A 60948-nucleotide genomic window follows, 5' to 3' on the forward strand; every position below is an offset into this window, starting at 1 on the left:
GGGATCATCCCCACCCCCACCAGTTCGGGACATGGTGCAGTGACCACTGTCCCTCCTCCCTGCCCTCCCTCCAGGGACAAGGAGAGGTGGTGTCGACTAGGACATTATTCCCTGGAACGTGGGAGATTGAGGGGTGACCTGACAGAGGTAAATAAACCTCTGCAGGCGCGGTAGTGCAGTGGTTAGCGTAACGCTATTACAGCGCCAGCGACCCGGGTTCAATTCCCGCCGCTGTCTGTAAGGAGTTTGTACGTTCTCCCCGTGTCTGCGTGGGTTTCCTCCGGGTGCTCCGGTTTCCTCCCACATTCCAAAGACGTACGGGTGAGGAAGTTGTGGGCATGCTATGTTGGCGCCGGAAGCGTGGCGACACTTGCGGGCTGCCCCCAGAACACTCTACGCAAAAGATGCATTTCACTGTGTGTTTCGATGTACATGTGACTAATAAAAATCTTATCAACAGCCCATCGCCTTCCAAGTGAGCTGGGGACTTGCATGCACTTGTTCCGACTTCAGCCGCTGCATCTGCTGCTCCCGCTGTGGCCTCCTTCACATCAGCAGGACTGAGCATGGACTAGGCAGCAGTGTACCTTTGCTGGTTTTTTAATTCCCAAAATAAACTTTATTCATCAAAAAAAACCAAACTATATACAACAATAAAACAGTGCAAACCTTTACATTCGTGTAAGGATCAATCATTGCAAGTGGGAGCTCGAGCTGGCCAAACTATTTTAATCCCCCTCCCTGTTCCCACACCAACCTGTACCTTGTGTCCTCTCCACTGCCAGGGCGAGGCCCAACTCAAACTGCAGGAAAAGCACCTCATATTCCACCAGGGTATCTACAACCCAACAGCATGAACACTGACTTCTCAAATTTCAGTTAACCAGCACCCAGGTCCTCTCAACCCCCTTTCCAAAACCCCTCATCCAGTTTCTTTCCTCTCCCCCATCTACCCATCACCCACCCACACACACACACTCAACTCACTGGCTACCCTATCCCCACCGACCCACCATTCCTCCCTTGTCTGGGTCCATTCATCACCTTCCCTACTTATCTGATGGCAGAATCTTCAGCCCTCCACTTATTGCTTCCCATCCTGTCTCTATCCCCACTTCTTACTACCTCACCCGGCTCTATCTGCCCATCAACCCCTCCTCATGTGGATCCACCGATCATGTGCCAACTCCTGCCTTACCCCTTTGTACTGAACATCTCCCCTCTACACTCAGTCCTGGTGCAAGGTCTCAACCTGAAAAGCCAGCTGTCCCTTTGCCTCCACAAATGCTACCTGACCACTGAATTCCTCTAGCAGCTTGTTTTTTTTTGCCCCTTGCATTTTGAGTTTTTTTTTAAAAAAAAGCACGCTGCACATTGCAGATTGTTTTAAATAATTGTCTGGAAATGTGACAATTAACAACGCTACAATTTGCCTCAAAGACAAGTAACCTATTGCTCAGCCGAGGTAAAGGTGGTAGGTTTCCTTCATCATCTAATACAATTATGACTGATTCACTATCTCAGCATGTTCTAAATTACCCACCTAATCCAACTGTCCAGCTTCTTTGTAACCACCTTTAACCTACTCTCCTCCCTGTGATTTTTTTTTTGAAAATATCAACTAAACTCTGAACTAATAAGAACTCCGGTTAGACCACACTTGGGAGTAGTGTGTTCAGTTCTGGTCACCTTATTACAGGAAGGATGTGGAAGCTTTAGAGACAGTGCAGAGATTTACCAGGATGCTGCCTGGATTGGAGAGCATGCCTTATGAGGACAGGTTGAGTGAGCAAGGGCTTTTCTCTTTGGAGAGGAGGAGGATGAGAGGCGACTTGATAGACGTGTACAAAGATGATCAGAGGCATAGATCGAGTGGACAGTCAGAGACTTCTCACCCCCCCCCCCCCGGGTGAAAATGCCTAACGAGGGGGAAGTCAGAGGTAAGTTGTGTTTCTTTCATTTTTACAGAGTGGTGGGTATGCCGAACGCACTGCCAGCAGAGGTTGTGGGGGCAGATACATTAGGGACATTTAAGAGAAAAATGGATAGAAATGATAGAAGAAATGGAGGGCTATGTGGGAGGGAAGGGTTAGACATTTTATCCTGCTCTAAGACCGTAGAGCAGGATAAAATGTTGGAACATTGTGGGCCAAAGGGTCTGTACTGGGCTGTAACGTTCTATGTTCTAACTTCTGGAATCCAGCACCTGTGGATTAGGAAGCAGACCACTGACCTTGGATAATGCACCATTGAACCAGACAGCACAAAAGGCACTAGAGGAACTCAGCAGGTCAGGCAGCATCTATGGAGGGAAATGGACAGCTGATGTTTTGGGTCGGCCTGAAACATGGACCATTTCCCTCCATAGACACTCCAGATGTAGGGTCCCAACCCAAAATGTCAACTGTCCATTTCCCTCCATGGATGCTGCCTGACTCGCCGAGTTCCTCCAGCACCTGTTGTGTTGCTCCAGATTGCAGCATCCGCAGTCTTGGGTGTCCCCAAAGCAGCCAGCTTCTCCCTCCACCAATGCTGCCCAAGATGAAGTGTAGATTTTTATAATTTTCTGATTATATAAAAGGTATTACTGAGGGACAGGTAGCAATATTTCACCCACATGGGAGATATCCCATTGACGGTAGATCTCTATGGAGCTGCTGTGGTTGAGGGAAGGCTGGGAACAGGGGGCACCACAGCCAGTCATGGTCCAGATCTCTCAGCTGTTTATTTTACCATACAAGTCAATGAATTAAAACCCAAGTACAGCCAATTTCTTTAATCCCTCATTGGAGGCATCTGCCTCTTCTGCAACGTGGCTGATAAACCGAACGTGCAACAAAGCTCAGTATCACACAGGATAGCCCATTTGCCCAAAAATCAAATAAAAAGGAGCCAGAGCACATTTTAAATGCCATTGCTCCATGGTTGTTTCAACGTCACCAGGGTGCTGGTTGTCAAGTAGTGCAGTGCTGAGGAAAACTAGTCTTCCTTCAGAAAAAGCAAATCATGAACAATTACCAACAACTGAATTCACCTCATCCAAGAACGTTCTTCTAATCGGAGTTGGCAGTGGAGAGGTAAATCAAATAAAGGTCACTCAAAACATGTAATATTAGTGTTTTATTTGATAATTCATGTATTACAGGATTATGATTTTCTAACAGTCTAACAATCTCATGTCGCTGTAATAAAATCTACACACAACACAGATGAACAAAGATCTATCAATTCTACAGAAACATTTCTAAATTACGCTAAAACACTAAACTACAATATGGTAAAATCCTCTAGCAAGGGTTGGATCAGGATAGCTGTAAATGGATTAACCAGAATATAGTTCAGGGTCAATACTGACCCTCATTTGTAAAGTAAGAGATTTTAAGAAAGGACAAATGGAGAATAAAAATTCCACCCAATGTATTGTACCAATTGTGCAGGGGAAACATTTACAAGGTCAGTCTCACTTCTCAGTTCATCAGATGAGTGACGACACTAGAAATATTTGTTCACACCTCATGTACCTGCGACCCCAGTACAAGGACTACGACACAAAAAAAAAGAGGGCCACTTACACAATAATAATCCCAAACTTTCAAATGGGATCCACATTAGTAACTCTGAACTGTTGCATTCAAGTTTCACCAGTTACATTCTGCTGCCTGCCCAGCTAATCATCGATCAATTATCCTTGCTGTCAGCCACTGTGATAATTTATCACATTAAACCTTACCCATTCTATTATTTTTTTTAAATCCTTTTTACTGTAGAAATATTCTACAAAAGCTGCCTAACTGAGGAGGATGAGGCTAAAGTTGAAGTCATTGCCTGCTCTGTAATACTCAATTAGGGATCACACTGACACAGGATTACTGGTGCAAGAGTTTGCACACCTTGTAAAATACCGGCTGCAGACGTCACACCAATATTCACCAAAAATCGGTCACTCCAATAAACCTGGCAGCACATGGCAAGTGTTCCTTCAGCTGAGCACAGTCAACTCATTTGTGCCCACAGAGCCCAGGGGTTTCACAACAAATTCAGGGCTCCAGTCATAAGTATTTAATATTTATTGAACAGCTTTGTGAATCCTTGTGGATGCCAATATCTAACTTTCAGGTATGTCCAAAAAGAAACTTACTTTCTCCCTCTCGGTGGCAGCATTAAAAACTGAAACACAGTACATCAGCCAACTAAATAGATTTGCCCCACCACAAACAGCACTATCATACTGTTTCATGTCCAAGCCAAGCAAACATGATGGGCAAATAGAGGTCTGTGGTTGTGGAGTAGAAATATTCAGCATCAAGTATTCCAAAGCCACCTACCTGTACAGAAAACGCTCTAGGCTACAAGGGCAAATGGGGGATTTAACTAAAAGCAAAATCCTGGGATAAAGCTACAACTAATTTCACTGTGAAATGTGGTGGGAACTGAAACATCACACACCACAAAAACTAGAGCTACTGAGCTCCCATCAGATCTGTAGGCACGTACACTCCATATACTTATGTCCAAGACTAGAATTCAGGTCACTTTGGGCTGGAGATGGGTCAATGAGCAACAAGACTACGATACTCATTCACAAGTTATTACTGGATGAACTGTAGCTTACTTGAAGATTCATTAGCCGAGGTGCCATTTCTTTCCCACAGGTTCCAACACCTGTGTGCGGTAACATCAGTTCAAACATTCTGCATTAAAAACCAAATGTCTCATCAGTAGCTGATGTCTTGGGGCAGGACAGAAAAGTCACATGGCTCAGATTCAGTTTGGACTCAAAAGCAGGGGATAAGTGGGGAAGAAGTCGCCTTACATGCAAGTGTACATAATAAACATTTTCAGATAAATCCAAATTATTAACTTTTGCATGTACAAGAGCAAAACCAGTCTGGTGTAAGTAAGAGTTAGGGATGGCAGAGGAGGCGGGTTGAGTGGAGGGTGAAACTAAAGTGAACAACTGCATTGGACAAGCAGCTAATATTACAGGAGCAAATTAACACATCTGAATTTAAAAAAAATTGAGGCAATAGGTAGTGCTGCTGTTGGCTCAGTTCTGGGGAGCCAGGTTTGATCTTGAACTCGGATTGTTCTCCCCATGACCTAGTGTGTCCCCTGCACCCCCCCCCCCCCCATTGCTTCAGTTTCCTCTCAAAGACGTGGAGGTGAACTGGCAATTGCAAGTTGCCCCTTTCACAGGTAGGTTCAGGAGAACCGGGAGATGATGGTCAGGTGAAAGAATAGGTCACATGGGGGAAATGGACTGAAAGCATTCCTCAGAGAGCTGGCAGAGGCTTTATGGGCAGAAAGGCCTCCTATGTTGCTTCATCGATATTGCTTTGACCTAACAGGGACCCAACAATTTGAACTACTTGTGTTAACAGTCAGTTGCTGGCAACCATTTCCAAAGGCAATAGTGCCAACCTTGCTGTGAATGAAAGATCAGTGGGGAGGGAGATGATTACAGATGGGGTTCATCACCAGCTCAAATGACCTTCCTTGACAGCCTTCAAAATAAATAGTCAGCAACTCCATGCCAGTCTCTCAGAATCAAATAGACATTCATGGGACTGTGTGCGGCAAGATAAAAACAATAGACCCAAGTCTCTCCAGATTCTAAATAGCTAATACTCCATTCCAAAAATTGAAGGATTATGTTGCAGTTGAAGATTATACAATAATGTAGGAACAGGGATTCCTTGGTTCTATTGTAAATTCTCCCTAAATGCCCAAGCTCTCCCCAAGGGTTATCGTAACAGTGCAAGTGACCCATAATTTGCAAGCATTGTAGATGCACATTTGTTGGTTACCTGGGGCCCATTACCAAGATTTCTGTGGGTGCCCAGCTACCTGTTGACTGTTCAGCTCAGTCATAAACTGGTCGACCGTCCCAGCTTACAAGTCACCACACAAGTGAAAATTTAACTATTCACCATTGTAAACGATCAGAAGGTCACCTGAACAGAATTAAACTGGAATCTCAGAAGGCTCTCCATGAGCTGCAGGTGCCTGGTAAAAAACAGGCCTGAAATTGCCAATGTTTTGTGCAAGAAGCAGTAGTTTATTCAGCTAGTGGCTGGACACCTGATTCAGCAATACAAGTAAATCACATTGCAATGCATTTGTGAAGGGCTTTTGTTAATCAACTCATCTATCAGATTCATACCAGAAATGCAGGTGAAGGAGCATCTACCAATTAACTTCAATTCTTGTATCAAAGCATCATGCAAAATAGGTGACAAGATTTTGTTGTAGAGGTTAAGTTTCTCTCTCTAACACACACACACACACACACACACACACACATTACGAAGCTGTAACTGACCCGTTCATACCAACTCTACCCTGATCCTCAACATTTTAGGTCATTAGATATCAAATGGAATATCAGTGTATACAGCAACTTTGTCAGCTTAGACAGAAATCAGTATTTTTCCTCTCCGTCCCTGCCATTCCAATGTTTGTGCTGCTGATAGATTTTGCATGAAAAATGAAGGCAGCCAAAGAACTGAGCCAGGGCACAAGATTTTGGAAAGGAAAGGAGCCAGATTGATTTGAATCCTTTCCTTGAAGTAAAATGTCTTGTATGACAAGACATCTAGAGCATTTACAGCCAGTCTGCAGAGTTTAAATAAATTCTTCTTTCTATCAGAGATTGCTGCCAGCAATTATACAACTATTTCAACAGAAATATACAGACATTGCTGCAAGTGACAATCAGAAAGTGCTGGAAAACCAGCCTTGTCTCATCTACATCTGATAGAGGAGTGAAGTTTCATTCCCATCAATCCAAAAGGTTTGGAAGTTAATCGCAGGAGAATGTGTGCACGTAGAATTAATTTATCTGGAGTGTGGAGTACAAAATCCTGTACCCTAACTGTGGTGGCCCACTGCAAGAGGAGACACAATCCAATTCAGCAGCATCCCTTTATGGGAGTAGGGAAACAAATTCCAACATATATACCCACACAAGTTTCTGCAAAAGCAGCCAGACCCGTTTCAAGACCTGTATGGCACCAGTGTCACGAGCACCGGTACAGGTCACTCAACCTACCATTAATGTAGTTTCAACCCAAGAACAAATCACGTTCAAGATACAGTGGACATGTAGCACTAAGAAGTAGAACTGTTGGAAACAGCCAGGCAAGGATGCAGCGAAGGACCTCATTCGCTCTTCAATGCAAATGTCTGCATGCAAAGCATTAAAAATCACATTCATGTTGGATTCAGTGAAGAGATGGCTTGTTCATGATCTGTCTTGGCACTGCTGAGCACCAGATTTGCTGCTATACAGGTATCTGCCGCTTCAGATGCTGCATTGGTTCGACTAGCCTTGCATTGCTGCTTTATGAGGTGATCCTGCAAAATTTTCAAAATGAAAAGAAACAGGGCAGGCAGACAAAAGCAAACCATACAGGTATCAAGGATAAAAAAATATATATAATCCAATTCCTCCTCCTTAACTACAGCTAACACCAGATCTGCAAAACAGTCCTTCACAAAACAAGCTTAAAGCTCCTCAATCATTACACGTTTCAAAAGAAGTCAGGGAAACACTTTCCACCAATCTGTTGGTGCTTAAACTTAAAACAAAAAACCCAAATTTTTAAATGAAACCATGTCTAAATATCAAATACATTTAGAATATTCAGCCTGTTCATACCCAAAGTCTTTATTTGTAATCTTTAAAATTTCCAATTGATGATCTGTGTCGATCTGAAATTGCCAAGTGATTCACTTTGGACCATTAGGGATGAAGGGAGTGGAGGGGTGGGGAGAAATAGAACGACACTGGGGCATACCAGGGAAGGCAAACCTTCCATCAGCAACTGGCTCCATTGCGCCGGCACATCTGCAGTGGAAGGTGCACTAATATTTGTCTGCAGGGATTTCTAGAAGACAAACTAGTGAGGAAATCTACTGACTACAGACCAATCGCAAGATCAGACAGCAATCATTTCACCCTTCCCCCCCCTTTTAAGCAATATAAAACTTTACAAGTCTTGTATCAAAGAATCTGCATTATTGTATCTCCATGGTAAAAACCAAGAAAAAAAAAAGAAATCCCAACCCACCCCTCACGCACACCCACTTCCCAAGCTCAGGCTTAGCTAAATCCATGGATAATGAATTTGGACAATTCATAGACTTTTTTTTTTGGATGGAACTGAATCTGGATTTGGTTTTTATTCCTCTTGAAAGTATCAGTTCTAAAAGGTCAGAGGTGGTGTCATGAACTCTTAGCTGCCATAGTGCATTGTGTTGGTGCTTATGGACATCGGAGAAGCCATGGAGATGGCAGGGCCGCCCATGGTGAATTGACTGTTGATTGAATAGTGGCTGCTGCTGGCAATAACTCCACCCTGTCCACCGCTTGAAGACCCTAAGAAAACATAACAGAATAACAAATAGCCATAAACGCCAAGTTTTTCCAGATAAAAATCCTAATTTTTAAACAAGACAACTGAATTCTTGAGTACTAACATCCTTCCCCACTTTCAAAACTTTTCCCGATCCAGGTAGCTAGCTGGTTCCTTGTACAGTCTGGCTGCTGGATTCCCCAGCTAGTGACCCCAATGTGGATCGTCTGCAACTCTCACTGTGGGTGGGTCAGGTAAATCCCCAACTAAACAGACCATCCCACTTGATTCCTGAGGAAGCAGGACTGGAAAATAGCCACCAGAGAGAAGACTGAGAACCCTTGTCCCTTGAGGAAGAAAGCAGAGGGCATGAAGAGTCCCTCACACTAACTCCTTCAGTAAACAAAATCTCATCCGTATTCAGCTAATGTTCATTCGATACAACTTTGCTCCCATCCATGTGATACTAAACACCCCATCAGTAAAGCGAATTTCAATGAAACCTAGCAGGGAGGGGGGAGAAAAAAGTGGCAATGTACCCATTTCCCTCTCTCTCCTGAAAGCTGTCATTGGCCAAGGATCAATTCCTCAGGCACTGGCTGCTCTTTGCTTCTTCACCAGGCTGAGAGAGCCCACAGGGTACACGGGAAGCAGGAAAGGATGGACACCACTAGCACTTGCTCTATTTCAATGATGCCACATACGTACTCCCAAAAGGTGTTACTTCATAGTTACAATAGTCACTCCCCCCCACCCCCACCTCACGGCCCACGTAGTAGCCAAAAGCCTCTTTGGTTTTAAACAAAGCCATAACTTATAACTGAAATAAGCAAACTACATGCAATTCCAAAAAAAGGATTTTTAGCAAGTTAGTTACAGGAAACCGTAACATGTAGAGAGCTCTATAGAGGTTATAACTGGCCAATAAAAAAAAATTAAAGCTACCCAGGTACAGTGGGAATGTTCATTTAAATTACTAAGAATAAAAAAAATGTTCAAACTTTGAAATGTTGATTTTGCCTAACACAAGCTCACTGTAACTTATTGCAGGGGTTGGACACTAGACTAGTCAGATAATGAACATTAGATACCAAAGCAACACTTCCTAGTACTTAAATCAGTTCTTGTGCATTCACTCTGTGCAAAGTGTGCATCAGCCAAAGAAACAAAGAAAATCAGCCACAAATGTCCTTCTACACTCCTTCCTCGCAAGAACCCCTTTAAGAAATAAAAAAAAATGTGGACGTGCAGAGTACTCCGTGGACCACTTTAACAAATACGCATTTCACAATTTAGTTTAGCTGGGAAATCAAGTCCTGTTGGACAGTGCTTCTCAAAGGATTAAGGCAAGATGTGATTTCTCTGACCAAGCTGATAGAATGATCCTCTTCCAGCTGTGTTAAACTACACCATTTTAACCCAATCAGATATGCCAAATACAGTTTGGGCCAAGCTTTGCCATTTCTGAAATGGTTTGAAGATGAACGAATAAAACCAGGACCATGGGGTTTTAAAGTGTGCCAATTTAATCAAGATCTGATCTAGCCTACACTTCCTTGGAAGGATCAGCATGGCCCATGTTGGGTCAGGAGAGAGTAGGCGTATAATGTATATTTATGTTAACAACATATCAAAAAATAAACTTTAACCCTTATTCTGATGATGGTGGAGGGTTGCTACTCCAGCCCCTCAAGCACGAAAGGTGATGAGGCCCCACATTATTGTGCATCTGCAATCACTTGCAGTTAAGATGTAGGAACACACACAGTAATGTGCTTGTAATAAATTAATAATTTTTCCAGAAAATTCAGGGCAGTGCAATTTCAGAAACTACAAAGGTACCCATGTGCAGCGATTCACTGAATCCAGGCCCTTATAGACAAGTTAAAGTCCCAGTGTTGTACCATACAGTCATTCTACAGGCCACTGAGTGGCTACAGGCTATGTCAATCCATTCCTGTTGTATTTGGTGCAATTTGGGGTGGGAAGTGAAGGCTATAACTCATCAATGCTGATTGGGGAAGGGGAAAAGAGGATAGCAGATAACTTCTAGCACAGAATCTCATGTTACTTGGAAGCTTTAAAAGTCAATCTTATTGGCTTCAACTAGTTCCCTTGAGGGCAAACTTTTGATGGTCTGAGTTGTTTTGGATTTAATGGACTCTTCTGCCCTTGTCCCCCACCATGTTCTTGGATGGCCCAGATACTAAAATGGCAAGCAATGCTACACATTTGTCTTTTTCTAAAACCCTTTCCCCCCACCCTTCCCCACATTAAGATGAATTCTCTAAGCCAAACACAAAGACTTGTGCATTAAAGACCCTTGTCATCTTGTTTATAAAGTATTAAAAAAAAGTAGCCATAATAGACTACTGCATGGAGGATTATAAATTTTGACATACCCATTCACTTTTGCTCTGTCGCTATTGGAAGCTCAAAACTTTTACAATAGCGACACGTATACCCATCATGAGCTACGTGAAGACACAGGGCCTTTAATCAGCACTTCATAATTACCAGCATGCTATGAACCTTACTGACAGAAATCCGGCTCCAGGCACTGGTAGCAGCCTGCTGCCAATGGAACTCCTAAAGGGAAGGGAGTCTGGAAAACGATGAGCCATGTGGAGAACAAAACAATCCCATCAAAGTCATAAATAGCCAACCTTACAGCCAAGGTTCCAACTCAAAGTCACTTCTTTTCCTCATTGGGAGATCCAATATCATACCAATGGAGTTAAAAAGTAAAAAAAAGTGCACACAGTCTTTTCAGGCATTTCCAGGTCACTGGCATGCACTTGTTAGGAAAAGTTAATCAAAGTTCATCAGACCAATTAAATGGACGCAGCTGGCAGTTCATTACTGAATAAAAAGGATCAACCAATTTAAATGGCATGAAATACATTACAGCATCTACACAATCGAGGATTCCCCATGAGGACTGGAACCATAGCTGTATGCTGGAGAGCTGGTCTGCATGTATATATAAAAGAAGGGGTGGGGAAAGAAAGGAGAGAGAAAGGATTGAGGGGGGAGGAAAGATGGGGAGAGCAAGGAAATAAAATGAAATAAAATGATACGAAAAAAGAAAAACTAAACGGATTGATTCGACTTGCACAGGGAGATCAACTCAAATTTCAGAGAGAAAGACAAAGTGCAAATGCTGGAATTACACAACAGAACTATCAGCTTCCCCAAAGAGAAAAGTTGAGTTACGCTCTGGCTCGAAGAATGAACACCACCAGAAATGGCAACTCGTCTCATCCCTTTCCAGTGGCTGATAGGACGTCTGCGAATTTGCAATACTTGTGGATTATGATAAAATTAAACATCAAAGGTCACTAAAGTCACAGAATTAAATAGCAGGAGTAACACAAAAGGCCATCAAGCAATCAGAATAAATTCCCAGGTTTCAATCAGTGTTATTGACCAAGACCTGAGAAATGTGGTCTGACTAGGAGGAGGAATGTACAGGACACCATCAAATGTCAGATTAACAATTTTTAAAAGGAGGAATGTACAGGGCTCCATCAAATGGCAGATTAACAATTTTTAAACTTGTGCTTTACTGGATAGCTGCACAGACTAGAAGACAGACCTAGCTGCCACAACAAGCTTCAGGAACAATGTAGCGAGACAGAATGCATGACCACAGCCTTGGTGCACTCAGCCTCTGTTCAAAAGGTTACGTCAACATGAACACTAGCCTGGAGCCCTCCCTCCCAAGCAGTGTACAGCTGTAGAAGCATTTTTGACTGTAACCTTCAGTTTTAAAGTTACTAATAATTCAAAGGATGAACTACGAGAGGTCTAGTACCTCAATTTACAGCAATGGGAAGGGGGAGGGGACTGAGCGATAAATATTGCATTTTTGTTTAATTGCTGTGTAGCAGGGATTAATGTGGACACCAAAAGTTGAAGCTCACAGGTACTATTAAATTTGTTACAGGTTGTACTGTGCATTTAAACCTTTTAACAACTGAAAGTTCAGTTCTTTCCCCGTGCACAGAGGACCTTTTCAAGCAGACCAGCCAACACTTTATTGCATATCAGGCTCGTAGGTGCAGTCTGCCAATTCCAGAAGGAACTGGATTGGCTACAGGTTGCTATGGGTGCCTGGAGCCAAGCAGTTGCGTTTCCATTGGCAAGTTTCATTCGACCGGTCAAGCCTCAGAGGGATTCAGGGCCATGTCTTTACCCTGTATAAATCCTGTGCTCATAATGGATCCCAGTCTTGAGTGAGTGTGATTCACTATCCCAGTGTTGGCTGTGAAAAGAGGAGGAGAGAAACCTTCCAGTAAAATACGACAAAGGGAGGGAAAAGCACTATACAAAAGCATAAAGCTCATTCCTCAATAATGCATCAAAAGTTCAATAATGTATGGTGCTAGTGCCGTGTTCACCAAAATGCCCACAGCAGTCAGACGAAAACAGATTGTTGACATCATGCGTAGTTCATCAATAAAAGGAATGCTTCAACCAGGTTTTCAAAGAGGGACAAAATGCCCCTGGAATTGACAGACAGTAATGAGAAGGCACATCAATTATACTGCACCTGGATCGTAATTTCATTTTATTGCAGCTTTCTAGAATCACACTTGTGGACATTGTTTGAACTCTTGCACACCAGGCTAAGTGCAAAAAAACCACAACTTGATTCTCATTTCCAAATTAGCACGTGAAAGTTTCACCTCTCCTCTTGCTAATGGTGCCGGTTTGTTCTGGGGTATAATTTGACAAGGGCCAAGGACCTGCCAGAAACCTAACCAAGTGATGTTTCTTCACGCAGGCTCAGGCATTAAATGTCAGCAGATTTGGTAAGGGAGAAGGTCATAGCCGAGTTTGGTCCCAGTGCCCCCATACTGACACTTCGTGGGTGGGTCACTGGGCAACACACAGAAAAGAACAACTTTGGTGTTGCCTCCTCAATCCCAAAGACGGTCAAGGCCAACTGTAGTGCCCCTACTGGGATCACAACTAATACAATACCTGGTATTTATACTACTTACCCGTACGCCAGGAATTGATAGTCAATTATTTCATCCTTCCTTACTCAGTCTTTAGAAATATTTTATCCCATATATTTTTACCCAAGCAGAGGTCAAGTCTACTGACTTATCTGCAGATGACTGGAAATAGACAACCAATCTTCAACAGAATTCACCCAAGACCAAAACTGTAACCCAGTTTTGTCAATGATATAGAAACAGGCAGGTCCAGGGAGTTTGGGGAAACAGAGTTTGCCACGGAAAGAGAAGAGTCTACATCAACTGATATGACAAAACAAAAATCAGTAATCTTTAGTTTAGCAGTTTGCTACCTCAGTGGAAACCAAAAAAAAGACTGCATTGTATTTCAAGCTAAAGGCTTTAGATATGACCTCATTCGAGTTTTCTTTACTAAAGGCTAGAGACATTAATGTGCACAGAATATCATAGGTAATAGTGCTGTCATTATGAAACTATGGCTACTCTGGAGGAAAAATACCAAAAAAAAATCCCATTCAACACTTTTAAAAATTACACCAATGCTAAATGCAATCTGAGCTGATAGCATTGTCGCTCCCTGAAGGATGGGTTCTGGTTCAGCTTCAATGCTTAAAGAAATAACAGGGTCATATCCATCCATACACAAATTCAAACAATCAAGGAGTGCATCTGAAAACTGGTTATACACTTAGTGGGAGGAGGACAAATCATCACCTTCACTGAGGTTTATGTTTGAATTTTGAAAAGAACAGATTATTCAACATGAGCAAGAGGATAAATAATGTGAATTGAAGGATAATCTTGCTGTAGTGTTTCTTAAATTATTCATCGTTGACAGAATGTGTATGCCAACAGAGGTATTTATTATCCACCCCTAACTCCTCCTAAACCAGGTTAGAGTTGACCACATTGGAGAATTGGTTCTATTTATATAGCAAGTACCCTGAATTAAAAATAAAAAACAGGTATCCTCTTCCTTGATGAAATCACGTAGTCTGACACTTCAGCAGAACTCAGTAGATGCGGGGACAAGATGCTAGCTTCCAATTCCTTCCCTGAACCGGTCATGTCAGGATAGCCCACAACCATCAATAACACCCAAACCCAAGAAAAAAAAGACAAAAAACATCATAACAAGCATCATAACCGGCCATTTGCTTCAGTTAAAGCTGACTGATGTAGTAAATTATAATCTTCCCCACCAATATCAACAAACTGCACTTACATGGTCCAGCCCAATAAAACAGACCAAGTTACGACATTCTCACAATTCATTGAATCAACCCATCTCTCACAGCCTTCTAAAGAAACGTGGTGTCTAACTGCCTGTTCCACTTTCAGTACCCTAGATTAAACATTCTATACTAACAAGAAACTTTTTCAGTTTTAACTGGAATGTTGTGTGGAACCTTTAAGCACCCCAACATTCTTGCTTTATATTTTGATTTACATTATCTGCTTTGGAATGTTTAAATGGTTGTAGGTAGGTCTTCCTGGAACAAGGCAGGATGCAATAAAGCCATTGCAACAAAAGGAAACTATGAAGTTCAAATGTTATTTTTTACATATTCTGATCTGTACCACAAAAAACTGATGGTCTGACTATTAAAGAAATCTATTATTTATTTGTCCAAAAGATGTGGATGGCAATGTCAACATTCATCATTATATATCTTGACTGCTCCCAAACTGAGGTGGCAGTTAAGTGTCATGCGTACTGCTGGGTCTGGTATCACGTACAGGCAGAGAAGTCAAGGACGACAGATTTCCTTCCCTGAAGGACGTTATTGGACCAGATACATTTGTAATAACAATCCTGTTTTGTACTATTACTGAGACTAAACTTTTTGAAAAATTCCATATTTATTTACTTTAATCCCCAGCTGCCATGGTTGGATTTGAATTAATTCTCCCATTCAGGACTCAGGCTGCTAGTCCAATTACTGAACCACTATGCTACTGTTTACTAATTTCACACTAAGGAAATAGTGTTAAGCCAAATTCCAAAAGGTCTCTCTTTCACACACACACACACACACACCCCCACCCACCCATCACAGACACATTCACCCATGGAAGATTGGTGCTTAGAAGGCTCAAGATTACACAAATATTTGTTTTTTTTAAATAACGCACAACTTAGAGAATTGAGATTAGTTTGGACACCAAGAAGGGAGGAGTCTCCAAGATTTCTTTAGTTTCCCTTCCCTGTTCTCCTGAAACTACGTTTGAGCAAATTTATCCTGATATCTGGAAATATAATAAATATCTTAAAGGCAGGACATTAAGTTGGCATGTTTACACAAAAATGCTACTCATCATTCAATCTCAGGCTGCTGCAGTGGGTATTTGCTCTAAATGAGAGTCACTGGATTCAGTTCTGGCATATGGAAATACTCCATCTCAGTGTTGGGCTATAGTGGCCAATATTCCTTCCAAATAAGGTATAGACGTCACCAAAAAGCACCGTAGATAGTGCAGTAGAGATCATGGCACAAAATCCAAACCAAGACTATGAAGGAAATAGGGAGGAGACATGACAAATTACACCATAAATCACAATAAAATCTTAAATGTAAATAAGCAACAACTAAATTTTGGATTAAGAAGTGCCAAAAGTAAACGGTGACCAGCTAAACAACATGGTAGGAGATAGATATCCAAAAATTGCAGAGGTCCAAATTCTCATTATGGATTTGCAAGGTAACACCACAATTGACAGAGCCCAAGTATATCTGGAAAGACCCAAGTAGCAGGAGTTCTTTTCTCTAAGTGACTCAAGTGTTCAAATGTTAAGAAAAGGGTTCAAAGGACAGAGAGAAACAAAATGTATTTCCCTTAGTTGATGGGGGTGAAAGTCCAAAACTAGAGATTGTACACCAATCCAATAATTCAGCAGAAACCTTCACTCAAGAGGTGAGAGGTGGAATGCACTGATATTTAGTGTGGCTGAGGCAAAGATTATAGCTGGATACAAAGGAAGACAGGGAGAAAGGAACAGAAGGACATGTTGATATGGTGAGATGAAGTACATCCATTGGCTGATATGGAGCCTAAACAGGTTGGGTCAAAAAGACTGTTCTAAAATCTATACACTACTCATTCCGTACCAGTAGTTACAATACATCTGTTAAAATGGGACACAGGAGAAAGCCAATCTTCAGAAATGCCCTGCTTTCTAAACTTTTCAGGTCACAGAGCTGTAGGGATACCGTCCTGCTACTATTTTGAATGAAGACAGGCACATCTAGGTCCACCCAAATTTGAACCCATCCAATAGCCAGATGACAATACACAAACTCTGCTCCCAATCAGCAGAACTAAGTTACTTATCTATATTTCATAGAGTTAGCTCTCTCATTTCCCTTAAGGTCCCACTAAAATACACTGATGGAGTGCAAGACCCTAGGGCTAAACCGAAGCTGAAAAATGTTGGAGATCAAAAAGTTATGCCAAATTCAAACAACTTTAGATTATGTCTTGTAGACATGAACATCTAAAGGTTGGTCAGGTCAGCAATAGTAAAGCTTTAGACCACATTTACCATTTAACAATGTAGTAACATTTAACAATGGGGAGACCTTTGTCAGGCATTAGGTGAAACATGCACATAAATCATTTCCACTCTTGATAGCAACTAATGGGATGTTCACCACTTAAACATTTTTTGGTTTAAAAGGCTGGGCTGATGCAAAACTGTTCAAATAAGATAAGTATTAAAAGAATATGAACAGCTACTTTAATAGCTATTCTTCAATTATGACTATAAACTCCCCAATGCATAACACATCCTCAAAATAAAAGTAGTTTATGATTCTCTCTCTTCTTCTTTCATATAGTGTTAAAAAAAAAACAGCCCAACTAAGAGAAAATGCTAAAAAAAATTTTAAGAGTCTGAGAGCGGATACGAGGGTGCAATATGCTTGTCACCTGGGATAATGATTCAGGGATCTTGATCAGTACTGCTCGAGTGCTGGTCAACAGAAACTAATGCGAAGAGTCTATTTGATTGGAAGTTATTATTTATTTCCTACAGTCTCATAAGCTTTAGTGTCAGTTTCTTTTGGCTACACCTGCCCAACCTCATCTTTGGACACTATAGACCATCTCCATTGAGAACACCCCAATACGAGCTGCCTGGCAGTCACGAGATGGCACAGGATGATAGTTTTGCTGTGGTGAGGTGGGGACAACTGGAAAGAGAATCAAGCTGGACCACATTTAGAAAGGGATCAGAAGAAAACTGCACGGATCATATACCCATTGTTGATTCATCTTTAGATGATATGGAAGAATTGTGTTTTAACTTTAATGGAATGCTATTCTTGCCAGATACCTCTGAACCCTTGCCCAACTCTGTCTCCCATTCAAGGCAATTTGGTCCCTCACCTCCTAGAAGTAACTGAATACAATTCAAGAATGTCATTGTCTCTTCCTCCATTTCCTCAATTCTTTTGAAGTTTCTAGTAACTTCAACATTTCCATACAATATGGTGGGTCACTTTTTTATGGTTAGGGCATCACTATAAAATTGTGCTGCACGAAATCGCTGAGGAATCCGGCTATGGATGTGTGGTGGAATGATTTCTAACACTGTACACTTCAGACAGAGTTATCCTGCAGCAAGATCCAATTCAAAACATATCCTATGAACAATAATGCAAGTGAAGCAAAAATGGATCACACTGCTAGGGGCTGTTCTTACACACTTGATTTTAGAGGTTCCCAGAGTTAAAAACCTGCTGGTATGTAATTGCTCAACTAGGATAGAGACAGAAACTCCAAACCAAATTATAATATTCTGTATCCAGAAGGTAGATAACAGAATTCCTCTTTGTGATGTGATGAGTGGCCAATTTAAAAAGTATGTCACTATCACAAGATGAGTGTGGCTGACAACAAGAAATTAACAAGTGGGCCAAGTTGAAACTCAGCACCTGTGAACCAAGCTACCAAGCAGAGGTGTAGCTCATGAAGACTGGCTATATTAATATGGAGGACAACAAGTCACCTGCATCAGCAGGCGAAATGCAGTCTTTAAATCACAAAAGCCATATAACACTGGAAAGCCAAAATGGCAGAGGAAGCTTGTGAAAATTTAATGTGGTTTGGAGCCTCACAAACCCTTGGCTACCAATGTTTTTTTGCAACCTTGAACATTCCTACAAAGCTGCTGAACGGGATTATTTTATACCTACCTAATGGAATCAGGTTGTTGTGGCTGACTGCAGATCCACTGGCAATAACATTGCTCAAGTCATAAGCCGTTGGGACTCCTTAAAAGTGAAAAAGTAGAATGTCATGTTTCCCCAGCAATGACGATTTAGCAGATTAGAAAACATCAGCATCAAATCCTTCCACAAACTCATTTGACATGCTCCATATGGAACTAATAACATTCACCGTAAACTGCTATCAATTCCAGTGAGAAGGACGTGTTATACATTGAAAATTCATGGTTGAAAATGCTGAACATAGGGTGTTAAAAATTTATGCGTGTAAAATGAAACAGCAATTATCAAGCTGTCAGCAGCAATTCTTCCCTCCACTGGAAGTGCAGAGTTGGTAAAAATAGGATGAATTTGATATTAATTAGGTTTGGAAAATGGAGAGAGATTGGATTTTGTAGGGGTGGGGGGGGGGGGAGGAAGAGGGGGCGTAATTGTTCACAAAAAAGGCTGTTAGCAGTTATTGTGCTGTTAGAAAGATAAATGCCTGGATCGATAAGAAAATTCTGGCAAGCTTAGTTTGCGCCTTATATATGCAATCTGATTGCAAATGTCTTTCTATGCTTGGCAGCCAGGTGTGGAGGTACATAGAGATGGCAGTAACTCGGTGAGACAACAAACTATTGGAGAGTCTGCCAAAACAAAAATCACAAATCACTGGCATGAAATGATTGTTGGAGAATCACCATTGGGAAGGTGATTTTCTGGATGTTGGCCAGTGGGCTCAAAGCCCAGAGCAGTAGAGGGCACTGTCCCATTTCTCTGGGCACCTACCCTATTGTATCATCCTCAAGAGAGAAAATATAATGATGAGTACAGTAACCGAGAGTTAGAGCTAACTGAATAAGCTGGGTTAATGCACACAAGACAACAAATCATCGCTGAATTAACATTTGCATTCAAATAAGCACAGCAGTAGATGTACCCAAGGAAAAATACCCACAGTGAATGTAGGTGCACTTCATAAGGTAGGCAGCATACATAAAACATTACAGTACAGTACAAATAAATCTGAATATCTGAAATAGATTTACTGATACTTTGCAGGCCAGAGACAGAGGAGTACCACCATACCAGACACTGCTAATCCTGAGCTAAGGTTGTAAGAAGCAGATGTATTCCACATGGTCTCTGACGGTGACACATAATGTGAACCTGGTGGCGGTGAGGGAGTTGTACCCGTGTACCTGCCCAAAAGGGAAATAACATCATTACAGATCACAGAACCACAGAAAGGAGCAAAGTATATAATCATGTGCTCTTACAGGGAAGAAAATGTTAATGAGCAGAGGGAAGCCACGGGAATACTGTTTGTTTAGTCACAGAAACATGCCTTTTGGCCCAACACGTCAATGCTGACTATTAAATACCAATCTATACCAATCCCATTTACTTGCTAGTATTTTGTGTCTTGGTAATTTAAGTGCTCATCCAGCTACTATGAGAGTACCTGCCTTCACCACCACCTTAGACAGTGTGTTCCAGATTCCAACCAACATCTGGGTGAAAAAAAGGTCTCCTCAGATTCCCTCTGAACCTTAGTCCTTACTCTAAATTTATGCTCTCCAGTTTTAGACACTCATGTTCTGGGGAAAAGATTCCTACTATCTAATTCCCACAATTTCCTATACGTTTATCATATCCCTTTCTCAGCCTTCTTTGCTCCAAGGAAACAAACCCAGTCCCTCCTCATAACTGAAACACTCCTTCCCCATCCCAGTGAAGTGCCTCTGAACCATTCCAATGCAATTGCATCCTTCCCAGAGTGTGGTATCCAGAACACTTACACACAGAATACTCCAGACGTGGCCTAACCAATGCTTTAAAAAGTTGCACTGTAACCTCCTGCTCTTGTATTCTATGCCCCCATTAATGAATGCATGCATCCTGTATGCCTTCTTCATCACTCTGTCTACTTGTGCTGCTGCCTTCAGGCATTCTTGGACTTGTACACCAAAGCCCCCTGTTCCTCAATACTTCTTACTCCATGACCAGAATTACATAGCAAAGAAACTAAGCGCCTTCACTCTCTTACTTTCCCTTTAACATCCTTTCACTTTACATCATTATCCCTTTTTGTCATTTAGTCACCCCTACTTTCCACCCTACAGATCTTCCCTTGCCAAGCACTTAAAATTGATTCTCTCTCTAATAGGGTTCAGTTCTGGTATAAGAAAATAGTGACAGTTTTGTGTTGCTTTCTACAGACACAACGACTGGAGCACTTCCAGCATTGTTAGCTCTCCTTTATATTTCCAGCATCTCAGTACCTCACTCGATGCTCCTTTCCATTCAATGCTTTCAGGCTATTAATGATCCCCTTATCTTTACTCATTCACCAATTCACTTCTATAGCAGTGAGTTCTTAAAACTTCCAGACATGTCCTCATGACTCTACATAAAGTCAACGTGGGGGTAATTAGTAAAGTTTAAAATAGAATCACAGAATCATAAACTCTCCTGGTTTCCAGATTTTTCATTTTACAAGGCAGGACAGAGCACGTAGGAAACATGATAATGCAATCATTTAACCAATAAAATTCAAGTGAATTAACATAGTTACTTGAAGTTTAAGTTGCACTTAACATAGGATTCACCTCTGCCTAGTTCCTTGTCAATGTTATTGCCATTTAACTCTCATGACAAAAATATCATTCTGTTTCTGCACAGCTGTATTTATGGGCTTTCGGGGACTTCAGATGCTGTTTTCTTTACGAAAGTGTCTAGAGTAGGACATTTTATATATATATATTTTTTTACATTTGTCGTCAAAACCTCCTTTGTTAAAACTAGCTGATGTGAGAATTTATCAGACAGGAATGGCTAGCTACAAACATTCAATGATATTCAAGGGATTATAAAATACCAAGGATATTCAGTTTTTTTAAGGGCTGCCATGGAAATATTTGAGCATAAAATTTGATGACTTCACATCCTTTCTCACAGCAGATTCCTTCTGTTTATAAGTACAGAGCAGCCACATTTCTCTGGTACTTTTTTTTTGGTTGCTCCTGACATCAGCATTAATTTATCCCCGTCACAGACATCCTCACTGATACTTGGCTGAGTGATCAGAAGACTCATTTGGGCAGTCTTGGAATGACGACTAAGGAGGAATGCATGCTCTTTTTAGAAAGCCAGGGGAAAAGAGAAAGGAGAAAGATTAAGAGTGTAATGTGAATGAATATTTCAATATCGTACAACAAAAATCAGCACTGGACTGCAATGCTTACCTGAAAAAGGGATTCTTCAGGTCGAGTAGGTTACTAGATTTGGAACCAGTCTGATCTACCTGGGCTAGAATACTAATGTCATAACTTTGCCTACAGAAAAGGAGTAAAGCAAGATTCAGTTACACTTAGAGACCATTATGTACAGATACAAATTCAGCGATGAGGCTCACATTCAATTATGATTTACATATCCATTTCAGGAACTATTCTAAATAAAAAAATCAGCTAAACACAAGCAGATGCAAAACAAAAAAGGACATGATGCAGTTGTGTAGTTTAATATAATCCTTCACTTAGGTGGTCCAATATACTTCTGGCCAGCATCCTACCTCGTACCTTTATTTATTCCAACCTCTGCTGGACCCATCTTAACTCTGACAAGTAACCCATTCTCCCATTACTACTACGCTCTTGTTTTGACATATCTAAAATTCACACACTTGTCTTCAGTTATCCCATGGATTCCCTCATCCCCAAAATTCCTCCCATCCCTGCAACTCTAATATCTGGAAGCTTCTTCACTCTGGCTTCTATCACGTAACCAATTTTAAATTGTTCCAACACAAGTGATGGCATCTTCAACAATCTAGGTGTGAAGCTTTGGAGATTCTCTAAACTTCTTTGCTCTTCTACTTGTTTTTCCCTCCAATAAAGGCACTCCATAAAACCTGTCTGACAATCTCTTGCAGGTATGATGAATTTGGTTTGATTATGTTAGTGATGTATCTTTGATGTTTACAGCGTTAACAACTCACGATACCATTACAAAACTTAAAAAAAGCCATTAGATTTAACTCTTTAAATCACAATGCATCATTTACCTTTTATTGGCATTCAGCACGACAGTCCCTGAGAGAGTATCACCAGCCTTAGTGAAAAGTGGTGACTGAAGCAAACAGCGAACTTGGTACCAATGAGTCAAAGGTTCTGTTGGAGCAGTAGAGAGCCACACTGTCATTCTGAAAGTGATAAAATGAAGTCAGCACACACCAGGAGAACAAAAGTACTGTTAAAATAGGATACAAAACCGATGCCTGTTACAAAATAGTCTACTAGTAATGCTTTCCATTATGACTAGGCCATTCAGCCCTTCAAGTATTCTCTATCATTCTGTAACATTGCTAAACTGTTCTTGTAATCTATCACATGATCCTTCATGATCCCACAGTCCAAAAGTGCATCTAACCCAGCAATGAACATACTTAATGACTCAGTATCTACAGAGAATTTGACAGATTCGCACTCTTCAGAGAAGAAATTCTTCCATAAATTCTTTTTCCTATATTCCTAATTCTAGATTACCCCACAGGGAAAACAATGTAGATTCTCTCAAACTTCCTCAGAATTTTACATTTTAAAATACTGTATTAATACAGGCAAAGATACGGAAGGAATTAAAGCTGCATTAAACTCATTCCTTCCACAGCCACGTAAAAATTTGCCTTCTATTCTATTACTTTAACCTAACATAGAGCCCCGCATTTATTCCCATCCCAAGCCTTAAAATACTGAGCGATTTCACTGAGAGATTGACTACTTTTTCATCAGGTTGGTGAATTAATTGTTGTAGTACCAAGAGGTGTAAATGGAGATATGGAGACAATTAACAATGATCTATCTGAAACAGGTTTAAGGGGCTGAACGACTTCTTGATAATTAAATAGGACACTATACTTTTCTAATAAGTTTACAATTCCAGCAACACAAACAATTCACACCTTATAAACACACTTCACTTCAAGTAATAATTTAACAAATTATACAGAGAGAGAATTAAAAAAAAACTCACTGGGATCCAATGAAGGCCACATCAAACCAGAATGCCAAACCATGGACTAACCCTGAATGCAACATATGGAACTTGAATGGAATTTCTATTCTGCAAGAAGAAATGAGGGATGAAAACACTTGGAACAAGTAGACATAATAGAGATAGCTCAAGGTTCAGGTAGAATGTTCTGCTTCCTACACACGCATGCACACATCACGCACCCCAGATTTCTCCAAAAAAAAATTAAGGGAAAATTTAGAAAGCAAATTTTAGTTTTTACAAAAATAAGTTCATTGTTTTGAAGAAGTGACAAAGTAATTCTTAGATGAAATCATCAAATATATCAAATGGTGCCCCTCACCATTCCAATATTGACTAAGCCAGTTCTCCTACTCTGAGCTTTAACCTAGGCTTAGCTACTCTCATTAACAGAACTGCTACAGAGGAGATTGCTAGAAATACTCCAATTTATCCAAATCCACAATAATTATTAAAAACACACTGTAATTAAGATACAGTAGTTAAGATATTTAAAATTATTACTATGGAATCTATAAATGGTTACCAGAAAAATTTATCCAAAGGATTTCAGCTGTGTGCACAACGCACACAAAGTGATGGAACATTAAGTGATCAAGAGCACAAGGCATGTCAGGAACAAGAGCAAAGTCTGACCATAGCCAACTACACTTTCACATAATGATGGGCAGTAATCAATCACATTTCTTCATCTTGTAGCATTTCCAACACTGCCGTTAGTGCAATCACCATTATGATGAACAACAGTGCCCACAAAGTGACAGAAGTATTTCTTGAGAGCCATCTCATGAACAGTTTGTCAAATTTAAACATTTAAGAAAAACCACCCTAGATCAATTACATGGCTTATCTTGGGTTCTAGCACTTTGCTCAAAGTTTGCCATGTAATCAGAGCCCCACTGATCAGTGCATTGAGGTCATTCCTAGATATCCATCAGTCTCCATTTGAGACAGGAGAGTTATCACCGTCATGACTCTGGTCAAGCAGATCATGCAGAAAACAGTGGAAAAAGGGACTGCAGAACACCTGGTTGATACTGGAGGCAAACGGGGCCAGCATCAGCTTACGGTATTTTAGCCAGGCACTATATGTGATGTGGATCTAGACAAGAAGTAGATCAGAGCAGACCTACTGTAATTTCACGAAAATCTGACCCCTCCACATTTTTGTAAAAGCGGACAATGAGGTCACAGTATATCGTGTGCACCCCTTGGCTCAATGTCACTCATGATATGCTATTGTGCTTATAAAGACTCACTGGTTTAAAAGAAAACAGCGAATAACAACTTGTACATTGTCACAATTGCCTGTTTACACACACAGATACAAGATTCAGCCATCTCCATTCTCACATCAACTTACCAGTGACTGCAGGGTAATCGAACTGGTCGGACCTTCTGTAAACAAAAGTCGCCCACATAACCCTCACTGCATCTATCATTTTGTTTTAAGATATACCTTCTGGGTTATTTTCGTGAAATTACAGTACTTCCGCCCTTGTAATAACATTAACGGATTGGCTGTTGAAATAACCAGGGAATTTAGCAGTCCTGCAAGCAAATCCTGAATTCAGCCAATTGATTCCAGCCCCAATAAATACAGGAGTTGTGTGGCGATGCTGTGTGACTGGTGCTCCGTCAGCCCTGTTCATTGAGACTCTCCAGCCCCAGACATAGGAGTTGTATGACGATTCTCTGGGACTTGTACTCCATCAGCACTGTGCACTCTGAGTTCGACATCTTACCGGTGCAAATCATTCTCTTCGGCTTCTAGAAAGTTCACTGTGTACTTCACCGACTTGGCCATTAGAATCCGGATATCAAATGTGTCCTTCAAAACACACAGAAAATTGTCAGTATTACATGTGAAGTGGTTAGCCTACAAGCAGTAGACTGGAAATGCAATGCACCAGCTGAGGACCAATTCGTGTTTAATTTCCTTATGGTTATGGTTGGGTTCGAGGCCAAGTTATCTTTGGATCTCCCACACAGCAATTTTTACTTTTAAAACATAAATTGCTCTCTTTGGCAATTTCTCTCTCAATGTATTGGATGTGCCAAGTCGTGCTGGGGTGATGCAACAGCTATTTTTCATGGGTGAGATGAGACAGCACAGCATTGGCATGAAACTTTATTAGGGAGCAGCAAAGGCAAGTCTAATCCTATTCAAAACACAAGAGCCACTCATTCATTTTAAAACTCCGCAGGTCTAGAGAGACCAAAGCCAGATGTAGAATTCCAGCTTTCTGTGCCACAGCCAAAAAAAAACTCAAATTTAACAACACTGGTGATCTTTCTGACATCAATGGACTAAATTTATGATGGAGTAAAATTAGCAATAAATAATAAAAACAAACCCATCAACCCACTCACCACGATTGGCTGTTTGAAGTATTCATCTACAGCAGCGCCCCGCAGGGCTGATAAATCCACACCATGGAACGACGGCTGATACCTGGCATCAAACACAGACACGTTGGTGAACAGAAATAAACAAAGAACTGGACTGGCATCTCAGAGTTGATACCCCTTTGATGAAACTAAATCTCTAAGCAGAATTCACATTCAAATTGGAGCCAGTAAAAATCTACAGAAGTACAAAAATAACAAATGTATGGTTAACTCTCTATCCACAGTGAAATTTCTCTATCCAGAAGATTTGGTCTTGGTGCAAATCAGAAAATCTTGCTGTTTTACTCCTACAATTCTGCAGGCTGTTTTGTGGCAACCAGCTGCTTCACCACAGGAATGAGCAAAGCTCAAGAACACTAGCACTCTCAATGCAATACATCACAAATACCACAATAGCTCCAAAATATACCTATAGCACTTCCCAAAAAGTATTATCTTCCATACGTTTATTGGACAACAGGAAACCGAATCTCACCTCGAATACACCTGAGGCTTATTTATACCCCCTACAGTAAATCTGCTGACAGCAGCGAAGGGTTGAAGTGGAGCCTGGTGTTGTGGTTGGAAATGGGGAAGCAAACAAACTGCTGTAAATGACCTGAGACCATATCAGCAGTCCAGTGTAACCTGTAAACTACAGACACCACATAGACTGCATTGCAGAAAGGTGGTGTACAAGCACAAGCATTTATCCTTCTGTTCACAGGAACAAACCTTGGGTATGAAACACTTGGCTAGGTATAATGAAAATGTATTCCCAGCATGGAGATGATATGTGAATACCCTATCATTGGACTCATTGCTGGTAAACAGCAGATTAAATTTATACATAAAGATTGTGTGCAACAACCCCCCACTTACTCATTTTACTGGGGAAAATATGGTTTCCCTGCATAAGCCTGCACTTGCTGAGCTTTAATGTTGCTTGAATGTTTTGTGCATTTCTCTGTAGCTAGAATGTTGAATTTGAGCTTTCAGAATGCCTTTTGTATTCATCAGTAGGCAGATAGGAACTGCTACAAAATAGCACAGGGAAATTAAAAGCACACATGTATAGAAAAAATATATTCTGTCCAAATTAATTCTTAATACTGTGGGAAATACAAAAATATGGATATTAGGAGGAGAGGTAAAGTGCATTTTGTTGCTGGAAAATGAGCTTCTAATGAAAAGAACTATTGCCTACAGGTATAAAACACCAACTTGGCACAGTGACAATGTTATTCACAGAGAGGAGATAATTAACATGGGAATTTCTCTATTCCAACCCTGTGAACTCAATGCCAGGAAACAGCATTTTCCCACATTTGCTGTATTGTTCGGGGAAATTATTGTGGGTTCATTGGGAGTCTGTAGCTTCTGTTGCAAGTTCAGTTTCCCCTGCTCTTTAAATAGACCACTTTGAGCAAATTAAACTTTTTGTGTTGTTTGCAGCAAAGTCAGTTACTCATGCTTGGCAGTGTTGCCATAAGTACACTTTACTTCCCACGTGTGCCCTCTGCATAACTTTCAAATGAAAGGAATTAAAACAATTTAGCTTGCAGGCCTTCATACCAAACTACACTTTAACATTGTTCGTCTCCCACTCCATAATAGAACAGCAATCATACCAGAAATTTGCTTTTGTAAACTGCTCCATGTAAAGCTGCTCATCTGTGAAGGGTGCAAGGTGAACATCACCCAGGGTTGGAAACAAATTACCTGGAATATATACAAATAAACATTAGTTATCACCAAGTTCATCCTGGATTTTCCTCTCCAATTCTAATGGGAGGATGGTAAAATCTCAAGTTATTTCTACACGAGTACAATGAATCAGAAGCATATTTGTCATGATAAATAGGCTGTAAAGCAAACAGCACGTGTCCTACTCCAAAGACAAATGTAATAATCAACTAGTACCGGGAGCTGGTCACCTGCGCAGTCACAAACCCAGTTCATAAATAGTAGGAAAGTTCAGACCAAAGCTAATTACATTGCAAAGGAATGAAGCTGCCCAGGAGAAATGAAATACAGAAGCAGAAAGTGAGTGAAATGCAATGCTCCAGTTTCTCTTGGTAAAATTGAATGAGGCATCATGCGTACAATCGGCTGCATGTCACACAAAATCCACTGAAACCAAGAGAAACCATCCCTAGACTACTACTACAATAAGTGGAACCTAGGCTACATGAGATAGGTTTCTAACGCAAGGCACGCAGTCAGGTGCAGAAAACCTCAAATTTTGAACGGTTTAAAACCTGCCAATTGGATTTGCATAATTCCTGAGTTGGAGAGCCCAGTAACAAGTTAGATTGAAAGTACCATACCCAATCTCAGTAATTTGCACCTCCCATTAGCTGACTAACTGGCAGGAACACGTTTCCAGATTTCCAACCACCATCTGGATAACAAAATCTTATGGCTGAGTGATTTAAGATTGGAAAGGATTTCCTTAGAGCCAAAGGGTTAAATAATACAGTAGAAATCTGTTAATCTAGCACATTGGGGCTTTAGTGGTGCCAGACTAGTAGATCTTCCAGACTTTTGGATGTTACTGCTATTAGTGCCAAAAAATTTATTTCACACTTTTTAACCTGTTGCAAAGCAGTGTGATGAATTTTCCAGTGAACCCGGCAAGTTTGAAAGGAGTGTTAACTACACAAATCCCCTAGACCCAGGCTCCAGCCACAGACCCACCCACATTCCTGACTCCCTTGCTTGTGTGTTTCACTTGGAGGAATTTAAGAGGCAAGTCAGCTAATTGTTAGCTAATTAGCCAAATCACCTATTAACTAATTATCAGCAGCTAATAAAAAGTTAGGGTCAAGCAGAGTGGCCACTTTGGAGCAACCATTTGAGAGTGAATACCAGGCTTCAGTGAAGAAGATGAGCAACACTAAGGTAAGGTGAGGGTAGGTTCTTATTCATTTTTTTGTCTCTTTATTTTCCCCTCAAGCTTTTTAGTCATGACAGGTGAACTCAGACCCATGTCATGCTCCTGAGGAATGTGGGAACTCTGGAAGGCTGCCAATATCCCTGATGACTAAGTCTACAGGAAGTGTGTCCAGCTGCAGCTCCTGATGGACCGCATGATAGCACTGGAGCTGCGCATGGGTTCACTTTGGAGTATCTGTGATGCTGAGAATTTTGTGGATAACATGTTTAAAGGCATAGGGAAAGATAGGGAATGGGTGTCCAAGAGGCAGAGTGGTAGCAGGAAGGTAGTGCAGGAGTCCCCTGCAGTCATCTCCCTCCAAAACAGATACTGCTTTGGATACTGTTGGGGGGAGGGGGCTCATCAGGGGAAGGCAGCAGTAGCCAGGATTATGGCACAGTGAGTGGCTCTGCTGTACAGGAGGGCAGGAAAAAAGAGTGGCAGAGCTCTAGTGGTTTCCATGGTAAGGGGAACAGACAGGCGCTTCTGAGGCTGCAAACAGGATTCCCAGTTGATGTGTTGCCTCCCAGGTGCAAGGGTCAGTGATGTCTCAGAGTGGCTGCAGGGCATTCTGGAAGGGGAAGGTGAACAGCCAGTTGTCGTGGTGCAGGTAGGCACCAACGATGTAGGGAAAAAAAGCAGGATGAGGTCCTACAAGCTGAATTTAGGGAGCTAGTAGATTAAAAAGTAGGACCTCAAAAGGTAATAATCTCAGGATTACTATCTGTACCAAGTGCTAGTCAGAGTAGGAATAGCAGCATAGTTAGGATGAATATGTGGCTTGAGCAGTGGTGCTATCCAGGCAGAAAGACAGGAAAGCAAAGCAGAGACTAGAGCAAAAGTTAGAAAAGAGAAGAGTGGTGTACAGAAAAGTCAAATGCAAAGGTTACTAGATTGTAAAAGGACAATGAGTGTAAGGGCACTTTATCTGAATGCCCGTAGTATTCGAAACAAGGTTAGTGAACTTGTGGCGCAACTTAGTACAAAAGGGTGTGATTTAGTGGCCATTACAGAAATGTAGCTGTAGGGTAGAGATGGGTGGAGATGAGTGGGAATTAAATATTCAAGGGTATCAGATAATACGGAAGGACAGACAGGAAGGTGGGGTAGCACTCTTAATTAAGAATGCGATCAGGGCAATAGTGAGAGAAAATACAAGATCCAAGGAGCAGAATGTTGAGTCCAGTTGGGTAGAGATTAGGAATAGTAAGGGGAAAAGAATCACTGGTGGGAGTTGTCTACAGGCATCAAATAATAACATTAGAGGCACAGGCAATAAACCAAGAAATGTTTGATGCACGTAAGAATGGAATGCCAGTTGTCATGGGGGACTTTAACTTCCACATAGATTGAGCGAATCAAGTTGGTTGAGGCAGTCATGAGGAGGACTTCACAGAATGCACTATTTATTTTTTAACATAGCAATTTTTATGCCTTTGTCTTGTACTGCTGCCACAAAACAACAAATTTCATGACATATGTCAGTGATAATAAACCTGATTCTGAAATCATTGCAAATAGAAAAGGAACATCCTTTTAATCAGTCACTGGGGAGATACAGCAGAGCAGAGTTTGGTAGGATCAAACTGGCAACATGGCTTTGATATATTAGTAACCTTCGTCTTGAAGCCTGCACTTTAATCTGGCTAGCAGCATGATTAAAGACTAGATGGTGCATTTAAAGAAAAGACCTGGTTACTGATGGATACATCTGGAGATAGAGATCAAACACACAAGCAGGCTCACAGCTTCAATTACACAGCCCATTGGCCAATGAAGAAACTAGCAGCAGCACATGATAAACCCACTGGCCCAGACTCTGCAGCTGACAGGTGAGACAGGAGTCATCAAATGGGTAGACAAAGAATCATTCCCTTTCCTATTAAACCCTCACCCCACAAGGGCCCTCAGAAATAAATAGCATTCAACTTTTATTAGTGTTGAGCTAATCAGATTTTTTTTTAAACAAAAAGGACCAAAAGTCACACTTTAGCCTCTTATAATAATGAAAGGCTCCACCTGTAGATACACCTGTGCATAGACATGACATTAAAACAGCACACTTAAAACAAACAGTCCATTTACTAGGCTAAGTATACTCATGCTCAAAATCTCTCCAGCAAGCACCCCAACCAAAGGTCACATGAAAGCAGACCATGTGGGTCAGGTTTCCCATTTATGAAGTCATTAGAGATCAGCCATTCACCCATGGCTTCACACTGGACAGAATATTAAATAGCTTCAGAACAGAATAAAATTCATTAGATCAAAAGGCAAGATGATCCAACTGCCTTAGAAGTTACAATTACACATACTGCCTACAAATTAGAGGAGGTTCTAGATTTCAACGGTGCATTGCAGCCTGACTTTCTAACATTAAAGAGGACTCCTGTCTGCTGCAGTCTGGGTCAGTGTGTTTACCACGTGCCACATTGTGGGGGGACCAGACCATTCACCTCACCGAACCTGTGCTGACCATCAAGCACTCAATTACACCAACTGCCACATTCCCAGCAACTCCCCTCTTTCAACTCTTCTTCCATCTCATTCTATTTCAACAAGCCTTCCCTTTCTGGTTCATTTGCTTGTGGTGTTTTTCTTACCTCAGCTAGTTTGCTCAACAGTTGACTATCGTATTTTTGATAGGATTCTCTCATTCCTTGACCAATCCATGACTTACACTAATACTTTGGTGAAAAACAATTTTCAAAAAGACTAACACAGTTTGTGGATCAGAGAAAAGGTACAAATGCTTCAGCCAACAAACTGAATGTCACATCTATATAAATGAAGCTTCTTTCCCAACCAAACACTCCTGCTCAAATTTTCTATCACCAATCATGATACCTCAATATGCCATTGATGTGTTACTGGGGAATTGCACAAAGTTAATGATTTCCAAGGCATTGCAATAACTGAATATTTCCACTTTTACTGGCAGGTTCCACTCAAAATCATGGAGCAAATATGAGATGTTCCATGTCAGAAAAGAAACAACAAAACAGTAGTTAAGGATAGATAAGGTGAATGGTCAGACTTTTTCCAGGTGTAGGGGAGTCTAAAACTAGAGGGCATAGGTTTGTGAGGAGAAAGAATTAAAAGGGACACGAGGGGCAAGCTTTTCACACAAAGGGTGGTGGTTATATGGAACAAGCCAGCAGAGGTGGATACAATTACAACATTTAAAAGACATTCGGACAGGCACATGTACAGGAAAGGTTTAGAGAGATATGGGCCAAATACAAATCATTTTAACAAACACTTTTCAGGTTGCTGGCTATATGGGAGTCATCTGGTCAAGAACGATTCACCTCAGATTTACAAGGATGTACATTACCTAGAGTGTAGATTTAAAGTAGATTTGCAAATGTCTTAGCAAAAGAAATCTCATGAAGTACAGTGAAGGGGGCAGTAGCACAAACATTTGTGTGAAAAACTAAAATCAAAGTAATAGCCAGCCACCTGTAATCATCCACACAAGACCAAACTTATGAACCCATGTGTAAAGCCATCCATTCAATGCCTCCAGTATAGACCCTAGTTTTAAATAACATTCACATCAGCACTATCTACGTTTGGAGGTCTTAAAAACACCTGCAAATTAAAAGTGCATAAACCCTGAGGCCAAACATAAAAAGCAACTTGGTTTGGTAGAGTTGGGCGTGCAATGTATGAAGCCTCTTGGCATTTAAACCTTTCCAGCAGCTTTTCAAAGCTACAGGAACAACGCTAAAAATGCACAATGTTGTTTAAACCTCCATGGTCCCTGAATCAGGAGTCCAATGGATTGCATACTTGGTCAGGTTTTAAAGGAACAGGGCCAAGTAATGTGCAATAATCCTTGGTGGGTTTATGTGATGTGGGGGGGTGGGTGAAGGAGAGAACGAGAAGGTGATGCAGAAAACTGGATATTTTGCAACTTCTCTCCTTTATCCCTTCCATCCACAACAGCAATGCTGCAAGTAGTCTTTCTGCAAACTAGGTTTGTTCTTGAAGAGTATATAATGTTAGATAACTTAAGAAATAGGAGCAGCAGCGGGTCATCCAGCCCTTTGAGCCTGCTCCACCATTCATTAAGACTATGGCTGATCTTCTACCTCAACATCATTTTCCAACACTATCTCCACACTGAGGCCTTTTGAACATCAATACCATCTAATCTCTCATCATATAACAAATACTATGCTTTTCTGTTATGCTCAAAGTAGATGACTTCACCATTTTCAACATTATATTCCATTTGGCACATTCTCACCCACTCACTCAGTTTGTTCATGCCATGCTCTCACATCCTTGAAGCCTCCTTACATCTTCCTCTGTATCTACAATGCCTCATCAAGCCTGGAACTGTGACATTTGGCCCCCTGTGCCAAATCATTGATAGAGATACAGATCATGACTAGCTGAGCCCAAGCACTTATCTCAATTAGTCTCAGTGTGCCAGACAGAAGGACCCAACTTTCTGGCCAATAACTAATTCTCTACCCATGTCAGTATATCATCAGCTTTCAAGCTCACCAACTTCTCCAAGATCCAGGGAACAACTTTGTTACCATGGTATCAACCAGCCACGAGGCCTGTTAAAATTCATTACCAGAACTTCTACATTTCTCCAACATGAACCATAACTTTGGTTGTTACAGAGCAGCTACTTGCAAAATGTCACCGATCAGGCTGCCAGGGGATTCCATGTTATTGGTTTTAGTCCTGCTCAGTCATCTGAATGGAGCCATTTAATCAAGCCTATGCTGCTCTTTGTAAGACCCAAATAACCCAAAGCTATTACAAGCGATGAGAGAAAGCTAATCAAAATACATGTATAAATAACATACACTATTTCAGATAATTTACTGAACTCTTGTTTAAATGGCACATGGCTATTTGGAGATGGAAAGTATACACACAGTCATTGGATACACAAAGGATTTAAAATGAAGACCTAACTATAAACATATTTTAGTGTAGTTCTATCATTCTGTTTATTAGCCTAGTTCACCTATTCACATCTGGAAATAAACTTACCATTTGGTTTCAACCATTTCTTGGCATGCAGGTAGCTCTCCAGCATGCGTTCGTTGAATAGCATATAACCCATAGGCTCAGAGATAATGATATCGACCTGTTCTGGAATGCTGACTTCCTCCACCTTCCCTGGGATGATGAGGATGTGATCTGCTAGATTGTTGCTTTTCACCAGCATCTACCATAGAAATGATCATTTTCATTAGTATCACACAGTCTAGATCTCTGTACATTTCCATGATAAGTAACTTCTTAGTAGAATGTCTTACTTCAGATTCTGGCATTACAGATTTAGGTGAGAGTGCAGATTCCCACCACGTCCCATAAAGTTCTGCAATAATCAACAGGGAACCACCAGGAACTACTTGTTACTACATTCTAAGGGTTAATTTTTGCAGAACAAAATGATTCTGATTTTATCATCAACATAGCTTGGCAATGAATAAATCAGACAGCAAAACTTGCATTTCACTGTTGGCATCAGCTTCAATGAAGAATCACATGAAAATGTGAACAGTGTTCCTAGCACAAATATTGAAGAACAATAACCAAGTTGTTTGTTTCAAGACCAATTTACTTACCCTGTATATAACACCACTAGATTTGCAGTTTCAATAATGGCACAACTATTGCCACCAACAGTTATTTACCCACAAAATTGATAGTGACCCCTGACATCTGCAATGTGTGATTAACCATTGAAATTTGCAAGTTGCTCTTACAAATACTATCCTCTGCCACAGGGTACACTTTGTAGTCTTTGTGGATACAACCAACTCTTGATTGAGTTTGATGTGGACTAGAACTAAAGTTTTATAAAAGTGCACTATTCTTACTGTTAAAACCATTGAAAATGTTAAGCATTATTGCACAAAGTTGAAAGTAACCTCCCACCCCCCCCACAGTTTGGAAACTACAAGCGAGGCAATATAGAAACTGGCTGGCAATGGAAGTGTAATGCTACAATCCAGTTAGGTATTTATGTTGTAACGCAAATACCATGCACAAAAGCCTATGTGAAACAACCTAGTAAAGGAATGCATTGCAGCAAGTCTGAGATAATAGGTACCTTTTTAATAATCAGGATGAACAAGGCCTCCCCTGATTAGTTGTTGACAAGTGTACATCCTTACCAGCCAAAAGAACAACCTTTCATTTCAATATGCAGTCAAACCTAAAATTAGCATTGTTTAAATGCAAAAAGGGATATTCTGAGGAAGTTTGTAAAATCTGAATTATTAGAGATGCTTTGTTTCCCTTCATACAGTTAATGAATAAAAATCTGCAAATATAACAAAAGAATGTGCCAGACTTGAACTTTAACAGATCCTAGTTTCATCCTAATTTATATAAAATTCTCTCTCTGTACTAAAAAGATACCATTAAAAGGTCATTACACAGCAGGGCATCTCAAATCATGAACCGGGGCCAGTAGTAGATTGCACGAGCTTTTTGTCTGGGATACGCTTGCCTGCAAAACTTCAGCAGAAAGCTCACAGCTAGATGCACAGAGTTAGTGATAAATTTGTACGAAATCTTGTCATGAACAGCAGAGGGAGGAAATAAAACAAGGAATGAGGAGGAAGAATTTTGTCAGTAGTTATCAATATAGAGGTCAGCTTTCCCTAGAACATTAAAGCAAAGCACATTTAATTTCAAGACTTTCATAGTTTTACTTGTGTGGAACATTGGACAAAGGTGTTGGGAGAGCAGCAGCATTTAACTACTAGAAAGAAACACTTATTCATTGTCAAAAATCAGTTCCAACTTTCCTAGAAGGGTATAGAAAGAGTTAACAAAAGACAGAATTTGTAATTGCTGAGGATTTGGAGTTACCCCATACACACCTGATTCCAATTCAGTACATTAAATTGAGACCACAACATTTGCCCCAGTATTTGGCTGGGAAGGCATTTCCCTGCCTAATCAACATTCCATCAGGGGGATCTCAACACACTCTAGAGAACACAAAATATTAAGCATTTAAAAAAGGGATCATTATGAGGGGTTAATCTTTTACTAGTTTATTTTCACACAGCTTTTCAAGTTCTCTGACTGCCTTTTTCAGTACAAATGCTAGCTCTTTGAAGTATGGATAATAGTACCATTGATTTACTGAAACTATATCGCCTGATGGCTAGTTTTCAAGTGATTCAGTAGACTTTGAAGGGCAACATCCAGAGATAGACAACTTCTGTCAAACTTGCTTGGCTGCTTAAGGAAGTTTTCACCAGCAGAATGGAAAACTCCTTTCCAGCACTGAAACACAGCCAGTGACATTAAACTGAACTGTGCCACTGATCAGGAATGAGAGTTGGAACATTTCAGAGTCAGAATGGGGAAACTGGGATTATCAACAAAAGAACAACTGAGTCATCACTGAAGACATTTACTTAAAAAAAAGTGGCCAAACTAGATCAACCACCTCAGATTGGCAGATTATTTCCAGGTTTATTCACCCAATTTTCAACAATGCTACAGCATAGGCCATTCCCTGCATTCAAATAGTCTGAAATATTCCAAACTACACAGCCCTTGACAGAAAAAACTCAAATTACTTAAACTGCTATAACTGTGTTCAAGATGTTATTACAATTACACTGAGGCCTCATTGGCAATGCTTGAATACACATCTGCTTTTCTTCTCAAACACTGGACTTTTAAATTTAATTAAATTTTACTTTTTAGTATTTATTTTGGGCTTGGATTCAGCAGTCAATCACACCACTAACAAGGCAATCATCTTGACTTTTGTTAATTTGTTATGATCTTTTGCTGTAATCCCTTTCCTCACTACTAAATAGTGAAATATTGATCAGAGTTGCAAAAGGCTTAAGTGACCTATGGTGAGAATGGGCACTTCTAAAATGGCAGAGCGAGTAAGTGATACGTGGATTTAGAGTGTGACTGGACAGTAAAAGTTAATCTGGACAGTAAAAAGACAAATTAGATACTTAATGTTTAATTGACATTGACTTTGGATAAGGGATAAATCTATGATGGCCTAATCCTGTGCTGTTCTATGTTCTTTATAATTCTTCACAATAGCATAGAAGCAAAAGGTGTCTCATCTTAATATCTCATCTGAATACTGGCACCTCCAACAACATAGGAGATGCTGACTACTGCACGCAAGAAGGGCAAAAGAACAGCTGCCACTCCTATGGTGCAGCAAGTAAATGCTTGTAAAACAGATTTAACACAACCAAAACCATACAAATTTCAGTCTATACTAGTGTCAATGTACAAAACAAAAAGAAACATTCTTCCCAATTTCAAATGGTGCCATTGAAATGAAACAGAACCCAGAAAAGCTATGTCTTCATTGTCTTCCTAGTTACATCTTAAGCCTAGTTGTCACTATGGTCACCTTGTGGCAGAGAGGTACAACCAGGCACTTACCTCAGCATGCTGGGCCATGGTGCTTGCTTCCACTGCATACACTTTTCGTGCTCCTGCCTGCACTGCAAAAAACGATAGGATTCCCGAGCCACAGCCAACATCTAGTACAACCTGAAAGAGGGACCCTTGTTAATTAATCATTCAGCAACATTACTAAACAATCATACTTGCTCTGTGAACAAAGTAGCACTCAGATGGATGTGATAAAGCTACATTTCTAGGTCATGAGCAAAACAATGTATTCTGCAGTTTTATGCACTGTAAAATACACCTTTAGCAAGAATGCTTTGTCCTCCTCCAGGTCTCCCAATAATAACAAAGTACTTGGTTCATAGCCAAACAGTTCCACAAGAGCATGGAACTGTGTGGAGCTCTACTATGATCCTATTCCCACATATTTTTCCTGTAATATAACTGCATGGCAGTCTGGAGCAGCAACAACACCTTGCTCCTCTTCCAAAGCCTCGCCACACCAGACATAGCACAGCCCACCTCTCTAGTGGACACCAAACTTTAGTTTATTGTCACATACACCAGGGTGCAATGAACTTCCTTGTTCACATGAAGCTCACAGAGTAAACAGTATATGTGGTGATAATAAATACAACAATAAATACAGAGATGCACAAAACAGCAGAATAGTGCAGGCTAAATAGAACAGAACCCAGAAAACTACATCTTTTTCGCCTTTCTAATTACGTTTTCCAAACCCAGCTGAGTTGGTTGACGTGTCACTCACCAACCTATCTGGTGTGAATCTAACACCCATTCTATACAGGATCCAGCTTTAACTTCATTTTACTATAATAATTACTTGACTGCATAGTTACTATGCAACAATAGAACCACAGCGTTTATCTCATCTTATCAGGTGGGCAAACAAAATTCAACACAAGTCACTTCCCAGACAGTACTTCAAAGTACAAGATGTTCATAGAATCACACAGCACAGAAACAGGCCCTTTTGGGTCCATGCTGACTGTGATCCCAATCTACTCTCATTCCCATATCCAAGGGCTATCCTATCCAAGCACTGTCCTTTTAAATGTATTTGCATCTTCTCCTACTCCAAGCCAAGTACATCCTTCCTTGCACAAGGGAACCAGTCTCTTCTATGTATACCCATCATAATTTTATAAATGTCTGTAGTGTCACCCCTCAGCCTCCAATGTCACAGTGAGGATAAACCTATCCAATTTCTCCTTACAAATGCAGCTCTCCATTCCAGGCAACATCCAGGTGAATCCCCTCTGCACCCTCTCTATTGCTACACATCCTTGCTGTAGTGTAGCGACCAGAACTGTATACAATACCCCATCTGCAGTCTACCTTTGTGACATGACGTCCCAAGTCTTATACTCAATGTCTCGGCCTACGAAGGCAAGCATACCAAACGCCTCTTTCACTATCCTATCCACCTGTATCGTCATTTTCAAGGAGCCACGTGTGGACTTGCACTCCAAGGTCTCCCTGTACATCAACGCACCCAAGATTGATAAAAACTCCATGTCCTACCAGAATTTGACTTCATGTAAAGCAGAGCATGAAAGGCAGCTGCTCATTTAAACTCTACAAATTAATGTTGCTCAATGCTTACCTTGTCTTTAAAATCTGCATGGTTTTGAAGTATTGCCCTTTGGTAGGTACCTGTTCGTATGTAGTCTTGCATCATATTCTGTTGCTGTGACAAATATCCATAGAACTACAAGAAGCAGATTTAAAAAAAGAATCAGTTCACTGCAATCTATTTTTTTTAAGTAATAGTTGTTAATAACAAGAAATTAGTTATTGCATTGAACGTTTCAAGTAGCCTGAACAGTAAACTCTATCTAGAACTATGGTATTGTACTAGCATGAGCCTGTGATGGGCAGAAAATATAAAAATGGGGATCAGTTAATAACATAAGGAACAGAGTAGATGGTATTGACAACTGAGTCCTTCCCCACTACCTAACGTGGATTGGAAAGATTTAGTGGGATACAGGCCAAATCCAGGCAAATGGGACTAGCTCAGGAAGGTAGGTTGGTTGGGATGGAGGAGTTGGACTGAAGGGCCCGTTCCTGCAGTGTATAACTCAATGACTCTGTGTGATCTACTTATCCCACCTGATCCTCATGTTCCAGGATTTCTTCATTGTTTAAAGATGTACACATCTCAATTTCAAATATACTCAGTAGCTAAGCATAGACAGACCACTAGGGTTTAGAATTCCAAACAAGTTCACAACCATTTGAATGGGGAAGTATCTGTGGATCTCATTATTTGTGGATAGTTACCCTTTTTTGTTCAAGATCACCTACTAAGGAAAACAAATCATATTTCTACTACACTGTCAAACCACCACCTTAAATCAGTAAGATCCCCTCATTCCCCAGCTTTAGAAGAATATAGCCCTAGTCTACTCATTTCACCCCAAAGGAAAATCCCTTATTCCAAAAATCAGTCTGGAATATCTGACACACCTGCTCAAAGCCAAGTACATCCTTCCTTGCACAAGGGGACTGAAACAGTACGCCAGCATCAATCACAAAGTCCACATATAACTGCAGTAATTACCCTTGCCCTCCAACCCTTATGCAAGGAAGGATAACGTGCCATTTACTTTCCCAACTGTTTGCAGTACGCTCACATTGAAATTGTGCTTTGTGAGGGCTTTCCTGACAGCTTCTCATTTCTTTTCCTCCCATTCCATTTTCCCCCTTTCACTTAACTCCTCTACCTTCCGTTGCATCTCCTTGCATCTTACTTTTCTACCTAGATATGCATCATTGGCAACTTGCATGACATTACACTCTGTCCTCTCAATCAAGTCGTGGATACAGCCTGAATACAGCCAAGCCCAAGCACTGATCCTTGCTGGAGTTGACTAATTAGAACCTGCCAATCCCATTTGTTCTTCATGTATTTCCTGTCCATTAACCAATTTCACAATCTAACACCTTATCCCTAGTGACATGAACCCCAACTTTATGTAATGATCTATCAACTGAAAATCCAAGTTCACCACATCTATTGGTCCCCTCTGTCTATACTGCTGCTGGTGATAATTTCAAATAGATTTGGCAAACTTAATTTCCCTTTCATAAATCCACATCGACTCTGCTCAAATTATGATGATCTAATATCTGTTACCATAACCATTATAGATCTCATCATCTTCCCTATCTAATCTCAGGCTAGCTAACCCACAGAATACTGTGGGGAAACTTCCAGTGCCAAGCACCAATGGACATAAAAACTACAGAGGAAAAGAACCAAAAAGGATATAAGCTAGCAAGTCAACATCTTCAGGAAAGAAATCTAAACTGGTAAAAACAGGCAAGATATTTCCTAAAAATTAAAATGCAAATCAGACTAGGAGATGGTACCTGGAAATACTGCACAGCAGAAGATTCCTCTGTTCGGTCACTGAAAACAGATCGTTCAAGGTTGTGTCCTCTGCAGTTTTTCAGAATATTAAAAAAGGAGAAGAACTCTGGGAAGACAACACAAAAGGAACTGTTTGAAAATGTGCTGGTTGTGCTCAATACTGCAAGTACCAATGGACCTTACCACTTTAGACACTTCTTTTCTCTCTAGGTATTAATTCAGTAACACTGCCACTGGTCTTTTGATTACTCCAGTTCTGATTCAGCAAACAGGCCATTTTCAGCTATTCCAACTGTGGGACTGCAGAAATGCAGGGGTAAGCAAATCTACTTCTGCCACCAAACTGGTAAGCAGAATCAACAACAAAATAACCAATGCCTTTCAACCTTATGGAGTAAATAAATATCAGACCTTCAAATTGATTGAGAGTCTAGAGCCAGGGAATATTAGATGGAAAAATACACCAAAGTACAAAAAAACATAGGCTATTACATAAGTAGGCTCCCTCCTTGGTGTGTGACAGCCTACAATGGACTGCTCAGAGGGAACTTCCCAATCTCATCATAAACACAGTTGGTGTTAACATGCTTTTTTTAAAAAAAATTATTGGGCACTAGGCAATAACAGCAAGAATTCAATCCCATTTGGCCTGAGAGCATTTAGTTCTCATTCACAAACAGATTTTCTTTCTTCTTTACAAAATTCAATCGCCAAAATGTGTCCTCCAGTAATGGTTAGTCCTAACACCAACCTAGACTGAAATTTATTTAAAAAAATCTATTTGTGTGCAAGTACTTAATGCCTCTTAGCTAGAAGACTAACGCTCTAAATTCAATTCAGGAAAAAAAGAATCAAAACCCTATTCACTTCTTTCCCCCAACAATTGCAAATTGCAATAAAGCTCCGATAATCTGGCATTGATTTCACTTTAATAAAAGTTACATAGTGGTATAATAAATACTCCAGTGAAGCCAGTGAGTTTAAATAGAACTGGACACTGGTGAGCTTAAAAGGAGCACGGGAAATGTAAGCCAGGTGCTGAAATTTTGGATTTTAAAGTACAAAACAGGGACATAATTACATATTTAATATTGGAACTCCCCGGGAAAGGACTCTGCCTGTCTGTGCTATGGGTTTCACATAAGCAGGGTGATGATCAGTGCACAGGCTCACAAACAATATTTCCACTATCCCAACCCAGCTCCATCTGCAATACCTTTTATATGCTTTGAAGCAATGTCACACTCATTTCACTTTCTAAGACAAGAAAGCCATACAAAAGAGAAGTATTCCTTACCATTCTGAGATGGAAATTGCAGGAGGACACTGGTACATCCCAATGTAATGATGAAGGACTGTTTGCCGACCCGGCTGCATTCAGTTTCCCTATTTACTGCACATTTAAATACACAGACAGCCTCATCTGTAGGATTAGAGAGTCCATATCAAAATTAAAAAGACCTCACAAGGTCCAGCATCAGTCAACCACACTCATCTGCCCTCTGGTTACCAGCAGAGAACAACTTAACTCCCAAAGAGTCCCAAGCAGAAATGGCATATATATTCCGAACTACCTAGCAAAAATCATAGTTGTCACTGTAACCTGCAGTAGCCCAAGCTTTACTCTGGGAACAATGTACGATCCAGTTAACATCTTTACATTGCATAAATTTTGGGTTTAAAGATGGATGTGTGGTATTCCACTATATAGGAGAGGAGATTTGGCAGGGAGTTAAATTACATTTTATTGATAGCTCAGGCAACTGGAGACAAACAATTTACACTCAAATGGGAAAAAGAAACACATCATTCCTTGATCTGTCACTCTCCCTGGTCAAAGCAGTCAATCAAGAAATATGTGCCAGCTTTTGTGATACTCCCAAAGCTGTTCTCGACTTCTATCACAAGATAAAGGATCTTCCATGAAAGTAGCCTTTATACTTTAAAAGACTCAGAATGTGCGGGAAGATTCTGAATTTACTGAAGTTATAGTCACAGAGAGAGACAACATGGAAAACAGGTTCTTTGGTCCACTGAGTCTGTATCAACCATCAAGCATCCATTTACATTAATTCCACATTCTCATCTTTCACACACCACCCCCCACCCCCATCCCTTTTACCATTCACCTATACACTAGGGGAAATTTACTGTGGCCAATTATTTTCCTCAATCTGAAAACAGAGCATGTGGAGGAAACACACACACAGGGAGAATGGGCAAACTCCACACAGACAGCACCTGAGGTCAGAATTGAACCTGGGTCTCTAGCACTGTGAGAACTAGGGCACCACTGTGCTGCTGTTATTGAAAAAAAAGTCTTATATAGAAGATAAAGGAGTCAGAGTAGAAGTTAATAGCTTCCAATGGGAATATAGCTGTTTACACCCTTCACATATTCAAAATAAAAGGTCCTGGGAAGCAGGCAATCCCTCATCCAACAATGTTGCTGGGTCATTCAAATGGCAGTAGGCAGCTATGCGACTCTTATACATCAAGCCACCTGTGGTAAACAAGCAAACCCTAAATTACTTCAAGGTAATACAAACCCGGATGTAATAATGTACTAACGTATTTTTCACCCTGGTTACAGACCCACCTACAATGAGTTTTATTTGCAACCTTATGCTTTAAGAATACCAAACAGCAAATTCAACTCAATTTACCTAAGACCCTATATACATTGGGCTCCAATTAGAGCCAAGGTAATTAATTAATAGGGAGAGACCTGGTTACCCTCTTCTAGGTCATCTTTACATTAATGCTCCCAACAAACAAGAACAATTACTCAATTTGCACATTAAGTGGGGGATTGCACGTGGTGGTGGTGGTGGAAATCAAAGCTTGAAAATGTTTACACTGAGTGATGGTGAGGAGGTGAGATGGTCCCAGCCCTGCAGGATAAACCCACACACTCTCCATCCTCAAAATCAGCTGGGAAATATCAATCTGCCTGCAGAGCACCAGGAGACTGCAATCTGTCAGTTCTGGGGAGCATCCGGCTGAAGGTTCTCCTGAGATCTTCAGAGTGCTCCAAGGTTCTGGACTAGGCTGCAAGACTTTGGGTGACATGGGTATTCTGGGGGGGGGGGGGGGGGGGGGGGGGGGGGGGGGGGGGGGGGGGGGGGGGGGGGGGGGGGGGGGGGGGGGGGGGGGGGGGGGGGGGGGGGGGGGGGGGGGGGGGGGGGGGGGGGGGGGGGGGGGGGGGGGGGGGGGGGGGGGGTGGGGGGGGGGGGGGGGGGGGGGCTGGTTGGTAGTTTGTAATCAGGGAGCTACCCTGAAGAGGACAGTAGCAGAAGCTGGTGGTGGCCTCTTTCTTGGAGAGAGTGCGAGTAGCCAGCAGCTGGAGAGTTAGGGTAAGCTCGAGGGAATTCACACAAGGTGGCACATGAAAGCACAGCGAACTGAGACGGAGGGGAACACTAAGACGGACAGAAGAGGCCCAAGGAAAAAGGGTATGGGAAAGATTGTACATCTGCATGCATGAAGTGTGTGTCCCAAGGTTGCGTGGCAGAGCCAAGTTGCCAATGACTCAGGACCAAGACTTTGTTCTGTGAAGCCAATGTGGTAACTGGTCTGCAATGGCCATGTTATGTTAAAGGAGTTAATGCACAACTTCTGTTCTTCTAATATGGGGTGGTAGCAAGTCAGCCTTCATCCAAGAGGATGAACAAGGAGAAGGACTTCAAAGAGCATCTTTTATTGACAAGTGCCCAGAGAGAAACTACGATAGGAGGCATGCAAATATATTTTAAAGTAGAATGTTCAAGATTGAATGCATGAGACAACTACATAACAAGGTGCTTCTACATTTACAACTTACTGAATAAATTAGGTTTTCTACAGAAATCTAAAATGAAACAATAGAATTTAACAGTGCCACAGAAAACGGCTGTTTACATCTTAAGTCTACGGGATCCTGGTAGTTCTGGAACCAGCAGGAGAGGCTTTCCTTCCATCTGAGAATGTTGCTGGGACACAATAACCTTCTTAACTGCAAATGGAACAAACAAAAAAAAACATTATATTTAACTTAAACCAAGATCCACACCTACACAGGCTATATTAAGCAAGAGGGTTTGGATCACCTCAGAGGAGTTGCAAAAGCCCAGGTAGGAGTGAAGTAGAGAAAGAATTGTACACATAGAATTAATGATGCCTCATGCATAGCACGTTGCCAGACAGAATTAATCCAGGCTCTCCGATACGCGTTATCCATGTCATAATTACCAATTGTTCAGAAAAATAAATCTGATGTTTTTCCAGAGCCAATTACACAGCAAGCAAGACAAGAGCCGACTAGCTTCAGCTAAATACAATGCTAAGAGGTTGAAAAATAAATATTGCTAGAGGGTGTTCCAACATGACAAGATGCTTCTGGAATGAAACTGCTTAAGATTTGCTTAACTCTTTAAACATACAAAGATACGACCAGATTCAGGAGCATTGTACAGACACCGATCAACCAAACAGAAATGAAATGCATTCGCATATATTTTATGACCTCGGGACGTCCCAATGCTCTACACAGTGCAGTTTTGGGCTCCTTATCTTAGGAAGGCTGTACTGATGTTGGAGAGGGTTCAGAGAAGATTTACGAGGATGATTCCCAGAATGAAAGGGCTTACATATAGCTCTTGGACTGTATTCATTGGAGTACAGAAGAATGACGGGGGACCTCAGAAACATTTCCAATGCTGAAAAGACTGGACAGAGTAGATGTGGCGAAGTTGTTTCCTTTGGTGGGTGAGTCCAGGACTAGAGGGCACAGTCTTCGAATTAGAGGGTACCCATTTAGAACAGAAATTTCTTTAGCCAGAGGGTCGTGGATTTATGGAATTCGTTGCCACGTACAGCTGTGGAGGCCCAATCATTGGGGGTGTTTAAGGAGGAGATTGATAGGTATCTAATTAGTCAAGGTATCAAGGGATATGGGGAAAAGGCTGGGAACTGGGGCTAGATGGGAGAATAATTTAACTCATGGTGAGGTAGTGGAGCAGACTCGATGGGCCAAATGGCCCACTTCTCTGTGTGTGAGTGAGAACATAGAACAGTACAGCACAGGAACAGGCCATCTGGCCCACGATTTCTGTACCGAGCATGATGCCAAATTAAACTAATCCCTTCTCCCTGCACATGATCCATATCCCTTCATTCCCTGCATATTCATGTGCCTATCTAAATGCCACTTCCATATCTGCTGAAACAATATTGACAATTATAATGGAGGAATCACACTGCCGGTTTGTAGACAGCAAGGTCCCACACACACTGAGGTGACAATGATGAAGTAATCTGGTTGTTAACGATACTTTTAATAGGAAGGCCATGGCATTGGGAGTAACTCCTCTCACATCTTCAAGTTATTCACTTGTGATCTTTCGCATTCACCCAAGTGAATAAAAGACAGCACCTCCGACAACGCTGTCATCCCCAGATTAAAATTATGTGCTCAAGCCCCTACCGTGGGAATTTCCCCTCTTTCCATTAATGCATCTGGTCCTGTAAAATCATTTGCTAAATAAACATACATATTTCTAAAACAATGTTAAAAGCACATTAGCAACACAATTAATAAGTTTTTAAAGTAATGTTGACTGCAAGATTCCATGGGCCATGATACCCGTGTTTTTCTTTAAAAACACCACCACCATGGGATCTATAATATCCTGTGATCTTCATTTAATGCAGCACTCCCGCAGGTACGGGGCAGGAAATCCACCCACATTTGTGCACAAGCCCAAGAATGGGAACCAGTGACACAGAGTCAAGCTTGCTACCACTGAATCAGGCTTGACAATTAAAAAGTCACAACGGACTTTGATTAGAATAATCTCTGCATAAGTGACACGCCACTGCTCAAGCTTTGAAAGAAGAATTCTGGGAGTTTTGCAAGCTATTTCAAAGGAAGCTTAAAATAATCTGCAAAACCAGCAAACCTCTCAATTGACTGGAAGTCATGTACGGAAGTGGCACAACAGCAGATCTAGAAGAGCTGTTGCCTCACACTCCAACAATGTGGGTTCAATCCAGAATCCCACTGGTTTCTGCTTGTTCTCTCTCCCTGGAACCACATGGATTCCTGTCAGGTGCTTCAGGTTCCTCCCACATGACAACAATGTGCGGGTTGGTAGGTTAATTGCCCCTAATGTGTGTTCTGATGAAAAATCACCAACCTAAAGAGTTAACTCAGTTTCTTGTTCCACAAATGCTACCCGGCCTGCTGAATATTTCCAGACTTTTCTGGACCCATTATTGAATGGTTTCTTCTCATACAAAAGGACCTCCCCAGGATAGGCAATGAACTGTTTCATCTCATGTCCCACAGAGAATGAAAATTTCAGCTCCTGGTTTGAAAGGGGCAGGTGGGATACCCCCATAACAAAACAATTAAACTGACCATTGAGAAACTAAATCCTGAGAAGTAAGTTAACTCTTGCACAATATTAATGGGATGACTCTGGTTTTTAAATACTTCAGGGACTCAAGCCTGAAACAACATATATTTTGGATGTATTACACAATTTCTTAATTATTTTTAAAGATACCAAATCCTCAGCTACCCATGAAAATTTGCACAAGTACCCAGAGACCTTGCAACATTGAGGATATCCAAAGTCAGAACTGTTATGTATTGCCGGTGTACTGTTATAGCACTCACCGAAACAGAGAAACAAGGCTGCACTCTTCAAAATTCCACTCTTCTATTTACACCTCTCAACAAAACTCCCCACATTGCCTTAGATATCAGTGCACATGGGAATGAATGGTTTAAAAAGGACTCAGAAGGGAGGCAACACACAAGACAGAAAGTATTTACTGCATTACAGGTACAGCACGCAGTTCCAACCTTATTTCTGCAATTGTCACCTGGATTTGAAACCAGTAGATTTTCAAGTTTAACCAGACCATCAGGTACCAACTTCCAAAAGGAGAATTAACTAGGGGAGGCTTCAAAACAATGTTTAATTTATTTCCTTAAGTTTTTACCTATTATTTATTTCCCCAATTTAATAAGCATATATAAAATGAATGCTCATGATATCTAAACCCTCAAAAATGTCAAATAGAGAAGCCATGGACAAACTGGATGAAGGAAAAGGCTAAAAAGCACCGAACAGGCTATTCTTGTTTGCACTCAAGGTGGCAATAAGAATACTGCACCCAGGTCAACATCCACACAGGCAACATCTAGGAATGACTGGATCAATATCTCTTAGTCTCCCCCTCCCACCCCACCACCAAACTCAATCTTCCTAGAAGGTATTCTTTGCAAACATCTCATCTTAGCTCTGTTGCCTCCAAGTCCAAGTATTTGAATCACTCTCCAGAGACTTAAGGGTAAAAATCCAAGATGTTCTACTCTTCTGGATAAGATCTCAAATTTTGTGTAATGAAAGAAACAGAACCCATGGGATTATTTCAGAGGACTGTAGGAAAGATCACCATACACTGGCCAATATTTCTCTTTCAATTAATATTTCTAAAACAGATTATTTGATCGCTATCATATCACTGTTTGGGGGAGATTGCCGTGCACACGCTGGCTTTCCCATATTGAAGAGTGACTACACATTTAAAGTCCTTCACTGACAACGATGGCATTACATTATCTCAAAATTAAATTCACTCCTCCTTTTATGCACGTTGCCTTCACAAATGCCCAGTTCCTCCATATATTTCAAGAATCTAGCATTTCAGTCAAGAATCTAGCATTTCAACTACTTCAACCTCCAATACAGCCACTGTAGGTTTGTAGAGGGTCATTCTTTACAAAAATCCACAGATCTTTCACTATCCAATGTTAGATGGTGAATTTTTTTTAAAATATGAAGATCAGAATACTGGAAACACATCCCCTGGAGAACAATGTTTGATCTATAGATTTTCCCCAGCACATGACCAAATAACAAAAACATCGATCTGACTGAACATGAAGCTGACCCATTCATCACTTGATTCGGAAGTATTCCAAACATGTAAGCTCTAACTAAATCCCATGCCTGCCATAATAAAAAAAAACAGACATACTGCAAATTAGAATGCTTGTAGATTCCACTGTAGCTAGTGATTTGCCAGTTCTCACTCCAGTTTCAACTTTAGCCATAAGATTTATGTGGCATCATTAAAAAAAATACAATGCCAGCTAATACCACTACACAAACTCCCGCAGCACATAATAACCTAGCTGGTTCTGCAGAGAAATCGATTGAAAAGCAGTCCACACACAAAAATAAGATGCACGAACAATCCACTGCACTGCTCAGGTAAAGGTTTTCCTGATGGATTCAGGCACAGAGGATGCACCGTACAAAACATCTTTACACTGCATCACTGCTCTCCCACACAGAGGGAGATTTCAATTCTGTTTCATCTTTACACTATCCCACATAGAGGGAGCCTATAATCACAGCACTGCATCACTGTCAGGCTAAGGATTATCTGGAAAAACTATTTTGTTTGGAATTGCATGAATGCAGTTAGAAGTTCCCTGATCCCGTTTACACTCACTGGATACAATGGTTCAGCATTGTTCTGCAACCATTAAATGTGAATGTTCACATTTGGGATAATGAGGCTGTCAACTGGAGCTCTCTCTGGAAGGAAACCACATTCTCTAAAGCAAATTAAAAAGAATAAATTGAGGAGACACAGCTGTCACATAGCTGAGACTTTAGCTCACTTCAGAACTTCTTGGGGGGTGCGGGGGCAGGGTGTGGAAGGTGGTGGTCGGAGAACTGTCTTAAATTTCAGGGGAATGAGAGGACCGTCATTCCAATATACTACCATACAACCATGTCTTCAAGTGACAAGCACTTAAAGAGACGAGGAATCCTCAATAGGTTTCTAAATGATCAACACTCCACCCAAACCAAGTTGCTTTCTGAACTTTTAAGAAAGGATCTAACAAAAAAAGGCCCATGTGCCCAGGGGTATTCAAGGCAATAAATGCCGCTTTTTAATGAGGAGATGCTGAAATCTCAACAGCCTCCAGCCGTTATTGTGCAGTTTGAGAAATGCTGCCCTTTCTGAATAGACGTGTGATAATCACTATGACACAATGAATGACCTTTGAAAAGTGCGATCAGGAAACAGGCCTCATGTGAACAGATGTGCACCCAGAATGCAGATTTATAGAAACAACAAGACGACAATCAGAAGGCCACTAATTCCTGATTTCGACATGAAGGAAAGCTAAACTCACTTGATCCTAGGAACTTCAAGGGATCTTTTAAAAAAAAAAACGCAGGTATTTCAACATAATGGAACTTTGGTAGGTAACAAAGCAGACAGCTGCAGCTGATAGATGTTTTTGGCATGTAGCCCACCAAATGGCTCATCACACAGCAGCCAAATAGGAACCTCTAATAAACCAAGCAAGAGATGGGCACCTTTACCACCACTTCTCTTTTAATTTGGCACCAAACTTTGACAGAACAGAGGATGGCATGCAATACTGACTTAAGTTTCAACCTCTCATTCAACTAGCTGTGGAATGCCGCACCCAGAGGGGAAACAAAGTACACAGTGACTCTTAAAAGCACCATGAGCCTTTCTATGGAAATAGTCTCTTAAAGTTTACACCTCGATAAACTAAATAATTTGTAGCTGTGAACAACAAGTAGATAGGGTGGTAAAGACAGCGTACAGCATGCTGGAGTTCATTGGTCAGGGTTCTGAGTTTAAAAACTCATAACTTTATAGTCGGGAATCGTTGCAGCTGTATAAAACTTTGGTTAGGCCACACTTGGAGTATTGTGTTTAATTCTGGTTGCTGCATTACGAGGAGAATGTGGAGGCTTCGGAGAGTGTGCAAAAAAAGGTTCACCTGGATTAGAGAGGATTGGTTATAAGGAGAGATTAGACAAGCATGGAGCACCAGAGGCTGAGGGATGACCCGATAGAAGTGTACAAAATTATGAGAGGCGCAGATAGAGTCCTTTTCCCTTGCTTGGAAATGTCAAACACCAGAAGGCATGGCAGATGCCTGGAATGTGCTGCAAGGGTTAGGTGGTGGAAGCAGATATGATAGCAACATTTAGGAGGCATTTAGAAAGAAATGTGAACAGGCAGGGAATGGAGGGATACAGACCACATGCAGGCTGATGTGCAGCTTAAATTGGCATCATGGTCAGCAGAGACATTGTGTGCCAAAGGGCCTGTTCTGTACTCCTATATGTAATAACAGGAAATGTTGCCCAACCTCTTGCACCATCAACTGCAATTGCTTACATTGAGTAGTCTAGGTTTGCAAGCTCAAACACACAAATAGAAGGTGCTGGAAACACTCAGCAGGGCAGGCAGCAACTGTAGTGGAAGAAAGACTTTCCCAGTTCTGATTAAAGGACATTATAAGATATCTTTATTAGTCACATGTACATCGAAACACACAGCGAAATGCATCTTTGCATAGAATGTTCTGGGGGCAGCCCGCAAGTGTCGCCACGCTTCCAGCACCAACATAGCATGCCCACAACTTTCTAACCCGTATGTCTTTGGAATGTGGGAGGAAACTGGAGCACTCGGAGGGAATCCACGCAGGCACAGGGAGAACGTACAAACTCCTTACAGACAGCGGCTGGAATTGAACCCGGGTCGCTGGCACTGTAATAGCGTTACGCTAACTACTACACTACCATGTTACATCTGTTCCTTTCTATAGATGCTGCCTGACCTGCTGAGTGTTCCCTGCATATTATTCCATTTCCGACTTCAGCATCTACAGTTTTTTTTTGCTTTTTGGTTATTGCTGCAAATTCAGTACTCTCTCACTCCAGGTCCAGAAATATCCAATGCACAGCTGGAATATTACTACAAACTATCAGGGCAGTAATCCAAGTACTTCCAAATCAGGCTTAGACTGCTGGTTCTCAATTCTGAAAATTGGGAGTGGGCCTGTAACGGCAACAATGTCACCTTTTAACTAACCCCAAATCGAACGTCTGTCTCCATATTCACTCCGTCACCAAGAAATCTATTTTTATCTCTGGAACATCACCCATTTCCATTCCTGTCTCAGCTTTTCTTCTGATATTGTGACCCAGGCTGATTCAACGCACAAGCTTGTGGTCATCTCTACACAAGCCAGCTCCAGTTCATTTTGACCCAACCCTCTCTCTCTTCCTCAAAACGCTATTAAACAATGTAATCCTTGTGGTCACAAGATACAAACTCTAACCACTCTTGCGGTAAAGAAGATTGTATCATCTCCCTATTGGATTTATTAGTGATGTTACATTTTGCAGCCCATAGTTGAGATCTCATCAGCAAGAAAACACCTCTACTTCCATTTCATCAAGCCCATCATAATCCTACAAAAGGCTGAACAGTTGCCTTCTGCAGATTCATGAGATTCTAACGAGACACATTATTTCATTCTTAGCTCTTCGCTGAAGGAAGAGTCTAAAAAATATTTTGAAACTGAAGAAGTCTTAAAAAAAAGACAATGAATCAGTTTGTTCAAACTAACCAACGCTGTTACTCATCAACTGGTCTTTTAGTTACACTTTCCAATCTCCCAGCACCAAAGTGGGGCCAAGAGTAAAACTCTGATGTGCATTCTTGCCCATACACCCAAAAATAGGATCGACTGCATTTGCTATATTCACTGATTCAAAATGTTAACTCTGCTACTCTCCGTATATGCTGCCTGACCTGCTAATTATTTTCTGCATATTCTGGTTTTATTTCAGATTTCAGCATCTGCAGTTTGATTAAAGTTGCAAGCCCAGCAGTGGTCTCAATAGAATTCCCTGAAAATTGATTTTAAACCCACACAATGTTACTTAAAGTGTAGCCAGGTTGGATGCCTTTCTGTCTGTGGGAGTAATGGACTACCAGCAAGCAACATCAAGACAAAGCCTGCCAATCCCCTTTCAATCCAAACTGAGAAACTGTACGTGCTCCTGGATTACTCCAAGAAATAATTTTTTTTCTGTTAAACTTTGGTTTCTGATTACCCAACTTTCCCAATGGACCACAAGGCTTGTATTGAATCCACAGTTCTATAGTTTGAAGAGTTAGATTAAGTAATGTTAATTCAGTTGCCACAGAAAATAGACCTTTACTTCAATTCCTTGCATATAATCCAATGACTGGTATTTTTAAAAAAATGCATCTTTTAACTTAATAAAAGACTCATAGCACCCTGAAGTGTTAACAGATAAATTTTGGCAACAACCCTCAAAAGGTCAGATTAACAAAATGATTAAAAGACTTAGATTTAAGGAGTTCCATATTCAAGGAGATTTAGAGATTTGAAGAATGGCCATCAGTGATGAAATGATTAGAGCAGGGAACTGGAGAGCAGAAAATGGAGGGTACAGTGAAAGAGGAGGCTGAGATGCTGAAGGGAAGAGTGGAAGATGAATTTTGAAAATAAAGAGAACTTAAGGAAGAGTAATTTTCAGAAGAGGGTTAATGCAGCCTAAAACAAGGTATGACAGATAAACAAATGACTTGAGCTTCAGAGCAACAATGTTGGCATAGTAACCCAACAGAACGATTACATACATGGACCAAAAACACCAGCTAGCTGAAGTTCACAGGAGCAATGAAGGAGAGCTTAACCAGATCAAGTTGTTGAATGTCAGTTATGAATAAATAGTAATCCAGTTAGAAGTGAGGATTCCACCATCGAACCCAACATTATCTCATGCCCCAAAAACAAACGTGGGCTATAAAGAAAAAAAGCCTCCAAATACAAGAAAAAAAGGAATGTTTTCCCCAGAAACCATGCCACAACTTTGGTTCCATGAGCAGGACTCCTTAGTTTGATTCCACGACCCATTTGAACACAAATTTAGAACATAGAACACTACAGCACAGTACAGGCCTTTCAGCCCATAATGTTGCGCTGACATTTTATCCTGCTCTAAGATCTATCTAACCCTTCCCTCCCACATAGATACATGAATGATAGAGAAATGGAGGGCTAAGAGTCTGTTAAATATCCCTAATGTATCTGCCCCCACAACCTCTGCAGGCAGTGCGTTCCACTCACCCACCACTCTGTGTAAAAAAAACCTTACTTCTGTCACCTCCCTTATACCTTCCTCCAATCACCTTAAAATTATGTCCCTTCGTGTTAGCCAATGTTGCCCTGGGAAAAAGTCTCTGACTGTCCACTCGATCTATGCCTCTTATCATCTTGTACACCTCTATCAAGTCACCTCTCATCCTCCTCCTCTCCAAAGAGAAAAGCCCTAGCTCACTCAACCTATCCTCATTAGACTTGCTCTCCAATCCAGGCAGCATCCCACTAAATCTCCTCTGCATCCTCTCCAAAGCTTCCACATCCTTCCTATAATGGGGCGACCAGAACGTATTAATGTGATGAACTGACCTGTACGAATGGCAAAGTTTTTCACTGTACCTCAGTACATGTGATAATGATTAGATCGATACCACAGTACTGCAAGCAATGTTATAGTTCTGAGCAGGGCACTTCCCTGTCAACCTGTGCCAATATTCTTCCCTCAGATTATGAAACAGATTACATAAAAGCAATACATTTTGAAGCAACGCATTAAAGGTCAAACGTGTTGAATGTTTCTGAAAAGGACGACTTGGAACGATGCAAATAACACATTTTCCTCTTTGAAAAGCCCACTTCCCGCGGCAGTATTCCTAGTGGAGAAACCCAGTGACATCTAAATCCCCAACCTGCAAATACTTGCTGATTAGAAAGAGCGAAGTATTCCACTTCCGACATTGGTAACTATTAACATAAACCTTTCCTTCAAAAGAAACTAGACAGAAAGGGAGCAACAAGGCAGCAGGAAATAACAATTAACTTTTCGGTACAAGATGCAGTTTCTGTCACTTCACACTCCTTCACACCCACATCACCCTCACACCTCACCATCGTATAATTTAATAACCAGATTAAATCTATTGAACAGAACACTGTCCCCAGAGTGTTTATCATCCAATGGTCCCTCAAGGAATGCAATTAACCTTGCATCACATAAGAATCCTCGTTACCCACATTTTCCAAGCCAAGGGAAGAAACACACACCTACCACCCAACAGCAGCAAAGATCCTCGGGTTCATGCCCTGTGAAGCACTTTGCGATACACAAAAGCAGTGAAAGGGACTTTATAAATGCAAAGCTCTTAGTTGTGCAAAACATGCATTAAATGAGAGATCAAGTCAAATTACCGTGATTAGAAGCATCACCAGGTTCACAGCAAGGACAACATTACATCAGATTAGGGAACAATTCCTTCCCCCCGCACCCCCCCAAAAGCTGTACATTAAAACATCAGTGTTTCAAATTAAGCTATGTACCTTCAGCTTGTCAAAGGGAGAGTACAAGAGCATTGCAACTTCCTTCACACCCACTCTCATTGTTACAAAGCTGTAACTTCACCCCTGAACCGCGAATTCAGGATGGATAGAATTGTCAGCACCCCCTTCACCCTCAAAGCCACAAATGCAATCAACCCAAATGCTGAACGAGTAATAATCCATCCCATCTAGACCATTGGGTGACATAAGGATATTTAAAGATCGTGAAAGGGTTTATTTGGGTACATGAAGAGATCTTTCCACTTTTGGCTGTGACCAGAACAATGGCTCATAAACCTAGCCAGGAGTTTGGGAGAAACCTTACCAGAAGTGGTATGTAGCAGAGACAAATAACAGACACATTTATGGGAAAATTAGATAAACACATGAGGGAGAAAAGAGTCAGAAAGTCAGACAAGAATCAGGTGGGAGGATTCAAGTGCAGCACGAGGTGGGCAGGTGGGTCTGTGCTGGATATTCTACGTTTTACCATGCAAGTGTGATTGCAGTGCACTAAAGCACAGCTTGCATGCGTCAAACAGAGTGAATTCATTCTGATTGAGAGTACTCGACTTCAAGAGCCAAAAATAATCAAAAAAAATAGACAACCAAGCTCAGTACAGGAGTTCTGGGACTGAATGCAGCACTATTAACTTTTGCCAACAAAGGCAAAATGTTAAAGACATTCTCCCCTCAATGGTCACAGTTACACTGCTTAAGGGTTCTCATGGTAGGTTCACATCAGGATCCATACAGAAGTGGCCAAATACCAAAGTTCAAACTGGCCTCAAAGATATAGCAACCAATGTACACTGTTAGCCTTGCCCTAGTTAACTATGGCTTAACATTCTCACCTTCTGAGTCTGTAGGTTTCATCAAGTTATAATGTTATACAGCACAAAAAACAAGCCCCTGGGTTTAATGAGTCTGTGCCAACCATCAGGAATCCATTTACACTATTTCTTTTAGATTCTCCCGATTCCATCAACTCCTCCTCCATCGATTCCACCATTTACCTGAACACCGAGGTCAGTTTACAGTGGCCAATTAACCTACACATCTCATTTTTGGGACGTGGGAGGAAACCAAAGCACCTGGGGGAAAACTCACGTGGAGTGGGAATGTGCAAACTCCACACAGGCAGCACCGGGTGTTGGGATTGCACCGGGGTTGCTGGAACTGCGAGGCAGCAGGTCTACCAGCTGCACCACTGCTTCAAACTCGTGCTGAGCACAAGTCAACCGAGGCAAGTGTTGTACGCAGGGTTATTTCTGTTGCTGTTTCCAAGATGGATGCAAAAGATCACAGGGCAGCACTTTGAAGTGGAGGGAAACTCTACTTCAAAATAGATCAAATTTTGATCTCTACACACCTACAAAGACATTGAAAAGCAGCAAACTGAAGATGCTAGGAATTACAGAATATGTTAGAAACACTCAGTGGGTCAGGCAATGTCTGTGGGGAGAAAAACAGTTAACACTTTAGGTTGACAGCTTTTCATCAGAATTGAGAAAAGGTAGAAATGAAAATGTTTTAAGTTGCGGGGGGGAGGGGGGGGGAAATGGAGAGAACAAAGGATGCTGGAAATACCTAACAAGTCAGGCAGCATCTGCAGAGAGAAAACACAGTTAACATCACAGGTTGATCACCTTTCATCAGAACCAGCTAGGAGAAGATGAAGTGCTGTTCCTTGTGCTTTGTTGGAACAGTGTTAGAGGCCAAAGACAGATCAGGGTGGCAGTGGAGTGATTAGGACAACAACTGGAAGGTCAACTTCACAGACTGACTGGAAATGTTCTTCAGTCAACCAATCTGGACTTGGTTCCTCCAAAACAAAGGAGACCCATCACAAGATCCGAAAATGGTAAGTGGAATTGGAAGTGTGAATTGCTGATTTGGGGAATAAGAGCAGAAGTGTGGGAAATGGAACTGATGCGACCGAGAGCTCTTTTGACAATAGTAGAGGGGAAACCATGTTGACATGGAAGGTGTTGTCATCATACAGATATGAAGGTGCCAGAGAAAGTGAGAAACCAGAATGGAGTCATTACAGGAAGCAGGACAGGACATGGTGTGGTCAAAACAAGCCTGGGAGTCAGCGGATTTGTAATCAATGCTTACCTTATAACAAAGAGACCACTGAGCCCATTAGATCCATGCCAGCTCTTGGGGGAACAATCCCATCAGTCCCATTCCTCTCCCACACACGGCCATCAGCTCCCCTTTTATTCTTTTTGCGATTAATCTACGCTAAGGGGTAACTTACAGATGTTTGGTTGGTAACTGAGCCCAAGATGGATTAGAGAAGTCAGGGTCGTGAAGAGTTAAGGCCAGAGCATGTGAAATCAAGAGCAGAGTTGGCAGCAAAGGTGGCGAACTATTTGACGCCTGAAAAGGAAGGCAAAAAAAAGTTCTCCAATTGAGGAAAGGGTTAGTGGTGGGACTCTGAGTCTGCTGACAACAATATCACACGGTTAGTAGTAAAAATGAATGCACTACACATTTATTGTCCTGACATTATTCAGAGACAGTTATTTTGAATTGGAAGACCCATCACCCAGGATATGCCCTCTTCCCGTTACTACCATCAGCGAGGAGGTACAGGAGCCTGACGATTTAGGAACAGCTTCTTCCCCTCTGCCATTAGATTTCTGAATAGTCCATGAACACTACTTACTTAGTCCTTTTTTTTGCACTATTTATTTTTGTAATTTATAGTAACTTCATGTCTTTGCACTGTACTGTTGCCGCAAAACAAATTTCACGACATATGTCTGATACAAATTTCACGACATAAACCTGATTCTGAAGCCCCCAACTTGCCTTTGCCAATTTCTCAGTTATGCAATAAATTTCTCCCAAAAAATTCAGCACTAGGTGCTGAGCTGTAGGAACATGCCCTATCAGGCTATTTGATCAGGAAAGGAGGCAATCTTTTCAGAGATTTGAAGAGTTCTGAATGATGCGCAGCATGTCACAAGTCTCTGAAATGGAATAATGCCAGGATTCCATCTGTTTTATGAATTATGAATACTGTTAAAACGTGATTAAAAATAGTACACAGGAATGTTACAGGATAGCATCAACTCAGTCTCAAAATTAGAAGGTGCTGTGATTATTGAAGCCTCTTTCTCAGTTTAGTTTCACCCAATGCAGTGGCAGCTTTGCAACCCAATCCCATATGTTTATTGCACATGAAATATGAATATTTACTGAATGAACCAGTGCCTTCAACACCCACAATTACAGTTGCAGCAACTCCTACAAGTGTGTTGAAAATAATCCAATAGACATTCACAAAAAAGGTAAAAAAAAGACTTAGAGGCAAATTGGAAAATGCTGAAGGCACTTCAAATAAAACACAAGGCAGATAGAGAAAAAAAATCTCGACTCACGACGAAGATACTGCAGGCAAACATTTGTGAAAATGAACAAGGGAACACAAGAAACAGGGGAGTCTATGAAATCAACAAGATCATGGCTGACTTGTCTCAAAATCGTTTTCCCACTGCATCCCCGTGTATCTCAATTCCTCCAACATCCAGAAACCTATTGATTCCCCTTTTGAATGGGGTCAATGGCCCATCCGGGGTGGAGAACTCCACATATTCACCATGCTTTGAGAGCTAAGACATGAATTTTGAGACTTGTGACCCTGGTTCCAGACTCTTTAGCCCAGGGAAGCATGCTCCCCACACATGCCCTGTGAGAATTGTGCGTGTGAGGATCCAAACCGAAAGAGCACAGACACAAGAGGCGAAGGAGTCCTGTAAAGAGCTCTCCAGGGAGGGAAAGAACAGAAACCACCTGAAGGGGAGAGAGCAGCGGAGAATGGGGAGGGAGGGGAGGTGGGTCACTTCCCACTCTCAAATGGAGCAGTGAGGGGAGGGGAGGGAAGGTGGGGGGGACGGGGAGGGGAGGGGGGGAAGGGGGGAGGGGGGGAAGGAGGGGAGGGGGGGGGAAGGAGGGGAGGGGGGAAGGGGAGGGGGGGAAGGGGAGGGGGGAAAGGGGAGGGGGGGAAGGAGGGGAGGGGGAAAGGGGAGGGGGGGAAGGAGGGAGGGGGGGAAGGAGGGGAGGGGGGGGAAGGAGGGGAGGGGGGGAAGGAGGGGAGGGGGGGGGGAAGGAGGGGAGGGGGGGGGAAGGAGGGGAGGGGGGGGAAGGGGGGAGGGGGGGAAGGAGGGGGGGGGGAAGGAGGGGAGGGGGGGAAGGGGAGGGGGGGAAGGGGAGGGGGGGAAGGGGAGGGGGGGAAGGGGAGGGGGGAAGGGAGGGAGGGGAGGGGGGAAGGGGGAGGGAGGGAAGGGGGAGGGAGGGGAGGGGGGAGGGAGGGGAGGGGGAAGGAGGGGAGGGCAGATACAGCCTGGAAGTAAATACCCAGGACCAGGCTCTAATCCAGAGTCCCGGGCCGGTACTGGGGGCCTCAGCTCCAGGAACACAAGGGCCACACCCGGCCCTCCGGGCCGCCCGCCCACCCACCCACCCACCCGGGATGGAGAAGGGGGAAATCCCAAGGCCTCGGCATCCCCACTCCCGGGAACAAGCAGTGGGGGGGGGGGGGGCGGGTGGGGGAAAGCTTCGGACTCTCCGCGGTCCCCGACCCCCGTTGGTGCCCCGGGGACCACCCCCGGCCGGGAATTGAGGCCGGGGCGCCGGGTGGCCCGTCACGCCGCGGGCCCGGGCCCTGGGCAGGCCCGAGCCTCGGCCGGGGCCTCGGCCGCTACTCACTGCTGTACAGGCTGATGAAGGCGTTGTCCTGCGTCGTCTTGATCTCCAGCTTGAGCGGCTGCTGGTCCGAGTGCCGCTGGATCTCGCCGTTCTGATCCCCGATCGACACCAGCCGCACGCCCGGGAACACCGTGGTGGCCATCTTAAAAAAAACCGAGTGTCTGTGAGCGGGCGCGCGCCTTTGTAGGAGGCGCGCTCCCGCCGCAGGAGGAGGCGCGCTCCCGCCACCAGGCGCTCGCCAGCCGCAACTCGTCCCTCGGCCGCCAGGTGGGGGCCGAGAGCCGGGCGCTGATATACCGGCAACGGCCACACGAGGAGCCCGAGAGCCGCGATTTGCAGTACTGGGGATGGCCACATGAGGCGCCCGAGAGCAGAATCCTGAAATGCTGGCAGCGGCCACATGGAATTGGTGTTGGTTTATTATTGTCACTTGTACCGAGGTACAGTGAAAAACTTGTCTTACAAACCGATCGTACAGGTCAATTCATTACACAGTGCAGTTACATTGAGTTAGTACAGAGTGCATTGAGGTAGTACAGGTAAAAAACAATAACAGTACAAAGTGTCACAGCAACAGAGAAAGTGCAGTGCAATAAGGTGCAAGGTCACAACAAGGTAGATCATGAGGTCAGAGTCCATCTCATTGTATAAGGCAACCGTTCAATAATCTTATCACAGTGGGGTAGAAGCTCCACTGTCTGGTGGGACGTGCCCTCAGGCTCCTCTATCTTCTACCTGGTGGAAGAGGAGAGAAGAGAGAATGTCCCAGGTGGGTGGGGTCTTTGATTATGCTGGCTGCTACACCAAGACGAGAGGTAAAGACAGCCCAAGGAGGGGAGGCTGGTGTCCGTGATCCGCTGGGCTGTTTCCACAACTCTCTGCAGCTTCTTGCGGTCTTGGGCAGAGCAGTTGCCGTACCAAGCCGTGATACATCCAGATAGGATGCTTTTTATGGTGCATCTGTAAAAGTTGGTGAAAGTCAAAGGGGACAAACCAAATTCCTTTAGCCTCCTGAGGAAGTAGAGGCGCTGGTGAGTTTTCTTGGCCGTGGCATCTATGTGATTTGACCAGAACAGGCTGTTGGTGATGTTCACTCCCAGGAACTTGAAGCTGTCAACCCTCTTGACCTCAGCACCATTGATGTAGACAGGTGCATGTACACTGCCCCCTTTCCTGAAGTCAATGACCAGCTCT

General features: G+C 41.9%; 1 protein-coding gene across 2 annotated transcripts; it reads right to left on the reverse strand.

The window, feature by feature from the left end:
* Positions 1 to 7701: 7701 nt before the first annotated feature.
* Positions 7702 to 59896, reverse strand: carm1 (coactivator-associated arginine methyltransferase 1). Of its 2 annotated transcripts, XM_052041948.1 has the most exons (16): positions 59755 to 59896; positions 42037 to 42162; positions 40739 to 40845; positions 38967 to 39071; positions 37370 to 37480; positions 33968 to 34145; positions 27639 to 27729; positions 25990 to 26071; positions 25362 to 25447; positions 23596 to 23685; positions 22628 to 22765; positions 21807 to 21896; positions 19648 to 19760; positions 18544 to 18621; positions 12556 to 12624; positions 7702 to 8380 (listed from the first exon to the last, which is right to left on the reverse strand). In XM_052041948.1, exons 1-16 carry the CDS (start codon positions 59894 to 59896, stop codon positions 8238 to 8240), a joined length of 1749 nt encoding a protein of 582 aa, XP_051897908.1. In that variant the 3' UTR covers positions 7702 to 8237. The 2 variants fall into 2 exon arrangements, with proteins under 2 accessions (XP_051897908.1, XP_051897909.1); XM_052041949.1 differs by lacking the exon at positions 12556 to 12624.
* Positions 59897 to 60948: the final 1052 nt, after the last annotated feature.

Source organism: Pristis pectinata, chromosome 31 (assembly GCF_009764475.1).
Source record: "Pristis pectinata isolate sPriPec2 chromosome 31, sPriPec2.1.pri, whole genome shotgun sequence".
Lineage (NCBI taxonomy): Eukaryota > Metazoa > Chordata > Chondrichthyes > Rhinopristiformes > Pristidae > Pristis > Pristis pectinata.

Excerpts from the sequence above, each read along its gene's own strand:
- carm1 (XM_052041948.1), bottom strand. The coding sequence starts at position 59,896 with ATGGCCACCACGGTGTTCCCGGGCGTGCGGCTGGTGTCGATCGGGGAT. Across the intron at positions 39,072-40,738 it reads CTGCTGTGCAGTATTTCCAG|TTCTATGGATATTTGTCACA; the intron begins GTACCATCTCCT and ends TGCTTCTTGTAG. Across the intron at positions 37,481-38,966 it reads ATGCAGATTTTAAAGACAAG|GTTGTACTAGATGTTGGCTG; the intron begins GTAAGCATTGAG and ends TCCCTCTTTCAG.